The sequence below is a fragment of the Rhipicephalus sanguineus genome, chromosome 2 (assembly GCF_013339695.2).
Source record: "Rhipicephalus sanguineus isolate Rsan-2018 chromosome 2, BIME_Rsan_1.4, whole genome shotgun sequence".
In the NCBI taxonomy this organism is placed as follows: Eukaryota; Metazoa; Arthropoda; class Arachnida; order Ixodida; family Ixodidae; genus Rhipicephalus; species Rhipicephalus sanguineus.
Genome location: NC_051177.1, coordinates 62,743,084 through 62,815,172, shown reverse-complemented (window position 1 = coordinate 62,815,172; position 72,089 = coordinate 62,743,084). Strand labels below are relative to the sequence as shown.

The window sequence follows — 72,089 nt, the reverse complement described above, 5'->3', positions numbered from 1 at the left end:
CACTGTGTAAAATCCTCTATAAAAAGGTTTAACAACAGACTAATATCAGTCATAATTGTGGCAGAACAATATAAAACACCTAGAAGCACAAACCCTTTATACTAGTCGCCGATTTCAACGTAGACATTATGGACCTTAGGACCTAGCTTTGTCGTTGACGCTCACTGTCTGCTGTCATAGTGGTTAGAAAACCGTTGCTATAGTCGAAACATGTGTGTACGTGAATCAAAAAGAAAGGTTTACAACAGACGAAGAACAATCATAAGTGTGACAAAACAATGTAAAACACCTACCAGCACAAACCCTTTATACTAGTGAGCGACTTCAACGTACACATTATGGGCCTTAAGACCGAGCTTTGTAGTGGTCTCTCTCTGTCACTTTATGTCACTCAATTCACATTATATGGGGCAACGCTCGGGTAACATATGTGAGACAAAAAAAGGTTGAACAGTACACTAATAACAATCGTAGTTGTGACAGAACAATATAAAACTCCTACAAGCACAAACCCTTAATACTAGTCGGCGACTACAATGTAGACATTATGGACCTTAGGACCTAGCTTTGCCCACTCGTCATCATTCACTTCATGGAGATGCGTTTTTTTTTTCCTGATTCAAAAAAAGAGATGGCTGTAACAAGGAGCTCACTTCAATTTCCCAGTTCTTGTGAGGCACTTAGCTTATTTAAAGGGCCCCTCACCAGGTGACATAAGGAATTTTACTTAGACATTGGAAGTTGTTGCAAGCCCAATAAAGAGCATTATGCCACAAGAAGTTTTCTAATTGGTCCGTTAGAAGCTGAGAAAAACAATAATTTGTAGCGGCGCGAAACCATGATGCGAGGAGGCGAGCTGCAAACTCTTGCCGCTCGCCCCGTGTAGCCTTCGCAAGCCAAATCCCTTCCCTGCCATCTTCGGCACGCGAGCAGGAGGATCACATAATGCATACGCATGAACACGTCATGCGCACACAATGCCACGAGCGCATGACGTGCCCGAACCAGGCCGAGCCCCCGAGACGCGTGCGGTGTTGTGGCGGCGTTCTTTGCGCTTCGTCTCTGCAAGTTATGCCGAATACGCTCTCGCCGATCACTTGGCTTTCAACCTATTACTACACTATTACTGAGCACGAAAACTGCGATATTTGTACGGACGCGAGACTAGCGGTGTGCCGCATGAACATCTAGTTAGACGCGGGAGGATAAATGAGCCTAATGAGCGCTGGAACGCGGTAGAAAATTAGTTTCGTTGCAAAGGGTGGCTTCTGCACGATGCGAAAGGCGCGAGAGCATGGACGCGTGCGAAACGGAGGTAGATTAGTCTTGAATCTTGCTGCGATTCGCAGTAAAAATTATAAAAGGAAACGCACACATTACATTTGTGTGTTTTATTATTGCTCTCAAGTTTTATTTATTCATTCAAGCAACAAATTACACAAACAACACGTCGTGTCAAATAATTATCGCAGTGTCACGTGCTACTGTTGGCGACGTCAGAGCACAGTCGTCTACGTAGAGGAGCGACGTCACAGCACTACCATCTACGTAGGGCCATTCCACCATGTACGTCATCCCCTCATTCTCTGGGCGCGCGGCCGCGAGAAGGAGGGCAAGCAGCGTTCAGCTTCAAATTTGACCCATTTACGCGGCGCGTAGCGTTGCAAATTTTGCCAGACGTAGTTGTGAACGCCCAGTGCATGCATTGCGCTCGTCAGCTCAAAATTGTCAAACCTGGTGAGGGGCCCTTTAAAAAAAATAGTTATTGCAAATGTTGACAACTGATTATGTATTGTGTCATCCATACTCTATTGCCACCAGTGCTAGTGACATCTGTCTGAAGCAATCTAGCACTTGCTTCAACACTGCTATATCATAAAAATACCACCAAACAAACACCGAGTATTCATGGAGCACTGCAAGTCAGAGTAGCAAAAAAAAAACTTGCAGAGAATAAGAATTTGTCTGAAGCAATCTAGCACTTGCTTCAACACTGCTATATCATAAAAATACCACCAAACAAACACCGAGTATTCATGGAGCACTGCAAGTCAGAGTAGCAAAAAAAAACTTGCAGAGAATAAGAATTTATGCACACTTTTGTAAGGAAGATGTATTAACTGACGTTATCAACTGTATTATAATTACTTCAAGCACGCAGTTATGTTATATGGGCTGTCAAATGTTGAAACAAAACTAATTTAGAACAGCCATATCTGTCACAAAAGAAAGTGGTAGTGCATTAAGCATTAAAGATTTTAATAGCAAATTCTGCGAGGCAAGAAACAATGTTAATATTTCTGCACATACACTTATACATAATATCTAACTTACGTCGGGTAATGCAACTGCACTATAGTATTTCGTATCTGTGAAAATAGTAAGGACACCAACATTTGCAGCAAACAACGGCAGCAGTTTAATGAGGCAGTCAATCTTACATTGTGAATGCAAACACACAGCCAAGAACAAGTGAGCATCAAGAAAGGGAGACACAAATGCGTATTTGTGCCTCTGAAAAATTCAACAAAAATGTGCACTCAAGTCCACTGGGGTGCCTGGTTTGTATAGGTAGACAGATTACTCTCTGCTGATAATGTGAAAACATCTGGTTCTGTGGCAGAACTGCAACCTGCAGGCTTCTCTCTATATACCTGACAGCACAGCACATTAACGTTGGTTCTGTATGCAAGTGAAGCTATATAGGGCATGTTCAGAACATGTGCCTTGGAATGTGATAGCCTTGGCACAGCCTCATTTACACACTGCAGAACTGCTAGCCCGTCGATTCAGATCCGGATCATGCAAGATCATGCATGATCACGATCATGCACGATTCAGATCCGGAGGCCGGATCATGCAGGAGCATGCAGACCATCAGTGCCTCTCTATATGTGCTCTTAGAGAGGGTCAACTTAAATTTGAAATTTGATTCCGTTGAATGGAATCTGTCATTTGACTGCACACTGAATGTATGTACTCCGTAGATATTGAGTATAGACTGAGTTCCAGTTGAATCCATAAGAACATTCGCAATTACAGTTAGATTCAATTTTGTAAGCACATGCGAATGCACTGGCTCCTATGACACACGGTTTGCAACTTACCACAAAGCTAACATGTTCATTTCTTCAATTCAGCTCAGGAACAGGTCTGCTTCAAATGCATGGTGGGTCTTAAACAAACCAGAGCACTAGATTTAAACAACAGTTAACGCATGAAAGAAGCTAAGGAAAAAGCAATGCACTATGTCACAAATGGCGTGAGAACACACAGACATAACCGAACGTGTAGCAACTAAAAATGAAAATGAAGTGCTATAACAAGCTGCCTTAACAGGTGAAGTCTCAGTGGGTTTGGAATGAAACACCTGCAGATTTCATGTTTAGCACTCTCAAACCTGGCAAAAACCACACAGACAATATTTTGCAACAACAGCTCTAGATAACTTCATTAGAACATTTCCACAGGATACAACTTGCAAGACACTTGTATACTTTACGCATATACTGTATGTACACATCAACATTGTGCATATGTAAGGGAGTTCCATATAGTATATATGTATATAGTAGAGTATATATATCTATGCATATATATGAACACACAACATTACTGTTGTTCTTAAAGCCTTTCATATTTCCCTGTCCATTACCAGACCTTACGTCCCACAGTGAACTGAAGCTCCTTGTAGAGCTCTTGTTCTCCAAAACGCTGGTGATTAAAAAATAGCTTGTGTTCCTCATTCTCCTGAACATATTGGGAGCTATGGGTGTGCAAGATTCTAGTAACACAAGTCACTTTAAAATACCTGTTGAAGACTGTAGGTTTCCATGTTCTCATGGGTGTCAGCAGGGGGTGCAAAAGGGGCACTTGCCACCTCAAGCCACACCCTTCCCCCACTGTAATGCAACACAGGTTTGCACCCCCCCCCCCACCAAGACAAAAATCCTACCAACGCCCATGCATGTTCTTATTAACTATCAACTTTTGATCCCTGGCTCTCCTTTCCAGTTTGTGACCTTATGTAAACTGGACAATTTCTGTTCAAACTGACAGCATCCTTGCAGCCCTAGAGCTTATACAACCAGCCTATCATTAACTTCCTTCAAGTTCAAAGATCCACTAAAACATGCATCCTTTGCATAGCCCGGGGGGAAGGGGGGCTTTTGGGAGGGTTTAAGAATCCTCCAAAATTTTTCAATTTTGCATGTATATATACACACACATACAAACACACGCACAAACATGCATAAAGGTTGGTTGAACCCCCCCCCCCCCCCCCCAAAAAAAAAAATTGCTGGCTATGTCACTGACATGAATCCATGCACTGCATTCAAGTTAACTTTAAATTTAAAAAAAAGTCATTGCACCGGTGATTGTTGATCACATTAGTCAAAAGACATGAAAAATACTTTATAAATGTTTTTTAGGCCTTCAGCCACAAGACAAAGAAAAAAAATAAGCGATAATATGCCAGCCAAGTATTCAATGCATGCACAAATATCCTCCATGTACCACGAAAGAGGTCAACACTCTATTCACATAAAGTTATATGTTAAGAAGGTAACTCAAACCTATGTTGTAATATTGTCTTGAGCTAATTTGTCATTACTGTCAAATAAAAATTAGTGGCGTAAAGCAAAGGGTACAGGAACACAGGATGACAGGACCGATGCCGTTTTAATATATGCGAAATCTCAAAATATCAGTATTTGTTCAGATATTGTGTGACAAGCAAGAAAACTGACTTCTCCGACTTGACCCGCATCACTCGCATGTATCTGTCCTGCAGACCACGATTTAAGCTGAACTAATTACATGCTATTCACTTTATTGAAGATAAAACCATAATATAATAATTATTGGTGTTTAAGGTCCCAAAACCACAATATGATTGTAAGGGACGCCATAGTGGTGGGCTCCGGAAATTTCGACCACCTGGGGTTCCTTAACATGCACCTAAATCTAAGTACGTGGGTCTCAAGCATTTTTGCCTCCATCGAGAAGATAAAAACCAGACATTTATATGATGTGCGTTGACACAATGAGCTCCCATGTTTTTAGTGGCGTAAATCCAGTTAGGTCACAACGGGGGACACACATCTTGTCATGGTGGCCATTTGGTTTTTATTTTTATTTATATAAAAATTAAAATCGTGCATTGAAATAATATTAAAAAAAAAACGAGCATGGGTTCCCAGCTCGTGTAACTACACTGTTTTATTGAGTCTTCTCCGAAAGCGGTCAAGTGGCAGTTGCGATATCAGTAGTCTCACACAGCTGAAGGGCATGGAACACAGGCCTACAGCTGCAATATAAGCGGAGATTAACAAAGAAGTTATTGCACTATACTTAACTCTCGAGGAATTCAAATATATGGTGTTTGTAAGATAAATCTCAAGGGCAACAATAATGCAAGGGGTGTCCCCCCAGCCTGAACACAAGGGGGGTCCGGCCCCCTCTGATTCCGGTGATTTACGCCAGTGCATGTTTTGTTTCAATTGTTTACCCGCCAGTTTTCAAATTGGGCAAAAGCAAAAGAGAATTTCATATAAATGTCTTATACATGCTTTGTGCGTATATGTGCAGCGTAGAGAACACAACAGTGTCGTGAAACTCACAAGTACGTATGTGCCATTACACTATGTGCAGCATTATTATAGATATTTGGGCCTTAAAGGGACACTAAAGAGAAACAATGAATTGGTTTAGATTGATAAAGTGTGCTCGGAGAACTCTTGTGTAGTTTATTTCACCACCATAGGTTATTATTAGAGGAGAAAACCAAGTTCAAAGTTTGATTTTTAAATTTCGCGTCGAACTTTGTAATTCGTGACGTAGAAGGCTTGAAAGAGCATTTAACGTATTTTGGTGCCACTGGCTCGACGAAATTTCCACAAACTCGTTATGTCAAGTCTCTGGCCCCCTCAGAGGACAATGTACTTCGATTTAACCAATTAGAAACTACATAGGCCCAAGCAGGCGCCGTCAAAAATATGTGAAGTCACGGCAAATGGTGCGGGAATTCCAAGGTGGCGTCGCCACCTGTATTTTCTTTTTGTGCATTTTCTCGCTTATTAAGCGTCTTCGCGCAGAAAGCGTGGTGTTTTTGTTATCGTGGAAGACTACTTTACTAATGCGAGAAAAATCGTTTTGCTCTTTTAGTGTCCCTTTAACACCTTAATGTACATGCCTTAACGTATGCCTTAACGTACATGCTTTCTTAGGTCGTACTCACACAGCTGTCGAACACTCTGTCACATCATAGATATGACATGAGCATTCGTTATGCTACAATGTTTTATCGCTGCCTTTTTTTTTCCAAAAATGGGGCGCCAACAAGGTATACAGCATCAACTAAAGCCACCAGCGTGCCATTATTTAGGAGAGAATAGCCAGAAAGTCCTGTTTCATGACAGCATTTTCATGACGGCCATCATGAGACAACTGGTAAATTTCTCGTGACGACTGCTGGCATGACTACACTGATGGCTGTGTAAATCAAGCCTCATGCTGTTGCTAATGCTGGCAAGACCTCATCCAATGTCTCTAGGAGCACTAGTAACTATTAAGCAAATATTTCGTGCAGTACTACATGTGCTGTTGTCAAAGCAGTGTTGTCCAAGTCTTCTGTTATAATGCAACCGTACCTTTCATTATGAAAGCTCAGTTAAGCAGCTGGTCACAGTTGGTCATGCATTGATTACATCAACAATCACATTACAGTGGTAGAGTGGAATCCATGTAATTTGTAACTCTCAAGCACTCCTCATCTTTTAACCATGTCTCGTAAAACTATGTTACGGAGTATTACATGACTTCATTCAATGCTCTTATCTCGATTGAAGGTTTGAGGGATGGAGAAAAAGTGGCACCTAATTACAAGTTAATGCTGTATTCACTGCACCATAGAAAAGTGCAGTGTCAACTGAATGGCCCAACTAAAATTTAATGTGATGGGATGAAAAATACCTGGCAGAATGGGTGACAAAAGTTATGAACTTCACAAAGAACAACATATGGGTAGCGCGCACAAGAGCTTCTATGATTAGCGTGTGTACTGACCGGGACCACAAGTGCCACGGCTGACCAGTTTCAATAAACTGTGGTGGCAGCCCCTCCAGTCCTCCTCCACATGATGACAGGACCCATCCCCTCCAGTCCTCCTCCACATCACAGTGTTAGACTGGCAGCAATACCGATATAGAGATATAGAGAGGTTACTGCAAAATCGTTATACCACTCCCTGCATGTACTTGTGCGTCATCGTCATCATTTTCAGAACAATTATGTTCACTGAAGCCACAAAGCCGCTTCCTTGATTTCCCAAATGATCTTTGATGCTGATCAACTGAACAAACTCTAAACCAGCAGACATTCTAATTTCATCATTTGATCACCTACATCTTGGACTACATTTTCCTTACCTTGGTACGCATTAGTTTAATAAAAAAGGTGTGTCTAGTTATCTAAATATAGTAATCGCTACAGAACAACTGTTTAATTCACACTGGGTACAGCTCAACATGCACAAGATGAAATACCAAAACATTTAACACGCAAGGTGCTGTAACCATATCACATAGAGTCTTGACAAGGGCCAGATAAATGCGTTGTTAAGCAGTCCTTTTCACAAATCGGACTTTGCTGTTTCCTCACACTTGTCGATGCAATATATACTACTGCATCTAGCACAAGATGTAGTAGTATATCCATCTAGTGCTAGAAGTGTATACCACAACATCTACAGCTAGAATATATACTAACACATTTAGCATGTAGATGCAGATGTAGCAAGTGCTGCATGTAGCACTAACTCGAACTGCAGCCACTGAAAGGAACAGATGGTGAGCCTTTGGCAGTTGATAATGGGAAAAGTAAATTGGATACTTGTTCCCTCAAAAGAAGTATGTTCCCATGTCACCAGTACACACAAGAGATGCCTTTGTTCAGGGTGCATAAGTTGACTGCCAACGTAACTTAACAGCAGGGCTTGCTTGTACAGTATCTCAAATAATAATACACCACAAATAACAGTAAAGTGCTGCGGATCATCTTGTTATCTTCTGTCACATAGTGGCTAATTGCAGTGAGGGCTCTCTAAACTGAGAAAACGAGCCCCTGCTAAAGAGTTGGAATACTCAACATCGCTATTTTCCATAATTGGCAAAGTGTCGACCTGTGTGTGTATGTATGTATGTATGTATGTATGTATGTATGTATGTATACGTATGTATGTATGTATGTATGTACGTATACATGTGTGTGTGTGTGTGTGTGTGTGTGTGTGTGTGCGCGTGTGTGTGTGGGTATTGTATTCTGAAGACTAGAATGTTGTTAATTCCACCATCATAGGTTTATTAATAGAGAAGAAAATCAAGGTTAAAGCTTCATTTTTAAATTTCACGCCGAAATCGTCACATGTGACACCACGGATTTCAACACATTTTTAAAAATATTGGCTTAACGAGCTCAACGACATTGGCTCAACGAAATTTCTTGAAAATTGGTGTGTTAAGTCAAAGGCTTCATCAGAGGGCAATGTACTTCATTTTTACCGATTAGGAACTACGTAGGGCCTAGTAAATTCTCGCACCAAACGTCATGACGTCATACGTATTGTATGACGTCACGACGTTTGGTGCGGAAATTTCAAAATGGTGTCGCTACCCACATTTCCTTTTAGCGCATTTTCTCGCTTACCAAGCGTCTCCTTGCAGCAAGCGGGGTCATTCTGGAATTGTTAAAGAGCAATTTACTAATATGAAAAAATTCTTTTTCTGTTTAGTGTCCCTATGAGCCCCTTTATAAGTTTCAGCTCCATAGCTGCTACAGAGTGAAGCTGCAGAGACGTGGTGTTTTTCAGTGTGCCGAGACTGACTTTGCACTTGCAATAGGTGAACAAGTGTCATATTCTGACTACTGTGCAGACTACATTAGGAAGCACAAACCTTAATTTTGCGCAGTTGTAAATGTGTTTAAGTGATGCTGCAGCTTGCACCGCGGGTACTCTTCAGCTTTTGTCGTGGCAATGTGCCACTACATGCAAACAGTAAATCAATACAAATTTGGTTGTCCTTATTTACAGAAACCTCACAGTGTTTGTTTTATGAAGAGATGAAAAGCCGGGGTTCCGACTACTTCGTTGTACAAGCTACTGAGCAATAAGAATATGAGAAACTTAATTTCTTGCAGTTTTAGTGCTCTTCTTAGGCTAATTTGCTGATGTCAGTAGTTTTATATTTCACTGATTATAGAAGTATAAGTGGCTGTCAGTTCAGGCTCATCCTTGCATCACCTGCATTATTTTATTTGCATTCTTGTGGCTCAACAGCACGCTACAGTAAACAAAAGATGACTTCATTGTCCAACAGATGACCAGCACTGACCAGCCAGAAATAATCTGGACACTAAGATGGGGTGCGCATGGGAAAACACGCTCAAAATGTCTGTGTCGCAGCTTTACCCACCCATCCCCAACCATAACAATTAGTAGCAAAGTACTACTAGTTTTTGTGCAGACATTACTGATAAATGAATCTAACCTTCACCCAATCAAACCAAACCATATCGTCAGCGTCCTCTAACATTATGCCAGCATGCAACTAAATCAAAATACCAATGAAAGAAATACGAAGTAATGTGTCAGACTATGAAATTTAAAAACAATGTGCCAGAGCTCTCTACAGTTTAATGAAAAGAAAAACAAAAGCAGTTTTTTTTCCAGTCTTTATGACAGAAAAAACAAACAAAACATGACATATGAACAAAATGAAAATGAAGTTGTAACAAGGTATGTTACCATTTAAAAGGTAAAGTAAGTGGGCCTGCGTGCAACAGTCATTTCTAAAGTAGACCGCATGATAAAATACACGATAATTACAGCAAATATCACTAAATACATGCTAATACAGCATTAAAAAACATAATTATATTAATATATGATTGCCATAGCAACATTGGTCATGACATCGTTGTACTTTGAGTACGGGGTTTTGGCCTGTCGAAAAAGCGTGTAAATATGCTCCAACTTCTTCAGTTAGGCTACAGATTCAACATTGTACAGTCACTCGATGTTAGTGTAAAGCAAATTTCTATGCGTTACTGTACTGTATGTGACAGTTTCAATTGCATGACATCTGTTAGCACTGCAAAATTATGTCATAGTGTTGTGCTTATATATTTATCAGTAGTTGCGGACAAACACGCGTGACATAAACATAAGACCACTAAGCAAAAAACGCACGACGCCTTGTCAAGTGGTCCACAGTGAAATATGCTAAAAGCAAGCGAGGTTTACTTACGCGTAGCTTGCGAGAATGCAATAAAATCTGCAGAAGAAATATTTGGGCCTCATACACATCAAACACATAGCTAGGCTGTGGGAGTGTATACGACACAAAACTTTCAGAATCACATCGTGAAACTCGAACACCGATCACAATACATAACACATTTTGCCAACAATCTGACGTGAGACAATTTTACAGTTGTTACAAAAGAAAAAGGACTTTGAAGCAATATTGGCCACATAGGAACTTGAAGTATGGCTAGACAAAGCCGGCCAGAGTTCTCATTCAGCCAAGTAAAAGCGAGCTGGTTCGAATGCTTTAGTGAAAAAGCAACTTGTTCTGGGGTTTCCTTCCTGCTTCTCTGGATGAAAGCCTGAGTGTGGCAGCACACTACGTGCAAGTGGAAGGGTTTGCTATTTTGTTACGGAGACATATCAAGCCTGCGCTATTACTGCACACATGTACCATCACATTAGAAAATACAAAATGAGTAAAGAAAAAGAAGGCAACATGACTTTTCCTATTCAAATACTCTGAACAACAAAGTAGCGGCCACACAAAAATACACAAGAAAATCCACATAGTAACAAAATTAGTAAGCAACAAAACTTTTAAAAACCATTAACAATTTTGTCAGGCTTTCCTATATCATAATTGTCAGGATATGACTTTTTAAGACTGGAATACAAGCCTGCTGTGGTGCAACCGTGTAATACTACAGAAACATGCACAACCTTTGGTGCCACCAGTAAACTACTACGACAGGCACCAGAAACTAGAGCTGGGTGATACAAGAGCTCCTCTAAATTGTACATTTTGACAAATTAGGTTGCGCAGCTTCCGCTAATTTTGTCTCAGCTGTAACAGCAATGCAGCCAGACCTGAAAGATAGATATGTGTTTAGTAGAACCAACAAGCTACAACAACACGAATTACATTACAAACAACACAACAGTATTAATCTGATACTGCTATCATTACCATTACAGCTGTACTCGCAGACAACATTTTCCAAGCTGTGATGGCTGTACTGATGAAGCTCTGAGGGCACAAATTTTGAGCAATATTTACGGCACCAACCTGTCTAGACAACTTGGTCTTTGGTTTCTTCATCTTTGTGTGGGTAATTTGCTTCAATAAAGACACTCACCAACCAACATAAACATCACACAACGTTCGGTTCATCCATCATGTCCACAAGTTATAGCGGAAACTCGTTGCAAGCCTTTTAAAAAATTGTATTAAATTCTCTGTTGAATCACATTGAAATCACCGTTGCACCCCGGCAGGTACAAAGGTGATCTTGAGTTGCCTAGCAGGGCAACACACAAAGGACGATTACCAGAACGAGTGGATGCCAGTGGTACTGCAGTTTTAAGAGATACAGAAAAAGTTTCGAAGGCCTCACTTGCGACGAAACTCGCAAGGGTTTTACATAGCGCAAGCTGTGAAATGTAAAACAATTATAACCTATAATCCTCATTGGATCACGCGCTAAATCAAATCACACCGCCTTTAATTTCACCACCAGCAGGACATATGAACTTTGGTTTTGAAGCTTCACCTTTGTGGCCAGAGAAGGTTGTCTGCAAGTACATCTAAGTGAACTTCAGGTGAAACAGTTCAGAAAGCTTGAAGTAGAAAGCTTGAAAATCTACTTTGCAAAGAAGGGCTATGATCCACAGTTCATCCACATGTACACTGGCAAATTCAGAAGACTGCCAAACCTTTAGCCATGCAAGTGCATATGCATCTGCAGATACTGTGTATGGAAAAATGGAGAACTAGTATTTGCATACAACACAATGGTGCAGGAGCTATTCGCAACACCACTAGCACTACGTCAAGGTGGACATACACATAGGCAGCGTGCGGAAACAACAAGAACGCCACGAAAACAAGATTTAAGAGCGACTAGATATTGCACACTAAAGCTTTCATGCTGGTAGTTAGGTAGCGCCACGGTTTTAGAGTTTACTCTGGAAAAAATTACAATATCATAGGGGGCTCTGATTAATGCTATTACCTACAAATGGACCATAAAGTGCTCAGGGTACTAAGCAATGTGACTTCTGCATACTCAATGCATGTAATGCCGATATTTGTGTCCCTAATTTTAACAAAATTAGTTGCAGCAAGACATTTGCATGATGAACCCATTTATAAAATCAGTGGTAAATGTTCTAGATGAAACTAGACAATACTTAAGTTGGCCACTATGTTACAAAGTTTGACAAGCTCAAATTGAATGATACACGACTCTACTAACATGTAGCAATGTGAGTAGGAAAAAAAACCAAGAAAACTACCGAATCGGAGATGACTGGGTGAATGAAGAAGCTAGATGATGCCCAATAGAAGATTTCAAGGATGCCGCGAGGTGATGAAAGCGTGGTGCAATAAAAAAGCACTGACCATCAAAATATTCTCATGTCGAATTGTCCACGTCTTGGAAAGTTTGGACAGAAAAGTGGCAAGACAGCGGTGGAATGGCTTTGGCATGAAATTAATTAGACATAAAGGAACCACAAAAATAAACTAATTAGTCGACTGGCATAGAAGGCATATGGTTGAATAGAAAGGTACACAGTAGGGATGAAATCCTTGTTACTAATTTAACACCATGCTAGCAGTACCATGTTTTTTTGAGAAGGTAGTGAAAAATCTCACCCATACAACAATCCTCCACTATCATGCAAAATCTCATATGAGAGTGGTCACATCCCCAAAAGTGATCGACTCTAGCTTAAGAATTCCTGCCTAGGATTCCTCAAACGCATATTTCTGCCCTACATTCTAATCTGTATGTGGTCTCATCATGACGAGATAGAAAATTCGCAAAGTCATGCTCAGCAGCATAACATCAGTCACCTAGCGAGCATAGCAGCCACTGCGAAAAAAAAAAAAGAACAACGGTGCAGTGTCAAGCAAATTATATGAGACGTTAATCTCACTAACAGCTACACACACACAACATTCAATATCTTCAAATATTACGTGCCAACATGCACCTTGCAGATGAGTAGATTTCTATTTCATCTAACATTGCATTGCTGGAAGGTGCCTTTAATTATGGCACCTATCCATGTTCACACTGCAAGTGCATTAAAGCCGCTGCTATCACAGTTGCATCCCTCAATTTAAGCCCAACACTTGAGGAACGAAAATCTTGTGCCGCACCATACAGAAAACACGCTACACCAAGCAATAAGGTTACCACACATCAAGCCGTTTCTCGTGCCATAAGCAAGCCCTTTCCCTTAAACAGAAAGTGCCTACTAAGCTACGCTGTACCTAATTCATAATCACCTTTAGGCGGTGTAGGAGCAGCAGACCTTCATCACAGGCTTTTATCATCACGTGCCACAAAGCAAGGGTCTAGCCTTACATTTGCTTTGAGAACTGATGTTCAGCTGTACTGGAAGAATGTCATATTGGATATCTTTAGTGCATGAAAGTGAACAGCGCAAATGACATGGGACAATGGAAGAAGATGAGACAAGCATTATCCACTGTCTCTTGTCATTAGCACTGGTCATCTTGTCATAAAGATAAACCGATTTGCCCAGCTAGCAATTGATATCAGGCATACTCCATCGTAAGCATACAATTAAGCGCCTCAGTGCTTCATCGATCCATAATACCGTATTTACTTGAATCTAAGTCTGTTTTTTTCGAAAAAACGATGTGCGAAAGTGGGGGTGTCGGCTTAGATTCGAGTACAATGATTAAGATTTTTTTTTTCTGGCCTTGCAAATTTCGGGGGTCGGCCTACAATCAAGGGCGACCTAGATTTGAGTAAATATGGTACGTGCTCCTGTGACATCTGTCTTTGCAGATTGTAAAGTTTGAGTCTGAAGCCGTTGCGACTCTGACACAGCACATTGAAAGGGGTAACACGGCTGCAGCACGCTTAGACTGTTAAACTGCAACAGCGTCGTACACCACACGTTCTTCTTGCAAACATTAAAGCGAAATAGTAATCTCCATTCAATATTAACTCCCTTTGTGCTGTGGATGTATCGTCCAGATTTCGAGCATATTTTGCATATTTAAATACGTGAATGTCGCATATTTAGACATCACTCTGTTGTTAACCTCCAGTGGTCGGTGTTACGCAATCAAATAAAAACATCACACCTCACATGGGTTCCATAGAACGAAGTGTCCGTGCTTGGAAGAGTATTGTGCGAGAAAAAGCTGCTAAAGCAAATTTCGTCCTCAAAAGTGAGATTGTAAAGGTCAGTCCTGCCTGCAAACTCGTTACTGAGTGAACGTGCGGTGAGATGATAAATCAAAGGTGCTTGCTACGCACGACAATCGCTGGCACAGGGGAGTGTTCCCTAGGTAATAAAAAAGGGCTAAAGGGCATCAAGAATTTGCTAAGATTACTCACAGTTTGCTCAACAAAGCTTGGAAATGAAGCATCTGAGGGCATGGATAAAATGCTACACAGCCTGAGGTAGGTATTGCACGCACACATTCAAGGCGCAGCGTCCCAGTAGCAAGTACCAGTGGCCTTCTACATCAGATCCAAAAGGTCTACATGTGATTTGCATAATGAGGATGGTAGTACACTGAGGAAACACTGGGTATCAACAGAAAGCCGAGTACAGTTGAACGTGAATATGAGGAGCTTGGACGAAGCTAAGTGTTCTATACATTGCACACGCTGAACTAAGGGGCCTGTAATCATGCGAAATAACTGGCAAACAAGCTAGTAATTGGACGCACACAAATCTGAGCGTCCACTTCCGGCACAGTCAAGCTGCTTTTATGCCGAAAACGCAGCATTTGGCAGCTGTAATTTTTTTCTTTTCTTTTCGTTTTTCAGTATGCAAGTGAGGATGCTCAGAAGCGTGTCAGAAGAGTAAGAAGCTCTCACACAAATTTTTTTTTCACTGATAGTTTGATCAATCACTTGTAGCAGGCTAAGCGTGGTTTTGCTTCAAATAAATAGCATTCCTTCCTAGCCTTTTTTTTTCCACTAGCAAACACAAATTCAAATGCAACAAACACATCACAGAAGTTTGTTAAGTGCCTCATAGCCAGACTGTGTAATATATTAAGATATTTTTCGTCTGCAAGCCTGTTGGTTTCAATCAAGTATGACCACATGGGGGTGCACTTGCATTTTGGAACCTGTTCATGCTCTTGACTCAACATGACTTGGCAAAATAGTCAAGCATCAGCGAATGACTGATCGATCAAATCGGGTGGTCCAAATCAATCCTCTGGCTATGGGAGATGCTGCAGCACAAGGCAGCACATTAAATGCTTGAGCATTTTTAACATTCACTGTTGAAAAAGTGCTTCTGAAGTAGCTACATTTAACACTGCACAACCAAAGTGGACATCAGCAAGGTGTAAATATCTATGGCTATAAGCATCCACACAGTGTTTAGCAGCTGTCCCTTCAGTCGGGTAAATGTATGCTAAATTTCAGTATCTTTGTATATCATGTTAGTTCCCTATAGCAATCTCACCCAGGTTATATTATGTGAAGCACCTCTAAGAGGCACATCCATTTGAGGGCGGCTAAATGCAAGATCCTGTCCATGAATGCACGCTTGCTCTTTAAAAATACTTGTTTTTGTGAGCTGCATTCTAACCTGAATACCCGCGTCCTGCCTACATAACAAGGTTCCAGGATTAAATCTTAACCACATTCTGGGGTTTTACATGCTGAAACCCCAACATGATTTGAGGCGCACTGTGGGGGGACTCTGGATTAATTTTGACTGCCTGAAGCCTTTTAACATTCACCTAAATCTAAGTACACGGGGATTTTTGCATTTCACCTCTGTCAAAATGCGGCCACCATGGCCGTGAATCGAACCCGCGTCCTCGAGCATAGCAGTGCAATGCCGTAGCTGTGAGCCGGTAGGTTCAGGGCTGTAGCCTTTCCTGTTTGCCAAGTTATGGTGAGCCGGAGGCGGACACAATCATTGCGGATGCAGTGATCGAGCGCATCAATATGCTTCCGTAGGAAAAGCATCGTCAGACTTTGGACTCTCGGGCGTGCCGTCATCATGCGTTGCCTGATATGGGGTGTCAGCCGACAGGTTTCCTGTTCCCAGAGTTCCCAGGGGCCCCGCAAAGTTGCCGCCGCAGGTTTGGGCGTACAGCCCCCAGGGCTGAAGCTCAGCCGAGCCGCAGAGCACGAAGATGACACCCGTGACAACGTACACACCGGCAGCGATGTAGAACACGATGCTCCACTGTGCGATCGTCTCCTGCAGAGGTTGCATGCGAGATGACAGCATTGCAAATTAAGACTATTTGGGCAGTATATTTTCAATCAATGTTTCAACCGTTCAAGTAGTTCTTCGTGTGAAACGTTTAGCACCTAAATTATTTCCAGTGAAACATATCGAATTTCTCAATTTTTTAATATAAAGTAGAGCTGTGCGAATAGCAAAATTTTGGGTGCGAAGCGAATTCGAATAATAAAGGTTCAGTGCGAATCGAATTGCATAATTTTCAAATATTTTCGAATATTTTTCAAATATTTTTCGAATACTTCGAAGTGAAATTACAGAAAAAAGTTGCAGAGAATCCCTAAGTATGGTCTAATGAGATAGCAACATGAAAGTTTTTCTTTTTGCTAGATTGATGAAGCGCTGGCACGGGGTGGTGTTTCATAGTTGTCTTATCAAGAATGAGGCAATGTAGAGGCCGAATTGTATTTATGTACATGATTTGGTGCAACCAAGGTGTTGCTGACAACAATTTACACGTGATAGGCAAAGATGCCATTTCCTCAGCCTCTCCTCCTCTTCCAACTTCTGTGGAAGTTCAACTGATGTGGCGAACAACGGTGTGCTTCCTTCAAGTCAGGAGTTCCAAAGCTGGCTCGTAGACGTCGATATATAAGAACATCTGAAATTTCAGATGTTAAAAAGCTTCGGCGTCCGATTTTTCGAACTTCCTGCCCAAATTTCAGGTCCAAAACAGCACTAATTGAGCCCCACCTCTGCCACATCTTTCATCTCCATGCTGGAACCAGCGTTTTCTTGAGTTAATCCATTTGCGACCATAGCGGAGCTTGAAAGGCAGCTTTGTCGCATTGCGGGGGTGTGATGAGATGAAGCATATTAAAAATCTAGGGACCACTTCGAATCGGACGTTGACTGCGTCTTGGCTAAGTTCGCCCGTAACGGAGCTTGAAAGGCAGCTTTGCCGCAGTATGTGAGTGTAATGAGGTGAAGCATATTGAAAATCTGTAGGGGTCACTTCGAATCTGACGTTGACTGCGTCTTGGCTAAGTTAGACCGTAACGGAGCTTGAAAGGCAGCTTTGCCGCAATACAGAGGTGGGATGAGGTAAAGCATATTAAAAATCTGTAGGGGTCACTTTTAATCGGATGTTGACTGTATTTGTTTTTGGAAAGTTTGAATAGTTCGAATAGTAAAATTTCAGTGCGAATCGAATCGAATGGCAAACACTATTCGAAAAATATTCGAAATTTCAAATATTCGCACACCCCTAATATAAAGTCATATTTTTTTGGTCATTCTGGTTCCAAAATACATTACTAGATTGGCCACATGTTGACACTTGCAAGTGTCGGGTACTGTCGAAAGGTACACCATTCACGACACTGAAGGTCAAACTTACATTGTTGTTTGTCAAACTCCCAACTGCAAGAGGTGCCAGAAATCCAGCCAAGTTGGCAAAGGCATTTGTCATCCCCATCAAGGTACCTGCAAGTGGGCATTATATAAATGCACTACTGCAGCAAAGCAGTCACTGCAAGCTGGAAGCACCAGAAAACACAAACATAAATTAGAGGCACGGTAACACGGAACCATGCTTTCTGACAAGAGGGAACAATTTGAATGTGCAAGCGCCAGGAATTTCACCGCAATGACAGAGATTATTCGACTGGAGGGACCAACCACTGATCAACGCTTGTCTATGCTAGATATGTGTGTATGTCCATCGGGCATTTTCGGTCGCCAATGCGTCTTGCGCATGGAAGACTACAACTCTATTATGAGGCTGCATGAGTCACAGCCTGGACCAAGCATTTCATCTGTAACGCTTCACGATGCCTCCCATCAGCATCCGGACCTCTCATGGTGGAAGAGTTATTACAGGCTGAGTGTTATTGGCTACAGACTATTCAAGATTACTCCTTTCCAAACGAAGTTCTTGCGCTACGTAAAGGTCAGTTGTTACCCACAACATCTTGTGTTCCTCACTTTGGCCGTTTATGGATGAAAATGGCCTACTTTGTGTCAGTGGACGGCTGCACCAGCTTGATGCTGATCATCACATATGCCATCCGATTCTCCTGACAGATGATCAGAAGCTCACCAGCTTTCTCGTATCAGCAGCACACATGCGCACTATCCATGGAGGCGTTGAAGCAACATTAACGGAGCTTCGAGAGCGTTTTTGGTTGCTGAGGGGACGTCAGACAGTAAAGAAGATAGTTTCGAAGTGCAGAATATGTAAACGATGGAAAGCAGCAGCAGCAGCATCTGCACCAATGGCCCCTCTCCCACGCGAGAGAATCAGTGAAGCAAGTGAAACATGTACGTATAATTCATAAAGGAAAGTCTTGTATATAATACAGCAGCACGTCATTGGCTAGAACATGAGAATGTTAGCTCTATGCCAGTGAAAACCTACCCGCCACGACGGTCTAGTGGTTATGGCGCTAGACTACTGACCCAAAGGTAGCGGGATCGAATCCCAACTCGTGTACTTAGGTACAGGTTCACGCTAAATAGCCCCAGGTGGTCGAAATTCCCAGAGCCCTCCACCGTGGCATGCCCCATAATCATATAGTGGTTTTGGGATGTAAAACCCCAACAATTATTATTATTAAACAATACATCATGGGCAGCAAGTAAAAAATCATCATGGGCAGTAAAAAATCATGGGCAGCAAGATTCTTTTTTGGTGGAGACTTCCCATGCTTTCAAGAAAACATGAAGACGAACACACCGATGATATTGGTGACAGACATCATCAAACCTGAAGAGACTAGCTCTTAGGAGCAGCCAGTATGAATCAAATGCTACCCATGGGCATCGGCAGGATTTCGTCTTGGGGGGTGCAAACCAGTGTTGCATCGCGATTGGGGGAGGGGTGTCATTGGCTGGGGTCAAGTGCTGGTGTAGCTTGAGGGGGGCAAGTGCCCCTTTGGCACCCCCCTGCCGACGCTCATGATGCCCAGCCACATTATCCCATGACTGAGCCGAGTGGGCAGCTCTATGTTGTCTGGTCAAAAGCTTCTCACAATGTAGTTTGTTCGTATTAATATGTTGCTCCTTGCTGATGAGATAGTGAAGATAAGCTTCACTTCTGCAACACAATGGAGCATTCAACGAGGCAATTGTGTGTACAAGAAAACAGCCAGAACAACGTGTGCAACCAGCAATTTGCTAATGTCCAGGATCTTGGCGTAAAGTTTCAGTGTTATCATATAACATTGCTGCAACATCCAATCAGTCTTCACAGCTGCAGCTGTTACAGATGTTAGCAGGAGAAAGCGATGAAACATGTGACAGGTGCCATCCATGTCAGAAGGAAGCACAGTACAAAGGCACACTTTGAAAATTGGAGTTCCCTTTTGAATATTCACTGTCTCAGTAGAGAATGACCAAATGAGGCTGATATTGAAAGGCTCCTCACAGGCCTCATTGCAAATGTTCGTTACACAGTGGGATTTGTGAGGCACTGCCTAGTGCATAGAGAGGCCTGCACACGCAAATACTGACCTCACTTTCAATTTCCATGATTCATGGCTTGCCAGCACAAAAAAAAAAGGAACCTGATATAGCTGGTATACGGCCTTGAACAATATGTAGTTATATCGTCACATTCAGCCTGACTGCCCACTGTGGGGCAAAGGCCTCTCCCATGTTTCGCAGCTCAAGCCAGTCCTGTGCTTGCTGCGGCCATGTTATCCCTGAAAACTTCTTGATCTCATCTGCCCACCTAACTTTCTGCCTCCTCCTAGCACACTTGCCTCCTCTTGGAATACAGTTTGTCACTCTTAATAACCAGCAGTGATCTTGCCTTTGTGCTACATGCCCTGCCCATGCCCATTTCTTCTTGATTTCGACTAAGATGTCCTTAAAGGACCCCTAAACCACCTAAAATAATTTTTTAGCATTTCAAGTAAATGCATGCATCGAGTTCAAAGTGTCGTCACAATCAACAATGCCAAACGTGGCAGCGCTACGAACCTCAGGCGCACTACAATTTTCAAGAAACAATCGCTTCTCCTCTCTGAGCCTTTCGGCAATCTCCAGCCTTGGCCGAGACGTCAAAATACGTGTCCGGTCATGTCATCCACAAAAAGAGCCTGTTCGTCTGCTCGCAAGTACACGCTCTCACCACTCTTCCTCCAAGCATTCGGCCAGGTGGAGAGACGAGTCGACCAATGGAGCATAGTGAAGGAAAGAACGAAACGGGCGAGGGCCTCTTTTGGATCATCAAACGTGTGCAACTCTGCTATTACGGCACCGTTACGAAAAATTCTCACGTCTATGTGTTTGTTGAAGACTCGTGCACAACTGCAACACCACAACTAAATTTCGACTTCCGGGTGGTTTAGGGGCCCTTTAACACCAGTTTGTTCCCTGGCCCACTCTGCTCTCTTCTTGCCCCTTAAAGTTACGCCTATCATTGTTCTTTCTATGGCTCGCTGCGTCGTCTTCAATTTAAGTTGAACCCTCTTTGTAAGCCTCCAGGTTTCCCCTCTACAGATAAGTACCGGTAAGATGTAGCTATATATACTATGTGTAACAATGAGAAACAGTAAAACTACTGTTACATTCACATCAGCTGTATGCCAAAATAAAATACTTGTCAAAATAAACTGCCAAGTTATCCTTTCTGTCGTGACAATGAAATCCAGCAGGACATGGGCCAGTGTTAACAAGTGATAAATATTTGCCATGGGGTTATTCCAAATGAGTTAGTGGCAATTGTAATTTCACACAGTGGAATTTCATTAGCATTTCAATACTGTTATAAGAGAATACAACCAGCACAGTGAAATCTCGTTATGACAAACCGCTTGTTTAAAAAATTTTCCAGTTAATGAAAACATGAAGAATCCCCAGCCGAAAGTTTCTCATTCTACTTATTAAAAAAAAGGATGAGTTCACATAAATGTGCCTTCTGATTCATATTTTGAGGAGCCATTGTGACGGGCGTAAACGCATTTGTGGATGTGCTGTTTTAAAATGTAGGCGGTTCCTTGCATTTAAATCTAAATTAGTATTAAAACCGATCCGTGCACTTTCAATACACTGCAAAATAACAAATGAAATTGTGGCATCACTGCGCTAATCGTTACGTTGAGATTTGCATACTGCAAAAGCGAAGGCACCATTTCTTGTACCTGCAAAGTCTGGTGACATGTCGACGTGGGTCACCATGTAGCCCGAGAAACAGAATGCGTTGAGGCCCATGCCAATGGTCAGAAGAATGACGTTGAGGAATCCGTTGCAGCCCGCAAAAGTCACAACAAACAGGCAGATGGCTGTTCCGAAGAATGCTGCACACGAAGACATTACAAAAAGAGGCATGAAAGCTAGCAGCAATGAACTTCTCAGCATTTTGAACGGTGAAACTAAGATGCTAAAAGACATGAACAAGTTATCTGTTCCTGGAACCTTCTCAGGTTGCTCATGAACGGCACATTGCGGCAAAGTTGCACACATGAATGCACAATCCCAAATGGCCTACACTTGTTCATCGTAGCCACTGTAGCATACAAACGCAGACACAAGAAACTCAGAATACGAAAAATACTACAGTTGAAGCTGAAAGAATATTAAGATTTGATGGAATGTACTAGACATTCCTTGAGTGCTCGACATGTTTATTGCTTCATACAGATTTTGTTAACTTTTTCTCTAGGAATTGTTGTGAGCAGGCAGACTCCTCTGCACAGTACTGGCGACAATGATCTGTACCGCAAAAAGGCAATGCTTGTGGAGTTTAGCCATTGAATATTTGCATAACAGAAGCAAACACTTCAGCTGCCATTATACATAGGTTCTATACATTGACGTCGCTGTTGAGAGAAGACCTGAATAATCGATGAGTAAAAGATCATTCTCAAGAAAGGCTGCATGGTCAGTCTAGTCCTCGTCGTTTCTTCGTCCTTGTGTATTACACGCGCTGTTCACGTCAATATGGAATACCAACTAGCCCGGTCACACACCTAGCGACTGCAGTTGTACACTTTCTAAATCAGTAGCAACTTAATTAGGTGACAGGCACGACTGACCACTATTCCTGCCATATCAGTGTTAGCTAGAGTCTGCAGCAAATATGAGTGTATACTAGTGCCTTGAGTCTCACGTTATACTTGCAGTTCTATTAATCTTTTTTTCCGGGAATACACCGACAGATCATCCCTCAAATCAGTAGTGGAGTAGTTCCACAAACCTCTGATGTGACAGTAATGGTGCAACAGTTACGTCATGATGTAACTGTAGTAACAGGATGTCAGGTACATTTCAGGTCATGACAGCAGGCTAGAGGAAAGTGTACTTTGAAGTGTCCCATGATGCACTTACAAATAGAATTGAAGAACTTTCTAATGATGCTGGTTGTGAAGAGGTCTTTTCGCCGCACATGGTCGGCCAGATATCCAGCTCCCCAGCTGGAGAACGTCCCGAGGAGGTAGGGCAGTGCCGAGAGGTACCCATTCTGAAACGAGACACCCCATCCCATAGAGCTGTAGCTTTTAGGAACTCGCTTCAAGCCTTAAAGGGACACTAAAAAGAAAAACGATTTTTTTGCGTATTAGTCAATTACAATTTCACAATACCGAAAACACCCCTCTTACCACGAGAAGACACTTGGTAAGTGAGAAAACACGCGAAAAGAAAATGTGGGTGGCGACACCACCTTGAGATTTCCACACCAAACGCCATGACATCATAGATTTTGACGGTGTCTACTAGGTCATACGTAGTTCCTCATAGGTAAAAATGAAGTACATTGTCCTCATAGGGGGCCATAGACTTAACATACTAAGTTTCAGGAAATTTCATTCAGCCAATGTCACCAAAATAAGAAAAAGACACTTTGAAATCCGTGATGTCACGTGCGGAGATTTCAGCACAAAATTTAAAAATGAAAATCTGACCTTGATTTTCTTCTCTATTAATAAACTTATGATGGTGAAATTAATTAAATGAATTTCTCAGACTACAATTTATCAATCTAAACCGATTCATTGTTTCACTTTATAGTCCCTTTAAGAAAGAAAATTATTCATGGATGTTAACACCACAGTTCCATCACGCCAGCAAAGCACACGAGTATAGTCATTGTATGCAAGTGTAGTGGCTGTAGCTGGTGGTGGTGGAAGCATTTTACAACGAAGATCTCCTACCATATCGTTGTCCAAATCCTCCCATATGGGACAACGATGTCGTGTTTAGCAGTGATGAAGGCCAGATGGCAAGGGTGCAAAACCACAGACAGCGAGAACAAGCCATTGCAGCTGATGTTTTGGTGCGAAGAGTCATTGATGAAAATATGCAAGAAAAAGGATAAGCAAAGAACGCTATATGGATGCTTTGCATAGGTACGCTAGTTGAGTAGGTACCCCATTAAGTGCTCGATTATTATTAGTTATCCTATTAGCAGTACCCTATTATTGTTAGGTATCCTATTAGTACTATCCTGTTATGTGCCCTACTAGATACCCTATTGGCGGCGAGATCGACCTATAGGTGGCAGCATCGCCCCTGCATTTGGGTGGATCATCAGCCGTGCGCTGTGTGTAAGTGTACAAAGCTGCTGTTTCTGTGTCGTCATTCTGCGCTCTGTAAGTGTCGAAAACGTTTCAGTTTCCAAGCGGAAGTATTGGTAGGTTCTGCAATGCCACACATAATGCACAGAGCCAGAGATAAGCTTTCATTCCTACCCCGGCAACGCGCAACAACACCAAGAGTGGCTTGTCAGGCGTCGGAACAACAAGGCGCTTTGCGATGGTGCGTAGACAACACTTCGATCACGGTGGGTTGAAGCGTTCGCTGATGAAAAGTGTTGATGCTCAGTCAAATACGTTAACGCATTTCTCACTATCAGTCCGTAATATATGCATTCATGCTTGTTGCATGCATAATTTCTGCGCGCTACGTGTGTGGACACTGTTGCAGTACGAAAAAGATCGTGGCGGCTTGGCCAGGACTGACAGTCATGATTTACTTGTGCTTTTGCCTACTTCCCCAAGTAAATGAATTGATTCTCCAAGTATGCAATGCAGCCTACATCCTCCATGCGCCACCTTCACAGTGAATGCAAGGTTTGTCCACACTAGCTGTGTGTCCTTATAAGCGAGCGTCACTAAGCCTTACCTACTGTTTGCACGTTTTACGTCGCACTTACTCAACTATGAGAAGCGTTCTCAGTGTTCCGGAGAAGAAATATATAAGCACCGAAGCTCGTCAAAGTTTGTGCATGAACTCGTGCAGAGTAAAAAATATCGTTTCGCGAGCCAGAAGTGGACGGACCATATAAGCGACGAACGAGTATCCGAAAGCGAGCTGATAACCACAGCTCATGCTGATATTTGTTTATTTAATCTTTTAAATGAATCTTCCAGTAATGATTGAGGCCTGATGTAGTACCAAAGTTGAAATTACCGTAGTGCGTATTTGATTAGCATAAGCTGCCTCACAAGGGGCGATTCAACAAATTGCAGTACGCGCCGCGACCAACCATATCCGAACATTGTTTTCTCGTTAGTCAACGTGACGTGAACTTTTTATCTTTTTTTTTGTTTTGGTCCTTGCTAAGCCTGAAATGCTGGAGGACAAGCGTATGTGGTTAAAAGTGACAAGCTTATGTGGTGCGGTTGCATTAAATGAATGCTTTTCACATCGCTACTGAGAAAAAAAGAAAAGCGACTGGCTCTGCAAACTTCCGTTACAAAAAGGAAAGAACGAGTTTACTGAACGTTGACAAAATCGTCCCCGTTGCAACTTCCATCGCGAATTCTCCAGCAACAAACACAAGACTCACTGCTGCTGGAGCGACGGCAGGCCACCCGCATCCACAGTTCGGGGCTTCGTCTGTTTGCCGCTAGGTGCCGACTTTGCTCGATCTGGCGGCCAATTATTAAGACTAGGTATCCCATTAACATTACCCTGCTGTGTACCCTATTAGTGGAATAGGTATTCTACTAAGTAACCACATTTAGCAGGTACCATACTGTGGGTACCTACCATCCAACCTGCCACACATAAGCATGTGCTATTCAATGCACAAAAGAGGCAATGTCGGCAGGAGCTGCTTTTTTTTGTGACAGCTAGCATGCTCCACATATCGAAGAACACAGACAGGTAGGACAACGAGTCAATGTAATGAATAGTAGTTCTTACAACTATGTCCAGTTCAGGTTTTATAGCAAAACTGTCAAGTGCTGGGATCAAGCAGTACATGTAGGCAAGATTTAGGGTGGCAACAGCTCCGACAAAACCGCCATGTTGTGCCGGAGCATGCAGATGCATGCTATGGCAGACGCCTTGAATATAATGTCCTATTTCTGCAGTTTCACACGCGTGTCTATCATCATGTTTGCACGTCACCTTAAGAAGAGCCACGGTTTTCGCACAGATGATTCCTTGTTACCACACTGACAAAGGGTGTCATCACCTAACTCCTGGGTGAGGTAGCACTGACTTCGAGGCAGCCTCATTCAAACACACATTGCGCCATCTCGTTGCGTCATATAAAATGCCAGGTCGGCAGCGTTTTCAAACTTGCGATTGTAAAAAGCTTGCATTACACCACCCTTTTCGCAGGATCTTAGGCTTTGCTTCATTACATGACCAAGCTCATACTGGTGGACATGTGAGTGCATCTGCACACGTATGCGCGCTGCAATTGGCATAGACATCTTTAATAAGATGTCATAGTCAGCAAAATGTTTTTGTCTGTTGTATTGTGACGTAAGATATCATGCTAACGTGTTCAGTTGCTCTCTGGACTCGCCATGGGTTGGACACCTGTCGCATGTTCCAAAGAGGAGCAGTGGCAGTAAGAGGAACATCGGCGTGCCCAGAAGCGTGAGAGTACGCATCACCATCGAGCCAATGCCACCACAACGATCGGGCAAGTGAAGCCAAATGCACGCACGACACCTCGCTGTTGGAAACCTTCCCAACTTTGCTGGTCTTCCCTCTTCACAAACAGCAGGAAGGGCTCTAAATTATTTGGTGAAAGCTTTCACAGCTGCTTTAATTGTTTTACTAGATATTTTAGCATGCCTAGATTAGTTTTTACATATGGAGGAAAAAAAAAAAGAGACCTTGGGGGTGCTTATTAAAAGACTACAGAAGGGCACGATGAATGTCAAAAGCCACTACAGGGTGAACCCCTCAATAACAAAAGCCTTCAAGAACGCAATTCTCGTGACTACTAAGAAATCTGGCATCCCCGGTGAAAGTCTATAGAGTTCAGTGCATTTGCCCCCCTCTCGACAGCGAAGAGATTTTAAAAAGCACTCTCACAATGACCAAAGTTTCAGGTAGTGATCCGCAACACTTTTTCCAACCCTTGAGCTAGTTGGGAACCCATAAGTTCAAAAATTGCAGCACCGCTCATTCGACAAGTCGGGCACATACGTTTCCACCAACACGCATCGGTGCGACCATTGCTGTTCACATTCGGTCACCACCTGCAGCCACTAGCTGAAGCATGGGACGGGCTTCACCGTGTTGATGGAGCGATACCAGATGCTGTTGAACTGCACGACTTTTTGTGTGCTGACACCGACCTGATTGTGCACGAAGAGTCTAGCAACAACGCTGTCATCGAAAGTGCGTGCAAAGAAGGCAAGTAAATTCGTGCGACGTTCTCAATGCTTTTGACATCATTCGCACTTTCCTCAGTGCCCACGACGACAACGAAGCTATGCAAAGCTTATTAAGCTGCGACACTCGAGACGTCAAGCTCCTTCAGAGCAATGTAAAGCAGAGCAAGATTAGCGACCTTTTAAATTGAATTTTGGTTGTGCAATGTAACTGGTGTGCATATTTTTCTATCTTCGCGATAACGAAATTCTCACGAAAGCAAACAAAAATCGCTTCCCCGGCGATATCGTTATTGAGGGGTCGGACTGTACTGAAAACACAGTAACAAATCAAACACATACAATCACGGAGAAATGATAAAATCATCACAATAGAATAAGTCATTATTTAGGGGTGTGCGAATATTCGAAATTTCGAATATTTTTCGAATAGCGTTTGCTATTCGATTCGATTCGCACTGAAATTTTACTATTTGAACTATTCGATCTTCCCAAAGACAAATGCAGTCAACGTCAGATTGAAAGTGACCCCTTCAGATTTTCAATATGCTTCACCTCATTACACTCTCGTATTGCGGCAGAGCTGCCTTTCAAGCTCTGTTACGGTCGCAAATGTATTAACTCAAGAAAACGCTGGTTCCAATATGGAGATGAAAGATGTGGCAGAGTTGGGGGCTCAATTAATGCTGTTTTGGACCTGAAATTTGGGCAGGAAGTCCGAAAAATCGGACGCCGAAGCTTTTTAGCATCCAAAATTTCAGATGCTCTTATGTATTGACGTCTACAAGGCAGATTTGGAACTCCGGACTTGAAGGGAGCACACCCTTGTCTGCCACATCAGTTGGGCTTCCACAGAAGTTGAAAGAGGAGGAGAGGCTGAGGAAATGGCATCTCTGCCTATCACGTGTAAAGTGTTGTCGGCAACACTTTGGTTGCACCAAATCATGTACATAAATAAAATTCGGTCTCTACATTGCCTCATTGTTGATAAGAAAGACAACTATGAAATATGACCCCACCAGCGCTTCATCAACCTAGCGAAAAGAAACACTTTCATGTTGCTCTCTCACAAGAACATACTTAGGGATTCTCTGCAACTTTTTCTGTAATTTCACTTCGAATTATCCGAAAAATGTTTGAGAAATATTCGAAAATTATTCGATTCGATTCGCTATCAATCTTTATTATTCGAATTTGCTTCGCACCCAAAATTTTGCTATTCGCACAGCTCTAGTCATTAATGCTTCACTATACACCTCGTGAGGACCTATAAAATTTAAAAAGTTGGAAAGTTAGAGCACGATATCTGAGAAGCCCATTCAGTCTAGGGATTCACAATACACAGTGGAACATGCTTACAAAAATATCTAAGATATATCCACAAAAATTCAATTACTTTAACTGATAATTGTTATAACCAGCTTGCACAGAAAAAGATAACCGGTAGACGAGACTGCAGAGCTTCAGTTATATGGTGAGGCTGCTGGTGCCCCTCCCCATTTCATTCTGGCTGTGGATTTTGTTGGCTTGTTTCATTCACGAATTTACTGCTGAATTGAACGTAAACAGTAGTGTTAGTGACAGCAAACAAGCAGTCAATGGCCCAGAGTGCATGAATGCAGAAATAAATTAATCATAAAAGAGGAGAATGTTCACTTTCGTGGTTGTGCGAAATCATGAATATGGTGCATTGCAGCATATTTCATGTTCCCAATAGGAAAAAATAGACCAAATGTTCTGGTCCCGAGTAAGCAAGGGCCACACCCTGTCAAGGTTGCTAAAAAATGTCAAACTCTTACACGAGTATATACGGTAAATAACTTGCTCGCTCACTCACTCACTCACAGTGTACTTAAATCCTGTGTGTTCTGAAAATTTCTGTGAATAGCTGTGTGTGTTACAGCGTACAGCACTCACACAAATATCAGTGGAAAACAGAGCGCATCATTATGATGACATGACACATAGCTATAATTCATCAAGCAAGTACAAGGACTAAGGTTGCATACACACCTTCTTGATGTCAAAGTGCAAGATGTTCTTGAGATAACTGGGCATCTCGGTGAGAAGTGTGTAGAAGCCCCAGTTCTGGCCAAAGTGAGTCACCATCAGAGCCCAGAAAGGAACTGAGGTCAGCACCGCCCGCCACGGGATGGGCAACTTCTGAAAGTTGCCAGAACAGGTCCTCATATGAGTGAAAAGCATGAATTGTGTTTTAAAGCAAAAAAACAATCACACTTCATCCCGGTTCTTAAGCACATTAGAAGGAGTTACAAAAAGTCAAAATGTCTTCAATATACCAAACATATAATAATACATATTAGCTGTGGTCAGTGACATCATTATGTGTTCCACTTAAGGGGAGATGCTACTCGAAGACACTTTTTCTTTAATATTCACCCTAGAGCAATGATACTTGAGCTGCTTATAGAACTTTTTATGCTGATTTCAAATATATAATTAGTTTTCTTGCAAGTTGCATACTTTTAGTTCTGCAACATGACAAAGTGAAAAACTGAAGCATTTTGCCCCCCCTCTTTTCAGACCTAAACTTCAATAATTTTTTACAATTGATAGTTCATAATGTTTCAAATAAAGTGCGGAATGCAAATAACTAATTAGGAAGTCCATACAAAATATGTACTAGACGTGAAAAATTAACGTTGGAAGTTCATATTTCTCCTACCCTGGTAAAAGTTTACATAACTTTTTTTTTATTTTATAATAAGAATATCAAAACTTAAGCAAGATAATTGCATTTCTCGTACTTTGGAAAAACTTTGGGAAAAATTTCATGCAGATCTGAGCAGATCCGAAAAAGGAGGGGCACATTGACAAAAATGGCAAAATTTGTGTTTTGAGAAAAACGAGTTTTAAAGTCAAAATTGCATGTTTATTTATCAAAGATGTCATTGAATGCAACGAAATTTGTACACAAGAAAGAACAATCCTCCTTGTAGTGGCCACTGCCATTAAAATGCGCCAGCACCATAGGTTTGGCCCTCACGGCTCTTTCGAGCTGACTCCTCGACAAGAGATTTTTTCTTCAGCGCACGCTGACGGGCCCTTGCTTCTCCTGTTAGTTTTTGAGACATTTTTTTCTGGCGTGTGTTGTCCCGTGATGTGCCAAGAGCAACCAGATCATGAGACGGGAGCACGCCAAGCTCTTCCAGAACACGTTCAAAACTGGAGTGCCCTCGATTAAACCAACATGTTCAGTGCTGTCATATCAGCAATCAACGAAGACTCGTCGTCCTGCGATTTTTCTTCGTCTTCGAAGAGTCCGATCTTTTTCTGGGAGGCACTCACATATTCGAATGCCGCGGCAAACTCGTCGGACGCATCGGCGTCACTGCCACTACGCCTTGCGGCAGCAGACGATCTTTTCGTGGTTTGAGTGTTCGGCTTTGATTTGCGCCGGCGTCCTCGAAATTTGTGCGTCGCGTGAAACTTCACAGGCCGGTGATCGCGCTTCCTACGGCTTTCTTCATCAATAACGGATAAGCACTCGAGAAAAGCGGTGTTCAGCTGCGCTGCTCGACGAGACACGGATCCTGCAAGTAGGCTTCACAGCACACACAGGCGCGCAGCGGCCAATGGCGGCTCCCGATCCGTACCACGTGATTTAAAGCCAGTCGCGGCGCTCGAAGAAGGCGCCAAAAGCGTGCTTCTCTTTATTATTTCTTGCGCTGCAGCAGCGCGGGAAACCGTTGTTATTTGAAGAGTGAGGCTCGGCTCTTCGCCTCATGCGGTCGACAATGGTGAGCGGCGGCGCATTATCAGCGGCAAGGTGCTCGAAGATGACACACTTTCGGCCTTTTGACAGCCACCTTGTGCTCTTTAGACGCAATTTTAAAGCATTTCCACTTGAGTCTCGACATTGATATTTTTTTTTTTCAGAACAGTAGAGGTACTAATCTTAACAAAACAGGCGAAAACAAAAAATCGATAATTTTTTAGAAAACTCGTGTTTTTCGACCCGCATCTCCCCTTAAGTACAGCTCAGACCACTTATAACGTAACCGCTTACAGTGCAGTACCAGCTATAATGCGGTTTTTTCTGACTCCCGTTAACCCTCCCATAGAACTCCATGTATACGCATACCGCTTATTGTGCAGTCCCCCGAGATGAAAGACCGGTTATAATGCGACTGCCAGAACGTTCTCAGAGATTGCGAGGGAGCGAGCGTGCTTCTCAGCGGAGATGAGCCGGCGGGGGAGAGAGCGGAGACGACGTTACGAAGGAGGAGGGGACGCAGAACGAACGAACAAGGAGCGGGGAGAGAAAAGAAAAGCTATGGCAGTGGGAGGCAGCAGCCAGGCGTGGGTGCGTGGTGTGAGTACGGGGAGCGGTTGCGTGGCCGACGGAGAAGCCTTTGCCCCTTTACTTCGGCCGACACGCGAGCTCCGCTACGTACGGGCGCCCGCGTCCGCATCAAGAGCGCGTTACCGCTGTTTTTTTCCATTGGGAAAATAGTTGCTTCGTCGTAGAGCGCAGATATCGCGCGTGCAACCTCGATTCCCCCGCAAGTAAAAATGCTTTGAGACGCGATTGAGCTTTTGCCTTTGCCACCAACAGGCGCACCTACATGCTTGAAAGACTTCAGGATAGTTGCCGCGGCTGTTCTCCTGACTGCGAACCGAAACTTCGTTTCACGCATGATGCCCTCGGTTTAGCTCGCCAGTGCGATCTCTCTTACGCCCGATCTCCGTGTCGTCTAGGGCAAGCTTCTAGCGACGGCATGCCAAGTTGCAACGCGCACGCTAGGCCTAACAAGCGCAAGCTGCCGTGTTGGCGGCCGCGGACTACAGAAGTTGTGGTTTGGTGCTGAGTCAATGAAACATTTTGCAGTTGTTGCATTTAGAAGGGGTGACTTACATCTTTAACGAAAATGCGGGCGTGCGTATGAAACACTCAAGTGGTGGTTTGTGGTCGCCACCGTCATCGACCTCGCGCACGCGTAGTGTGAATTACCGCGGCGACTTCCCGCGACGGCGCATTTTTTCCACGTTCGTTATGTCGGCACCGCAGGTCCGCGGACGCTAACCATTCAACATTTTCAAATGTATGCGGATGCAAACTAATGTTCCAGTCACATGCCTCGATAATCGGAACCTTGCGCCTGCCTGTCGGTCATGTTTTGCACATGTGCAACCTTTCAAAAATGTTGTTTTAGTTATAGTGCGGTACCGCTTATAGTGCGGATATTCACGACTCCGGCGACTTACGTTATAAGCGGTCTATGCTGTATCTGGATCAAATTAGATATTTATGAAGAACTGAGCTTTTTACTGAATCGAGTTCCAAATATTTCTTTATGTGAATAAAAAGAAAGAAAAAAAAAACATTGCATTAGTGAAGTCAACAGGGCATGTCTACAAAACATCAAACCATATTTTGCATTATTAAGATAACAAATCTGGAGGCAGCCTAAAAGGGAAACATTCTTGACCAGATGAAAGCGAGACATTATGCAGAAATAATTTACTGATTCACGCATCATCTCAAGAAACAATGCCTGCTCTTGGCAACATAGTGTTCTGAAGCAGAACTTTTTTCTCAGCAATTGTGGGTATGAACAAGAATTTTTGGTTGGGATGGATTAACAGATATTTTCAGTTGCCATGCCTAGATCCACCTCCCAATATGTTGGCTAGAAGCAAGTACATTCAGAAACATCAAAAGTAGGGATAAATAGTCAATTTGAGGTTCGAAGCGAATCCGAAGCGAATAGTGATTTGGTCGAATAATTTCGAATCGAATAGTTCGAATAGTACTCGCCACATATTATTAAGAAAAATTGAGCATTTTCTTCATGACCCTTGCACAATATTTTCAAGAATTGGAACTAGGTATGAGTGAATGTCACTTTTTTGGTTTGAAATGAAGTGGAAGAAACCTTGAATGGGTATCGAAATTTGAATAGCAGTAGCGTGCGAGTCATAAGTGGTACAATACGTTACAATTTAAAAATTACTATACTTAGCGCATGTAAGCCCATATAGCACGCTGTTAAATTTTAAAAAATATGTACACTTAACCTTGAAGCGTGGCTTCGCGGCAGTGCAGATTTCCTTTGGCAGGGTGGTTTCACGGTACAGCAACCCGACGCCGCAGTGAAACCACCTTTACAGGGGGTTATGTGGGGTCAAACAACATATATTCGTGCATTTCGAATACTTCGAAATTTCGAATAATACAAACTCGTATCGAAGCGAATTCAAATACTTTATTATTCGTTCGAATATTCGAAACGTCCGAATATTCGCCCATCCCTAATCAAAAGTAAAATTCTTGAACGAAATCTGAGCCTAGTAACAAACGGGTACAATTTGTGAGAAAAATTTTAAGGATTTACAAATGTTCGAACAGTGGTATTTTACACTTGGCAATAAAACAATCGCAGATGCAGCTTACTCAACTCCAATCTAAAAACAGGAAATGTTTATGCAATACTGAGTTTTTATTTACAAAGACTGTGCACATCACCAGGTTCACACTGTTTACAAAGTGCTCATGGCTTTAACAAAGACTTCGGTATGCAGCTATAGCATTTCTTAGATTCTCCTGCTTTAGAATTGTTTCGAAAAGGCATTGGATTACTTTCATAATTTTAACCCCACAATGAGAAAATTGTAGCATGTGGACACAAAGGAACTTTCATGAGAAAAGATATTATCGAGCATATTGCCACGAGCATGGGATGGCATTTGCGCTATTCTACTGTGTGTATGTGCCACTGTAAAACTGACGAGAGGAGAAGGAAGTGGAAAAAGACGAAGAAGTCTTGTTTTCCTGTGTCGGTTCAGCTCGACGTCCTGGTGCCCCGACAGACAGAGGTTCTGTACCGTTCGTAATAATGTGACATTTCTGGTGGAGGTGCGGGGTAGTGTTGTATGCACTACGACCAGCAGGAAGATCCCGGCAATAGTCACGCCTTGGAAGAACCAGCCGACTTACGGCGTAGTCGGCAGCAACTAGGCCTACCACCTGAATTCGGCCCCCTTCCACAACTCTACAGAAGTATGGCAAGTGCGGGGACACAGACTCAACAGACATCAACTCCGCCTTTGCCATGGTTTTTCAATGCCCCGCGAACTCCGAAGCCGTTTCACGGTGACACTTACGAGGACGTCGACGACTGGCTTGACGACTACAACCGTTGCGCCAGCGTCAACGAATGGGACGAACACTGGAAGCTTTGGTCTACTTTTACCTCGAGGACTCGGCGCGCACTTGGTTTGAAAACCATGAAGCTACCATGGCAACCTGGCCAGAGTTTTGCACTCAGCTTCAGAATACCTTCCGAAGTTCTGACCGAAAGGAGCAAGCAGAACGTCTCCTCAATTCCCGGAACCAGCGCCCGAACGAAAGCGTTGCCATGTTCGTTGAGGACATGTCCCGGCTGTGCCGGCGAGCTGATCCGTCAATGACAGAAGAGAAGAAGGTGCGCCTACTGATGCGGGGCGTAAAAGAGCAGCTGTTCGCGGGACTCGTGCGCAACCCTCCAAGCACCGTAGCGGAATTCCTCCACGAAGCCACGACGATGGAGCGAATGCTACGGCAGCGATCGTCGCAGTACGAGTGCCCAAGCAATCTATCATCTGTGTCATCGTCCCTGGCAACACCCGACGTCACGACCGCGAGGGAACTTACGGTGTTCGTGTGCAGTATTGTACGCGAGGAGCTGCAAAAACTGCACGCAGCGTCTCCTCCGCCTTATGTGGCTGCTCTAAAGGATGTTGTCCGCGAAGAGGTCCGGCACCTGGTCCAACCGTTGGTGGCTCCGCCGCCAGCAGAGGCTCCTCTTTTAACGTACGCAGAGGCGTTACGTACTCCTGCACCGGCAGTCGGCTATCCGTCTCGTCTGCCCACCCAACAGGCGACGCCGTTCTACTCAAGCCGACCGCATTACGAGAACCCACGACTCAATGTTTGGAAATCCAGTGTGTGGCGCGCTCCCGACAATCGGCCCCTTTGTTACCATTGTGGTGAACCAGGTCACGTCTACCGCGAGTGTACGTACCGACACATGGGCCTTCCTGGCTTTCGTCCAGATGCTCGTCGACCGCGGGATGGTGAGCGGCCCCGTGCTATCGCCGAGTACTTGGCAAGCCAGCAGTCCTCCACTTTTCAGAGACGCCAATCCCGCTCACCGTCTCCCCGGCGCTCCATGTCACCTGGCCAACACTCGACTTTTGCCGACGTCGTTGCAGGATGATCGCCTAGGTCCCCAAGCCCACGCCGGGGAAACTAGGAACAGCGACCTCCGGGGGTGAGGCCGCTGTCGATCGACCGTTAAAAGACCCTCCTCCGAACTGCCTGCCGACATCCGACGACTCCCTTTCGCAGACGTATACCCTCGACGACAGACGCGTATCTGCTGACATCTCCATTCTTGTCGACAACTACCCAGTAACTGCTCTGGTAGACACGGGCGCCGATTACTCCGTTATCAGCGCTGACCTCGTTGCTCAGCTGAGAAAGGTAACGACACTGTGGGGACATGGACCCAACCTACGGACAGCAGGCGGTCACCTATTGACACCGATTGGGAGATGCACCGCCCGGCTCCAAGTCCGTGAGTCGACGTACATTGCTTCTATCGTCGTGTTGCGTGAATGCTCCCGAAGAGTTATTCTCGGAATGGATTTCCTCCGCGAGCACGGAGCCGTTATTAACCTTCGAGACCTGCTTATAACGTTTTCGGACGACCATGCTCCCAGACAAAAAGATACCAATACGCAGAAAACTGCTCTTCGAATTGTTGACGATACCATCACACTTCCGCCGTGAACCAGTATGTTGGTAACTGTGGAGAGTGACTGCGATAATAGCAGTAATGGTATCGCCGAAGCGAACCTGTCGGTGCTCTTGGCTCGGCAAATCTGCGTCGCCCGCGGTATCGTCCAACTGAAACGTAGGATCACTCAGCTCTTGATCACGAATTTCAGCGGCGAATACCAACACTTGACAAAGCGAACAGCAATCGCTCACTTCGAAGCCATTGGCGACGAAGCATTATCTACGATTGCTCCGATTGCCGCAGCCGCCGAATGTGACACTGCAGTGGCCAGCACAGTCGATGTGAATCCGAAGCTCACATGCGTGCAGAAGGAGCAGCTACGCACTATGTTACGCACGTTTAGTGACTGTTTTGCGTCCACTTCAAAAATCAAGCAGACCCCAACCGTAAAGCACCGCATTATAACGGACCCTACCGAACGACCAGTACGACAGCACGCCTACCGAGTATCGCAAAAAGAACAAGAGGTGATACGTTCTCAGGTGAAGCAGATGCTCGACGATGACATAATCCAACCCTCGACCAGTCCATGGGCGTCCCCCGTCGTACTTGTAAAAAAGAAGGACGGCACTCTTCGATTTTGCGTGGATTACAGAAAACTCAACACAGTGACGAAGAAAGACGTCTACCCTCTTCCATGCATAGACGACTCACTGGATCGACTTCGACATGCCCGATATTTCTCATCCATGGATTTGCGAAGCGGCTACTGGCAGATTGAGGTCGATGAACACGACCGTGAAAAAACAGCGTTCATAACTCCCGACGGCCTCTACAAATTTAAAGTGCTACCGTTCGGCCTGTGCTCTGCTCCAGCGACGTTCCAAAGGATGATGGATACCGTGCTGTCAGGCCTGAAGTGGGAATCGTGCCTTGTCTATTTAGACGACGTCATCGTTTTTTCGCAAACATTCGATCAACATTTACAGCGACTTCAGTCCGTCTTCATCGCAATTCGCAAAGCAGGCCTATCACTAAAACCGGAGAAATGTCATTTCGGCTACGACGAACTAAAGTTCCTCGGCCACCTTGTCAGTCACGATGGCATTCGGCCAGACCCAGACAAGACAATGGCTGTTGCTGCATTTCCCCAACCTTCCAACAAACGTGGTGTGCGCCGATTTTTAGGCCTCTGCGCATACTACAGGCGCTTTGTGCAGAATTTCGCGAACATCGCCGAACCCCTCACCGGCTTAACGAAAGAGGATATTCCTTTTGTCTGGGGTCCCGAGCAAAGAGACGCTTTTTCCGAGCTTCAGCGGCGCCTCCAGACCGAGCCCGTACTAGGACACTTTGACGAAGATGCCGCCACTGAACTGCACACTGACGCAAGCAACATCGGTCTTGGTGCAGTGCTCGTCCAGTGGCAAGATGGCGTCGAGCGTCCCATCCCCTATGCTAGTCGCATTCTGTCATCTGCAGAAGCTAACTACTCGACCACGGAGAAGGAATGCCTTGCTGTTATCTGGGCGATATCAAAGTTCCGACCGTATCTATATGGCCGTCTGTTCAGAGTCGTCACAGACCATCATGCCCTCTGTTGGCTGGCCAATCTCAAGGACCCTTCAGGGCGTCTCGCGAGATGGAGCTTGCACCTTCAAGAATTTGACGTTACAATCGTCTACAAGTCTGGCCGGAGACACGCTGATGCCGATTGCCTTTCGCGCGCTCCACTTGCAATGACATCAAGCAATGATGATACCGAAGGCCGTTTTCTGGGTGCTATCAGTGAATCTGACTTGGCCCAACAACAACGGAACGATTCAGAGTTTGAACAACTTATTAAATACCTTGAAAGCCGTAGCTCGAGACCTCCGCGGGCATTCGCGCGTTCAGAATCATTCTGTCTCCGTAATAACATCCTCTACAAAAAGAACTTCAAACCTTATGCGACTGAACACCTGCTCGTCGTTCCATCGATGCTGCGTGCCGACATTTTATCTGCCTGCCAGGATGTCAAGCATTACGTAAAAACGTGTAATGATTGCCAGCATCGTAAAGCCCCACCTATGCGCCCAGCTGGTTTCCTGAAGCCTGTTGCACCGCCAGCAGAGCCGTTTCAACAAACGGCGTGGACTTGCTCGGGCCCTTCCCGAAGCCTCATGACGGCAACCGCTGGATCGTAGTCGCTACTGACTATTTGACGAAGTACTGCGAAATAAAAGCCCTACAACGAGGCACTGCCAATGAGATTGCGTACTTCTTCGTGAACAACATCGTCCTCCGCCATGGAGCGCCAGCAGTTGTCATCACTGACCGTGGAACAGCTTTTACAGCGCAAATGATGCAAGACGTCATGAGGATTAGCGGAACCGCTCATCGCAAAACTACCGCATACCATCCACAAACCAATGGTCTTACAGAGAGATTAAACAGGACCCTCGCTGACATGCTCTCTATGTACGTTCACCAAGACCACAAAAACTGGGACGACGTTCTACCATACATTACGTTCGCTTATAACACTGCGGTTCAAGAGACTACGGGGTTCACCCCTTTCCGGTTGCTTCACGGCCGAGAAGCAATTACGATGCTGGATGCCATGCTGTTAGCCGACAGCTGTTACATTACCACCGATGCGAACGACTTTATCCGGCTCGCAGGCGCTGCTCACAAGCTTGCGCTCGAGCGAATCCAAAACCAGCAACACATCGACTCCCACAGGTACAATTCTCGTCATCGCGAGGTTATTTACCAGCCCGGTGATCAAGTGTGGCTGTGAATTCCTATTCACCAAAGGGGCCGCTCGGAAAAATTACTCCACCGCTACTTCGGTCCTTATCGAGTTCTACGTCGCCTCAGCGACGTCAACTACGAAGTCCTGCTTGAAAGCACGGCTCGCCGATCTCGTCGTTTAAAGCAAGCAGACATTGTGCATTATCGAGGATGAAGCCGTACTACCCCCGTTGACTATTCAAGTCTACTTGGATGATCGTTCGAACACCTTGACACTGCTGCATCATTTGTGCGTGTGTGCGTGTGCGATTATTTTCTGTTTTATTCACCATTAAGCATCAGGACGATGTTTTTTTTTTTGGAAGGGGAGTAATGCCACGAGCATGGGATGGCATTTGCACTATTCTACTGTGTGTATGTGCCACTGTAAAACTGACGAGAGGAGAAGGAAGTGGAAAAAGACGAAGAAGTCGTGTTTTCCTGGATCGGTTCAGCTCGAGGTCCTGGTGCCCCGACAGACAGAGGTTCTGTACCGTTCGTAATAACGTGACAATATAATGAGCAAAAGTTTGTTTACTTTGGCTACCACACCATGTGGCTAAGGCGGATTTTATTCTTCAAGGTGTGCAGCTTGTAGTATATCGAAGCCAATGATGTGCTTTCAGCAAGCAGAAAATGGTTAAAATAAACAATTACTTTTGTTCTTAAAGTTAGCGGTACAGCTATTTCACATGCTTACGTTGTAATATGCTACTGTAATATGCTAACCATGTAACTAAACTGAACTACAGTAGAACCCCGCTGTTACGTTCCTCACTGCTGCGTTTTCCCGGCTGTTACGTCGTTTTCCGCCGGTCCCGGCATAGCTCCCATAGGATACAATGTATTGGGAACCCCGCTGTTACGTCGTAACTGTCGGACCGTTCCCGTATGATACGTCGCGAAGTGCGCCCGGAGCCGACCGAGTGACTACCAAAGAGAGCGGCCATGGCGCATTTTCACGCAGCTTGGCCTCGTTTGACCGTAATATTAGCCGCATGAGAGGCGCAAGCAACAATCTTTCAATTGATGCAAACAAAAGCATGGCCTTCGAGATTCAAATTGCAAAGATGGCGTCTATGACGTAACTGCTCGCGAAAGCAAGGCCTTCGAGATTGGCATTTACTATTGACAAAAGCATAGCCTCTGAGATTTGCATTGCACAAACATGGCATGTATGACGTAATTGCTTGCGAAAGCAAGGTCTTCGAGATTGGCATTCACTTCTGCCATCGGGTTGGCGTAGACTCATCATCATCGTTATTTGTCGGAGAACGGGAGGAGTTCGAGCTGGTTGGAGCTCGCATGGTCGTGCGTGCGGTTCGCGGTCGGACTCGCCGCGCCGGTCGTGATTGCGTGTGCTTAGTTTTTTCATGCCTACAGCTGTTGGTGTTAAAAAAATCACATACGTTGATTACATTTCTGTGAATAAGGCCGTCCTAAGCTCCGCGTTTCTATCCATCGACTAGATCGCGGCTGAGCGCGCCAATTTTCGTGCTGCTCGTAAGAATTGAAATAAAATTCTGTACCACTAAATATTTTGCCGTTTTTCCTGTTTTTCGGCTCTTACGTTTCCCGTCTCTTACGTTTATTTCCTACGGTCCCTTCAAAAACGTATCAGCGGGGTTCTACTGTATTTAATAAACTTGACTTGACTTGACTTACGAGTATCCCACACTGCACTGACTGGGAGTGTCAATCAGCGAGCTGTAGATTCATCCCTCTCCCGTCTAAACTGCTGACTCATTTGAGCTCGCATCTCACACTCTGAATGTAAGTGGCCTTTTTTTTTTTTGCAGTGTGTTTCGTTTGATAACACATTTGTATACAATGCATGCCTGTTTACTTCCAACAAAGCCAGAAGCATAGATTTCTTCCCATAACAATGTTAAACCAAATGAAGGAATTTTCTCAGCGAGAGTACCAGTGCCAAAGGCAAAACATGCACTGCAATGGGGTGTAGGGTGGCTTCTGCTTAATGACGGCATATGGCACCATTGCTCCGTTCACCAAGACAAAAAATCTACATTTTCCATCTGGCACTGCCACAGGTGGTGCAAACCTTTTCCTTTGTTCCAAACATAGGTCGGCAAAAAATGTGGAGCTCACTCAGACTCACTCATGAAATATATTTTGCCCTTAGAGCTCACTCGGACTCAGACTCGCGAAATTTTTCCTCAACCGGACTCACTCGGACTCAGACTCACTGAAAATTTTTTCACCCGGACTCACTCGGACTCAAACTCACGAAATTATTACTCACTCGGACTCGCTCAGACTCAGACTCACGACTTTGTCTGAGTCTGAGTGAGTCTGAGTGAGTCGACTCATGAGTCTGTTAGCGTATAATTGGTTTTATCGACTATGATGTCAATGCTTTTTCACTCCAATATCGCATAATTGGTGCTCTACTTGGCTCCTTTTGATGTCGTACCTTCAAATATGAGTTATCCGTGGTTGCAATACAGTAAGGAAATTTTTATTTAAAGTGATTACTCAGACGAAATATTCTTATCAAGAACTTCCTGTGAAAGAGTTTTCGGGGGCAGGTCATGGCACCCCCCACCTCTGTAACTCACGCCTCTGATCAATAAATATTGAGCTGGCGTATGAACTCTAGGGCTTTGAAGTATGCGTGAGTCAACGGGACTATAAACGTGAGCTGACGTAAGGCTGATAATATTGCTGAAGAGGTGCAGATAGAACGAGTGGTCGGCAGAAAGGTGTGGAGCTCACTCACACTCACTCATGAAATATATTTTGCCCTTGGAGCTCACTCGGACTCAGACTCACGAAAATTTTCCTCAACCGGACTCACTCGGACTCAGACTCACTGAAAATTTTCTCAGCCGGACTCACTCGGACTCAAACTCACGAAATTATTACTCACCCGGACTCACTCAGACTCACAGCTCGATCTGAGTCTGAGTGAGTCTGAGTGAGTCGACTCATGAGTGAGTTTCCCGACCTATGGTTCCAAATAAAACAAGCAAGCACCGTTTCTAAATGTTTGAACAAAACACAGTGTGAAATGTGATCTCTGAGCAAATTAAGTGCTCAAGGAAGCTAGCTGCCATCCAGATTCCCTTAGGGCGCAATCACACCAGCGACTAAGAGAGGTCGCATGACCAAGCTGGTCGCAAATGATTGCTCTGGTCAAAAAGTGACCGTTTTGGTAGAGTCGTTCACTGATTCATTCTCCAGCTCTGCAACAGAAATTGCAAAGCTGTTGAACCAATCAGTGGCACAGAAGCAAGATGTTGAAATATATGTGGCAATACGCTGAAGGTTATTTTGCGTGCGCTCTAAGCAAAAAAAGTAGAGCTGTGTGAATAACAAAATTTTGGGTGCGAAGCGAATTTGAATATTGAAGTGTGAGTGCGAATCGAATCGAATATTTTTCAAATATTTCCCGAATATTTCTCGAATATTTTTCGAATAATTCGAAGCGAAATTGCAGAAAGAAATGTTGGAGAGGATTCCTAAGCATATTCTTATTAAATAGCAACATGAAAGTGTTTATTTTCACTAGGTTGAAGGACAATGTAGAGGCCGAATTGTATTTATGTACATGATTTGGTGCAACCAAAGTGTTGCCGACAACACTTTGCATGTGGTAGGCAAGGATGCCATTTCCTAAGCCTCTCCTCCTCTTTCAACTTCTGTGGAAGCCCAACTGATGTGGCGGACAAGGGTGTGTTCCCTTCAAGTCTGGAGTTCCAAATCTGCCTTGTAGACATCAATATAACATCTGAAATTTTGGGTGCTAAAAAGCTCCGGCATCCAATTTTTTGGACTTCCTGCCCAAATTTCAGGTCCCAAAGAGCATTAATTGAGCCCCCAACTCTGCCACATCTTTCATCTCCATGTTGGAACCAGCGTTTTCCTGAGTTAATACACTTGCGACCGTAGCGGAGCTTGAAAGGCAGCTTTGCTGCAATGCAGGGGTGTGATGAGGTGAAGCATACTGAAAATCTAGGGACCACTTTTAATCGGACGTTGACTGTATTTGTCTTTGGGAAGTTCTAATAGTAAAATTCCAGTGCGAATCGAATCGAATAACAAACACTATTCGAAAAATATTCGAAATATCGAATATTCGCACACCCCTACAAAAAAGGGTTTTTACCCTTTTTGGCGAGTCCTGACTTGTCACACCTATAATCCTCTTTAAAGATGCACATTAACTCTCATTGGAGACCATTACTCTCTTTGGAGTGTTGTGGGAGGCACAGCCCTCTAAAAGAGAATTAGCGCGTATCTTTAACGCAGTGGCGGATCCAGGGGGGGGGCGATTGGGCGATCGCCCCCCCCAAAGCTATAAGCCAACCCAACCCCCCCACCCCCCGCTTTTCACCTCACCAAAGGCCATTTTTCAGAACGTAGAATTTTTTCAGGTGGTCGCTGTGTCCATCCCAATCCGAGACTAGGGAAGCACCCCTCACACAGCCCAGCGCTTTTGTTAAGAGCGAAACAGGCTTTCTAGAAAAGATTTCTTCTGCGTCCTGCATCTTTCAAATAGGCACCGACGAGCACAAGCCTCAACTATTTTGCTAAAGCAACTGCTGCCTTTATGGAAGCGAGCTAAAGTTTCCTCCCCACTCCCAGGGCCATCAGCTCTTCAGCAAAGCGAGGGGTCTTCAAATTCTCCCATCTTTTTCTCAGAGACAGGAGTCTGTTCTGTGTCATTCAAACTGGCATCTTTCGTCCCACCACGGCCGGGCTAGACTGCACGTGCGCGCTTGAGCGCGCACGTGCAGTCTAGCCCGGCCGTGGTCCCACAAAGCGTGCAGAACAAGTTACCTTTTAGTCAACCTTCAGCGGCTGGTCCAAAAAAAAAAAAAAAAGAAGGAAGGCAGGCAGTGGTGCTGTGAATTATATTCGCCGAAGTACCGAGCAAGCCTCCGAGAGCACGTGCGCGGGGTATAATCGAGCGCGACTCCGAAAGCTCCGTTTGACCGTCCTTAGGCTGCGGAGATAGAAAGGGCATTTTCTGGCAACACGACCGGCCAGAAAAAAAGGCAATGGGGAGGAGGGGGCGGGGTAACAAAGGGAGGCTTACTCTGAAACTACGTTCAAGGAATACTAGAGCTCGCCGTTGTGGGAATACTCATTTATCGAGCAGATGGCCTGCCCTTCCCTCTTTCACCCTCCTCTTACCAACAACACTGATACGTGTTCCCCAATGTTTAGCGGAAATATGCGAAACTTTAGATAATGAAATGGCACTGAGCAATGCAACTGAGAACAAAGATAATGAGCATTTGGTTACTAATGTGAAGTTTTAAAGTTGGGCAACGCCCCCCCCCCCCCCCCCCCCCCCCCCCCCCCCCAACAACCAACCGCCCCCCCCAAAGCAAGCGCCTGGATCCGCCCCTGCTTTAACGAGAGTTATATATGTGACAAGCCAGGACACACCAGAAAGAGCAACAAGTACTCTTTTTGTTTTCCTTAGTGTGACCATAGTCATGCTAGCAATGAAATGAACATAAACGGAAGCAACTGCAGGTGTTACAAAGGGCACATCATGGTTACCATCGTGAACATCGGTTGCCGTGAGCTACTCCTCAGTTGCCAATCATGAACCAGTCAGTTGCCAGTGTGAATACCGGTTTAGCAATACAGCAATCAGTTCCGTAATTGAATCGCAAATCAAACTTCTTATGAGCGTACCTCCCGAGTCTGCTCTTCACCTTGGTTGGTTTCAATGTAGATACGCTCTTCATCGCTGATGCGTGGGTGCTCCTGTGGGCTGTTGTACGCAAGAAGGGCCCAGAACACAAACCACACAACACCAACCAGGCCTGGAACATAAAAAATAACTGGATGTTCAGGACACAAGGCAAGATGACAACACTCGCTAAACGTGACAACACTGACACTTCCACAGTACTCCACGTGTTTTACGCGCACAGGTATGCCACTTGTCGTTGTAATACATGGATTGCATTTATGTTTTACACGTACATTTTTACAGTGAAATAATGATTTTAGGCCTTTCTACAGCAACGTTGAAACCACACTTTATATACCGTAGTCAACTTGTACCATGTGTACAGCACTCCCTGGCCACAATTGGCCCTTGCGCCAAAAAGCCCCATTAATCAATCAATTATTCCACATGTGGTTACCTGCAAATAATTTTCCCGGTTATATTCCATACTCTCTTTTAGAGCAAAACAGCTTTGCTTTTCTTTGATTTGAACACTGCAGACATGAAACAGGCAGAACAAAAATGAAATAAAGCCCCAATCTAATTTACAGTGGCCTCTCAAAGTAAGAGGTGAATCACTACTGCCTACTAGCCCAAACATTTCAAACAACTTTTGCTTCGTTCGGAATTTATCATTTTGTTTTAGATACTTATTATGTTTATGTTCCTGCTTTAAGACCCCTTGCCAAGAAACCTTTACCATATTTACTGAAGGCAAAGCACGGTAACCCTTGGTGCATAGCTGTACACAGTGGTCAAAAGCCAACAACAGCTCCTGTTTTAGGATTTTGCTTTTCTTTTTTTTTTTAAGTGCAGAGACTTTAGGGGCCCGGGCTGTCATATGCTGTTGCATGCTGTTATCGCTTGGCGTAACACAGGCGAAACCACGTATAGCATAGCCATATGTACCATACTGAGTGCACACGTGCGGCGAGGAGACGTCTTCTTCCTCTTATTCTTCGAGCACCTTGATGATATTAAGTGCGGAGCACTTTAGGGGCCCATGCTGTCGTATGCTGTCGTTGCTTGGCGTAACGCAGGCAAAAACCACGTATAAAAAAAGAGGAAGCAAGTCAGGAATAGAAAGAGAGAGAGAGAAAGGGAGAAAATAGGAAGAAAAATAGAAATAAAGAGAAATAAAAAAAAGAAAAGAAAAGACAGAAAAAAACTGTAAAGGAGAAAAAGAGAGAAAGAGAGGGGGAAAAGAAAGAGAAAACCGAAGAGAAACAAAAAAGGGTGCCCAGCTCTGCACTTCCTTCAGGCTTGGCACCACTAATGCAAAGTTGCCTTAATTTCTTGCTTATCAGGACTCCTGTTACTCAGTGATGCTACCGAGGACTTCTGATTTGAAGCAATTTTTGGAGCAGCAAAATTTCCGTTTTGGAGCACTTTGGAGCAGCAAAATTTTCATCTTGGAGCACTTTGGAGCAGATAACTTTGCATCTGGGAGCACTCTGGAGCAGCGAATTTTACATCCTGGAGTGCACTACAGAAGCATATTTCAATAACATTCAAGCACCGGAATATTACTATGGGGCTCTTATGAAGGCTAGAAATATTTCGATTCATTGCAAATCTCATGGAAAAAATCATCTCAGGAGAACTCCATACTTCACTCGCTAATGAAAAAATAAGGGCTCATGCAGTTGAGTGTTCTGAATTAACCTCTTCGGCGATTATTTTCGACACTAGCAAATAAACAGAATACCAGATTAATAAAATTGCACTTTATGAAATAACACTCTAAATACATCTATGTGGTTATCAGCAGCCATTGTAGACAAACGCCGTGATGAACAGCAGTGCCTCAATGCCAAAGAGCCACACTGTCCCTAATGCATTCCCCTAACAAAAATCCAAGGCGAAAGCCAGGTTCTTTTTCTTCTCGATCGACGGGTTGATCCTCCCCCTCCTTCTATGCAAGCTATCTGCACCTCACCTCGTTTTGCGCTAGCTCCATGATCGGCGCACCAATTACGGAAGCAGTGTAAAGCGACGATGTCGTGATGGCGTCATCACGTGACATCACGATATATGACGCCATGATGACGTCACAAGTTTTGACGATCTATGACGTGATGATGACGCCATCACACGGTTATTTTTTGCATCAATCGATTGACGCCGCCGACGGTCAATTTTCGTGTTTGATAAAGCATCTGATGCTTTCGCATTAATATTGCGTATTGAACGTTAGCAACCTGCCTTATATACCAAATTGTCCTCCACCATGTCACCTCCTTGCCATGCGCGAAACAGCTTCGCTTATCATACACTTCACAGAGTGAAATGGCTCCTCAACTGTTTTTAAATGTTTATTGTGATAACAATTATATGGACGCTCTCCGAGGATTTTTGCCGTCGCCATTGCCGTAATTTTCTGTATAAAGACTAAATTAATAACATCACCACGCGCATTCTAGCCGCGGGTAAAAGCTTGCGAGCGCTGGCGACGAACGCGGCTCAAGCGGAGATTAAGCTAGCCAGCCGTCTGTCTCTATCGCACGGACCAGCGCATGAGATAACATCTTCCCGCGTGCGGGCCTGCCGTCGATTGCTCATCAAACAGAGAGGAAACGCCCCGCCCGTCTTTCGTAAGGAGCATGAAAGGACGCCAGGGGAGCGGAGGGGGGGGGGGGGCAGGGGACCGCATCGTTCGAAGGGCGCAGTCGCTTGCGCGTGCGCCATATCGAGGCATCAGGAGAGGGCTCGTAAACTTGCTGTGCTCTCAACGCTTACTTCGTGTTTAGAGAACTCAGAGCAAGAGAACGCTTCGGTTCCTGGAGCGACCATATTCCCTTAAACCAGTGTTTTGTTGAGTAACGCGAGATCGAATCCAAAAGAGTTAGCTGCTAGCCTTACTTCGTTTAACAATACAATTTGTTGGTATCGCATTCATTGCTTCGCCCTTAAGCGAAACTGAGTTTTTTTACCCGTCAGCTATTGACCCCCGAAAGCGAGGGGCGGACGTGTAACATGGGGTAGCCGCTTCACTGTGGGCCGTCAGCGACGGGCCCGCTACTGACAGCTGCGTATTTGCGGTTGCTCCGACCAGGATATATGCTTTTATTAATGAGATGACATTTTTAAAAAGCAAGCAAAAAATTCGAATTGGAACCCTAGCACGTGAGCTCGAAAGGGCAGGGCCTTTTAGGGGGTATTTACCGCAGAGTGATTAAACTCGGACGTGCTGGTATAAGCAATTACGAAAAAGCTCTTCCGAATGAAGATCCATGGATAAAGTATATCTGAGGAAAAGTGTGAACGCGTTTCCACCGTTCGCGTGCTCTTCCATAAACGCGAAGCAAGGAAAATTCGATATTGTTCCATATATATACTGCTAGCGATCCCAGGTCCCAGATTTCATTCCGCGATCTCAGGAAACAGAAGTGACAGACATTTTAGCAGCACACATGTAGTTATTACTGAACATTGCTTTCCATACGTGCCGTGCGACGCTTGAAACGAGCTATCAGCAGCGTTTCTAGAACAGACGACGTCCGCCGATGAATCGCCGTCGCACTTTCTCGCTACCGAGAGGCCTAGACGTCACGAGCCTCTGCGGAGAGCGCGTTTTGCTGTCGAGCCGACCTGCAGAACAGACGCTGCGTCGGCACCATGCATGGCATCGTGGCTTATTCGGGACGCACGCGCGAGCGCTATTTATTCAGTGGAATAATTCTTGGTCCATGGTTGCGACTTTGGCGGCCCCAAGATCAAGCTGCACATGTTCTGATGCGGCGGCCGTGCGATTGCCGGTGATAGACGCCACGAAACCCGAGACTTTGGCGCAGTTTGGCGCAATTTTCGTCGATATTATCAAGATGGCGCAGTAAATACAATTTGGCGCACTTTGGCGCAGTTGGCGCAGGAGTGGAATCACTGGTTACTGTAAGAATGGCATTTTTTAGTACTATGGAACCAAATTTCGAGAACTTACCGTAGTTTACTTTTGAGTGTCCCTTTAAGGAGTGTTTATCTTGATGTGTGTGCCTAATGGTTACAAAAGTGAAGCGCTGAGCACTTAGGTGTAAGCTTTACAGATAAAGGCTGTCTATCAGCCTCTACCCCTTTTCCTAGGTTATTTGATTGTTTGGGACACTGAAAACATGCACAGTCACACCATTTGCGTTTTCTGGATTGTCAGATGATACTTTCGACAATCCAAAAAATAAAGATACAATGTGCCAGTTATAATGCAAACCATATCAGCTTAATGTAATACACTTCAGCACAGTGTGTCACACAAGCCACTAAAACAATGTATGCTTGCATGGAACAACGTGGACATGTGCCGACCGTAAAGTGCTGGGTGCGTAGTGTAGCGTGCATGCATATCGTGCGTATAAATGTGAGTAAATACACCAAACATTAATGCATGAGGCCTTCTAGACTGCTCTGTGCATCACACTGATTCTCATTCATTGCATTCTTGCTGCCATGCAAACGTAAGTGCCATACCACGTGCAACACTGAGGAGTTAGCTTTTCCGCACAACTAAGTTGTCTCAAAGTTGATCTTGCTATTTATTGAAACATGACAGCAAAGAAAAAATAGTGCATTCTGTTCAGAAAGTGGTTTAGAGGTGTTAGAAGTTTATGCAAAAAAAAATATTCTTGTGCTATATTTGTCGCAATATAGTACCTTACCATTATTTTCGTGCTACTAGTGTATAATGTATTGCGTGAACACTGCGAGCTAGCTGTTAGGGTCACGTGGGTTGGACATTAGCAACATCATAAATGGGGAAAAGTACGTATTAAGGGGTGGCAATAAGCTCTATTGTACTCTGAGATGCTCTTATCATTTTGTGTCGCTTTCACTGCACTATCAGTGTTATCATGTCTCTACTCCTACACAAAGTGCACTCACTTGGCTAGATTTTTCTTTCCTAACAATTGACACAACAGCTTCCAGAAACAAGAGTCCGCTGCATCAGATATTGGAGCTTGATCGTCGTGTTCAAAGCAACCTCCGGCATTGTGATGTAGTGATAACCCTGATAGTCGCCAGTTCGTGCAGAATGTCTGGTACTTATGATCACACACACGGCCAAATAAATTTATGCTTATAATTATCATTGCCACTAGGTTCTTAACTATCTGCATCGCAAATTCGTCTGATGCATTCCTCGGTCTTTCTTCCATTACATACATGATCATCTATAAAACTGTTGCCAGAACTTGACAATGACGATGCCCATACAAGCACAGGACATTCATACTGCCCAAATAGTGATAATTGCAGCACGATGCCCAGCCTAATACACATGCATGTCTGAGCATGATGATCACAGCAGGCATGATTTACTGCTGCTTAGTGTCAGCTGGCTATGGCAGATAAAAAAAAAGAAGCATTAGAAATTGGGCTTGCTAGGATGATTTGAAGTACAGCCCTAATTGTTTTCTCTGGCTATGTTTTATCACAGCTAGTCTTGAAGCCTGTGCTTTCTGTGCTGTGTACCTGCATTGAGTTTCTTCTCTTCAAGGATCTTCAAATGTTTCAATAAGTTTGTGCAAAAAACTCAATGCACAGTAAGTGTTTACTGTATTCTTTAAAATTGACCTTAAATTCTCTGAAGATGCCGCTCAGTAAGGACAGAAACTACTGAAGACACTGCACATGTAATGCTCTTTGCAGATCTATACTAAAAAGTTTCTAATAGCTGTGCTGAACTACGGGTGCCACTTCACAAAACGTTTCTTCGCTGAGACTTTTGTGTAGCACGAGCACTGTAGAGTAATACCATAGTTTACTATAAAAGGTGCTGCAGATGCAAGGGGCAGGAAAACTGTGCTGCACATATTGCAGTCAGCCTGAACTGCATCACTCAACTTGTGCCCATCCTGGCATCCAGGCTGATCCTACATGCTTTCAATACTCAAAGTTTCGAGAGTCCTGTTGCTACAGCTCATTCTTACTATTACTCTTGGACTGTAGTGTACCATGACAATGAAAACAAACCAAACCTATTAACACACTTAATTGACATTACTTTTTTAATTATGAGAAAAAGTAATCTAAACTTGCATCACTTTAGTTTTTAATTAGTCAGGTTGTCTATGCGTGCATGTTCTTGTGCATTGTGACCGAGGCATCTTTTCTTTTTTTTTAACTCAAGTAACTTCAACGCGGAACTGCCACCCATTTTCCTATTTTGCATTCTTTCTGGCTTCCAAAGTCTCCATTCAGGCTTATTGGTTTGCTGTTTGTAAATGTGTTAGCTTACACTCAATATTCCTCTTTAATTAGTATCCTTTTTGTACCCCTCGTTAATGTCTATATGACTTGCTCTGCATTTCTCAAGTGCAAGTACACACCAACCATCCCAACATGTTCTATGAAACTATTTCAATATGATCTTACAAACACCAAAGAGCCTGCAGACCTCTATACACGGGCCACTGCATTACCGATAACAGCAAATTTCTACAGCATGAAGAATTCAAAGAGCACCTCCACCAACCTCAAAGATTGTTGTGCTTTTCTTTTTTTTTGCTTTCAGTGCAGGCTATATCAGTGAAGAAATATTGAAACTTGAGAGCAATAAGATTGGAGCTTAAGCGAGGACAAGATGGAAGTAAAGCATAACATTCACCCACCAAAGACGTAGAAAGCAGCAGGCCAGCCTCCAAGGAATGCTGAGTCGCACAGCAACCCAGATATCGGCATGGCCACCACAGTGCCAATCTGACCACCCGAGTAGATGATCGTAGACAACAGGCTGCGTTCGTCCTTCGGCAACCACCGAGCTATCATGGCATGCATCGCGGGGAAGGTCACTCCCTGCAATGAGCAACATGCTGCTTCTGATCCTAGCTGGGGCATAAGGATTCGATTGATCAGTCAGTCAATCAACACTATATTGTAAAATGTTACATGAAGATCTGTACAAGACAATTTGGGCAAACAGAATCTTCAACAAACACATAGCCGCGAGAATTTTTTGAAACAGTGTCGTAATAGAGGAGTTACACACGTTTGATGATCCAAAAGAGGCCCTCGCTCGTTTCACTCTTTCCTTCGCTATGCTCTGTTCATCAGCTCATCTCCCCTCCTGGCCAAATATGTTCATTTAACGTTGAAGTGGGGCTTCGCGGTAGTGCGGATTTTCCCTGGATAGATGTATTCACGGTATAGCATCTCTGCACTGCAGTGAAACCACCTTTACAGAGGGTTACATGCGGACAAATATACACCTGTTCGTTCATTTCGAATACTTCGAAATTTCCAATAATTTAAGCTCAAATCAAAGCGAATTCGAATACTGTAGTATTTGTTGGAATATTCGAAGTGCTTGAATATTCGCACAAGCCTAAACACAATGCAGCAGTCTGATCCAGTGTACAGGCACCGCCAAATTAACGAATGTATGACCACACAGACTAACATGCACTTTTGACAGGACCAATATACCAGTATAGATTATCTATATTAATGGGGCCAAATTAGAGAGCTTTTGTTGTTAAGTGTCACTGAGTCGCTGATTGCTGCTGGTGACTCCGTGAATATATTTCACAGTGTCACACCGAGAGGTACGGGGATTAATACCCCGCACCTCCACCAAAATGTTACGTGAAGGCACACGGAGAGCAAGGCGTACTTACAATATATTTACACCACGCCTAAGTGTAACACAAAATGGCGGAGAGCATGCCTCGCACAACAACATCACGTTGTCTTCTTTGATGCCTTCCTTGCTTCAGCAGTGTGAAACATACTCTTGTAACAATATGAAGGCCAATGAGACCCATTTATTAGAAATTTTTTAAGCTCTCGAAGTTGCCCTGCAGCCTGGAAAATACCATCAAAACTATCTCATACCTTCCATTTTTGCTTGCATTAATGTTTGCTCTATTGAAGTGCTGACTGCTTGATGTGACCATAATAAAAACGTTTGTTTTGAGAGTTCTGCTTCAAAATAACATTAAGGATGAATCTCCCTTATGACTGAGGCATGGGTTAACTTGGCAGTCCATGGGATACTCAAAACTTTACGCAAGCACCACAACTCAAAAGAATAACTTTTTTTTCCTTTCATATTCTCTCGGTGTCCACATCCCTTTTACTCTTTTGAAAACTGCCCACCAAAGCTGGGAAAATCAGCAGAGCGTACCTCTCCAAGGCCCATCATGACTCGGATGGTGATGAAGGCATAGATGCTCCAAGAGGCTGCAGCTGGCGTAAGAAGCGTAAGCAGGGCAGTAACAAGTACACCAACACCGTAGAGCCATTTGGCGCCGACCCGCTCGGCCAGACGCCCTCCGGGAATCTGGGTGACGACGTAGCCGTAGAAGAAGGCGCCCAATATGATGCCTTGCTCATATTCATTCCATATAAACTTTCCATCCTGGAAAAGCGACAAAAAACAATTGGGTAATTGAGGAAAATTGAAAAGATGGTTCAATAATGATTGGTCTATGCTTGCTGCTCTACATGTGCAATTTTTTGTTAGGTAATTAACTAATTTGTTAATTATAATTATCTAATTAAATTGCTAAATATTGACTTTGGGCAAGAAATGCGGCTTGCAAAGTTTGAAAGCGTCTTCAGAAACCCCAATTGCATTATTTACGATAAAGAAAGTCTCTTCCAAGCTGCAAAGAAAGCCTGCAAAATACAAAAAGAACCACGTGACTAGCGCATTCGCGCGCCACGAGAATGCTGCCCTCAGTCGTGGTTCGAGCGAACGAAATCAGCTGCTGCGATTCGCCGGCTCAGTGTCAGCGGTAGGCCGATAAGTTAACGGTGGTTTCTTGGCCCGCGCGTCAGCCAGTTGGCACGCGTGACGGTGCAAGTTGTAGTGAGCGGCCTACCGCTCGGTGAGCAGCTATCGGCCAACCGCCGCATCAGACATGGCATGTCACGACTGAAGCTGATTTCGTTCGCTCAAACCACGGCTGAGGGCAGCATTCTCCCGGCGCGCGAGTGCGCTAGTCACGTGGTTCTTTTTGTATTTCGCGGGCTTTCTTTGCAGCTTGGAAAAAATGGCATATGTGAGACTTTCTTTATCGCAAATAATGCAACTGGGGTTCCTGAAGACACTCTCAAACTTTGTAAGCCGAATTTCTTGCCCAAAGTCAATATTTAGCAATTTAATTAGATAATCATAATTAACAAATTAGTTAATTGCCTAACAAAAAATTGTCTGTAGTGCACAAGGAGATTGTCAGTAATTTGCAACTGATTTCACTCGCCTGCCTCTAATATTGTATTTTTTAACCCTTGGCTAAAGGTAGCTGGGACACCTGGTGTATATATATATATATATATATATGTGTGTGTGTGTGTGTGTGTTTGTGTGTGTGTGTGTGTGTGGTGTGTGTGTGTGTGTGGGAAAAGGGTAACAAACCTTTTGGAAATTTGTAAACGTAATCCAAAAAGTTCCCTTTTGAACAAGGCAGGCCTGTAGCCAGGGGGGCCCCTAGACCCCCCCCCCCTCAAAAAAATTCCTGGCTACGGGCCTGCCTCAAGGTAATATTTGCAAGGATCAACAATTGTGTAAAATTATTACAGCAATTCATGCTGCAGTTCATGTGTAGAATGTGCCTTGGATCTTGTTGCAATATGTTATAACTTTGTATAATTGTAAAGGAGAGAGTATGTCGTTCACACAGACAATTGACATGTTCAATGAGAAGCGAACTGTGGAGAGCGAATGAGAAGGTGACGCGAACTAGACCTGATTACACTATCACATTCCACTCTTAAATGTGAAGTTTAAGCGCCTTAAGGTTTTCTTGCATGTTTTGTGTTTCTGAGAACCAGCGAATGTTTGCTGCCTTTTCTCTTTTTTCCTACATGATGGGCCTTGAATTGGCATTAGCACTGCAGCTTTGGTATAGTGCACCAAGTTTCTATATAGTGTACCAAATTAGTTGATGAGTATGAGCATCAAAGGAATCTAACCGGGATGTCACTATCCTGTCATTACAGCACCAGATAGCTATAAAACATGTTCAAGAAATGCGAATTCAAGTAAAGGTACAGCTTATTGTCACATGGACATATCCTATAAAAAGGGGGGGGGGTGAAGCAAGAAAAGTAGTAAGGCTAACCAGACAACATCCAGTCTGTTGCTCTATGCTGGGGGAAAGTGGTACATTCAGTGGCAACCTACCTGGACTTTCTCCGTGGTGCTATTTGCAAACTCTGCCTTGCATTCCTCTCCCGACGAAGGCGTACTGTTGGCAGCAATGGCTGTGTGGTTAACCATGGCAACCAGGGCAACACTCAAGTTCACCCTCAGTGCATACACATTGACAAAGCCCAAGAATCCCATAAGTGCCAGCACATGGCGGGTCTGCACGGCATCGTATATCCCTGAAATTGAGAAAACGGTGGATAATTGCCTTCATGCAGTACCAAGTCGGAGATTTTGAACAAAATAATGCATGGAACTTATTACCACCTCCAAATCAGCCGTACATATGTACGACTAAGTGCGTGTAGCTAATGCATTTATTCATACATGTACAGGATAGCACAAAGCATGCTTTCTGGCAATACATAAAATAAAATGGTATTTATTTTTATTCATTTTATTTATTACATACTACAGAACTTTAGGTTCAAGCAGGTGGGCAGCTTCAATATCACATGATTAATACAGAAAGTGGCATAAAAATTGTTTGAGACTGGCATGAGTAACAGACATAACAATACAAAAAGCGACATAGAAAACTGTTTTGCGATTGATGTGGATAACAGACATAATAAACAAAAGAAAACAAAGTATCAATAATAGAATATGCTTTGAGATTACTGTAGTAAGATGAATTACAACAAAATGAATACAAAACAACCCAATCATTTTCACTATTTAGGGAAAAATAGCACTACAATAACCGAGATGTGAAAAATGGAATGGTGCGACAATGCTACTTTGGTGTGGAATGAGAGGCTAAGAGGAAGGAGGATGCCTGAATGACTTCGTTCTAATCTGAGACCGTGCATGGAAGATATGAATACTTATAAACATCAGTTCTACAGAAATAAGGTGTCAAGCATGATGATGCCTCGTGGGTCTGGTTAACAAGGATTTTAGATACTGAGATGGGTCTAATACAAGTTTGTCATTAAGAAGTAGAGACAGTCAATTCTGATCTGTTTTCAACAAGTGCCAAGAAGGGGAATGTCATTGGCTTTCATTACATCGGATGGAGGGTCGGTTCGTGAGATTTTGTTGAAGATAAAGCGGACTGCTTTCCTCTGTTTTATTTCAAGACGCTTAATGTTAGGTTGAATATATACAGGTCCCATACTGCACTGCCTTTTCTGAGGAAGGATTTAATCAGGCGAACACATGCTGAAGACGACAAATGATAGTAAGAAAAGAGTACTAGCTAGACCTAGCTTACAAGTAGAAATGAGATTTGGACTTGTGTACAACATTTGGTGCATGCTGTATATAATGCTCCAAGCTAAAACAAACATATACATTGCGTAGTGAAAGTAGCCCTATGTTAAAGTTTAAAACTGTAATGAAAACCAGCAGATACTGAATAAGCCAAGTAAAGTATAGGGGACGTTAACTGTACTACTTTAAGTTTATTATAGTAATTGGTGTTATATAGATGTGAAGAAAGTAAAGTGTCGAATAGACAACTTGCCGCCGGCAGGGACTGAACCAGGGACCGAGCCGGCGGCAAGTTGTCTATTCGTCCAATTTACTTCCTTCACATCTATATCACAATTATCACAATTCAAACTTGAAGTAGTACAATTAACGTCCCCTATACTTTCCTTGGCTTATTCATTATCTACTGGTTTTCATAAGGTTGTGTCAGACAAAGAAACAAGCCCTCAAAAATTACCTCCTTTCATTTAGTTTAAGAACTGGCAACTTTAAATACATCCTGGTAGGGAATTAGAAAACACATGCTATACACATTTCAACATTGCTAGTTACAGTACAGATGTTCTTAATCTTCAAACAAGACACGTTAAGCCATGATAGTTTCAAGGCTATACTGTAGCATATGCTGCCTTGAGGTTCAATAGAGAAATCAAACAAAATTTGTAGACAATCGCACGTTCACTGTTTTTACTGATGATATATGTCGATATGTGGTTTTATTTGAGCTGTTCACGTACGTAGAGGGACAAAGACTCAAAGCGTTCATCTTTTTTCTTTTCCTTACTAGCTGATCTCTCTCGATCTTTCTGTTTACAACTTGTTCTCCTATGCGATCGAAGTAACGACAGATGTGAAGCGACTGGGGAATACATTGCAAGCTGGTAAGGTATTGTGTGATACACGTCAAAACCACATCAGAGTAGCTACACAGCTGGCAACAAAATTTAATGACTGAACAGGTGTTATACATCAGCCAGTGTATGTCGCTCCCAACTAAACTGTCAAATGTAAGGCATACGCGAAACCGAAAGTGCCAAACACGACATATTAGCCGTGTTACGTGCGGATCGTGACCTACAAGCAACCTTTTCGATCGCGAAAATCGAGCAAAGTTCTGCAATATGGACCGGCTTAATTAAGCGATCGGCGCCGGCAATCGAGCTAACGCGCGCGTGCGCGCGTGATACAGGACTCAGCTGATCGAGGTTTACATGCAGCGTTGAACCCAACACATCGTTCTTACCTCTAAAAGTGCGGCGTTTCTTCGACAGCAGCGTTTCGCTCGTAGTCTCTTCATCTTTGGTGAGCAGCGACATTGTCGAGTGTGAAACCTGTCCCAGCAGTAATACTCGATGTTAAAGTTGGCGGATCCTCGCTGTAGTTGTGTACGAACGAGTCACGAGACACGAGGAGGTCCGGATTGTTGGCTCACAGCAGAGCCATATGTTTCCACACTAGCCGCCCGCGCTCGAAACACCGCACTCGCGCCCTCCCACTGCGCGATCAACTAGTGAACGAGGCTCATCAAAGCATTCACAACGTCGACGGCAGAAGCATCATCATTGCATGGGCGCAGGCGCAGGAACACGCGAACTTGGGGGCAACGCAACACACAGCGCTTTTCCCGGTATCGACCAGTCGCGAAAGTGGTTTGCTGCCTCCGAGGGGCGTGATTCGGTGATAACGGTGCCACCATACATATCACTCGTATTGCATTACATGCGTGTCTCCACGTAAGCTCAGGCTCGTGTTATCTCGATCAAGATATCTCAAAAGAATGCAGACTACAGCTCCATATGGCCATAGCCTAGCGCAGCGCAAGTTAGTTTCGGTTTCGAGTCGACGCGTTTTTTGCCAGCCGCGCATGCTGCGGCCGTGGGAACGTTGAACGTTGAAACGGCACAAATTACTTGGTGACTTGCTTGATTAACGAGTGAACGTGTTTTTCTAAAGCATGATGGTTGGCGAAGCTGAAAACATCGCGGTGTGCTTACCTGTGTGCGTACTTAACATACCTGTGTGCGTACTAACAAAATTAAGGATATTAACTGAAAATCTATGCTTCACATTTGGAAAGACAATCTTACGTACAGCATGATACAAACTGGATACAGCAAGGCGATCATACAAACTGCTGTACGTAATAATAAAACTCGTTGTCGGACTAGTTGGTGCATAGTTAAATATAGGAAAGCAGCACAACACGTGACCTAGATGTAGACAAGGGACCATTACAATTTGCACACTGCCAGCTGGTTTATTGCTGTATGTACATTTGTCCATACACGTCGGTACACATACGCATTAGTGTGTGTTTTCTTGTCTATTGTCTACGTTAAAAGTTGCACTGTCTAATTATTTTCCTTCATATATCCAATCCAACTTATCGAAATGTACAGGTCCCCTTGTAGTGTTTCAAAGGTGTAGAAGTAGTCCCGCCAACAGTTGTATCAAGCAGCCTAAATTGCAAACCTTCAGCACATTTTTTGTGTAACTGGAACAGCGTGCAGTCAGGTGCATGGCCTACTTCTTCGCCATGTTCATGCTCTATGAAACACGGGTGCACTATGCACAAATAAGAATGAGAAGAAAATCAGCAACCCAATTATCGTGCATGAAATTGATTGTTTATTGCAATAAATACAAAAAAATATGTGATGTTACACTTTTCCGTTATGCCAACACACAACACTCACGGTGACATCCGTGCACTGAAAAAATGAATATCCTACGTACTTGATGCGAACTATACTCTACTTTTGTTCCGAGCACAGTAAAACCTATGCGTGATCACAAACACATTTACAGTGCTTTAGACCAATAATTTTATGCTAAGAAAAAAAAAAGGGGGGGGGGGAGGAAAATGTCACCATGGCTACACTGCCAGTGTACCAGATAAAGAAACATTACCCTGATAATCCTGAAGATATATGTTTGATAACTGCATTAACCTTAGGCATTTCACGGGAAAAAAAATGTTTACGATTACATAGGCTTATGGATCTGCCTAGTTTTCAATGCTGAAATGATACGGCAAGAAAACCTCACAGGCATGAATTCTTTGCGACAGATGTAGGTTTTAAAGAGTTCACAAGGTACGCAGGCGAACAATGATGTCTTTTGTCCACTATGCAACAAGAATAAAGTACATCACACGTTAAGTACTCGTTGAATGTGAATAATGTAGGCAGCTTCCTAAGGACAGCTACTATTTTCTGTATGTGCTCTCCGAAGCAGCATAAGAACTTGAATAGAGAGAACGCAGAGAAACAGAAAAAAAGAAGCAAAATATAGAAAGCAAGGATGTCACAAGTTCCACACCACATACAAGTCAAAGAAAACCCAGCAACAAATGTAAAGTGAGCCATAAAAGATAAAGTTCCAAGTATTCTTACCTTATCACTCTGCATATGTATGCGACATATAGTAGTAAGCACTATAGCAAAATGCTGACACACCAAACTAAGACACACTGTATTTTGCCGTTCGACACATTCTCCGAAGTGCACACGGCAGTGTACAGCCACAAATAAAAGCAGATTTGGCCAAGCATTAAAATTTAGCTATCTTCATTCTGTTCTTGGCTTGAACTTTTCCTAGCAAAGTCCACTTGTGCAAGATTTTTGCTGGGTAGTCAACAGGAGACTAATGAGAGCTACAAATGGCCTAATGACTTCCAGAAATTAAAATTACAGATTTAGTCAAGTTAAAGGGCTTTCGTAACCAATGTGTCAAATTCTGTTCGCAGATATTCGGTAGCCAATGCAGTGGACAAGGGCTACAGAACTGCCCGACAATTAATCCAGCATGTAAATTTGCTAGTGTGGACTTCCTGAACAACTAGAAAGCACACTTAAGATAGCCAGCCTTGTGTATCGTGCAAAATAAATCTCTGAATCTGTATTGGTGGCTTGGTTCTAGTGATCGACTAGTGGAATTGCACACCAGATCTATTCATGCAAAGCTATGAATTTGCAAAATAATCAGGTTTCACAAACACTGCAGCTTTCAAGCAAAGCTGCGGCAAACATTTATATTATCTCTGTTGGAAACAACGATGACTTAGTGCAACGAAAGAGAACAAAACAAAACTGCAGCTTGATTTCTGTAGAGGTATATGAAGAAAACGTTGGCAAACAAGTGTGGTTACGTGCGAGTGATATAGGTTGAACATGCAAACTCCCTGCACATTATTTTTACCATAAGGGCCGCACACCGACCAAAATAAAGCAGTAGCGTTAACCACAACCAAAGTCACCGGAAGGCAAAATCTCACCACCATACTGGTCACACATCCATAACAGCCCAGGAATCAATACAGTGAGCACTTTAAAAGACAAAACCCTCTATTAGAAACACAACACACAAAGCACGAAACCATAGCACAGTCAAAACCAAACCATAGCCTTATGTGAATTCCCTGCACCAAAACAAGAAAGGATGCATAATTCATCTGCGACAAAATACATGGACAGAAAAGACAAATGTACAATGTGAATGCACGTCTTGAACGAGAACAGCACGGAAATTGAATAGAAAAAAGCCGACAATGTGCAGTGCTGTGTCAACTGTCTTTCGGTTCCAGCCTGCTATCTATGCTGCTCTCATTAAATCCAATTCTCTCTACGTAAGCAGAAGCGCGAGCTCTTATATCTCAATTACAGTTCATTGAACAGATTCAACATTTAATAAATGTTGTTAACATCAAAACTAGAGTTATGCCTGAGCAAGTAGAAGCTAAACATAAGCTTCAAAATGTAAGAGAATCTTCTTCGGAGCGAGTTTGCTAAAATTCTAGCATTCCTTTCTCAATGTTTCCTGCGCTTTGCATTTTCCTTGCGCACCCTTTCATATCAATCAACATAAGCGTTGATCAAATAAAAGCATACGCGATATTCAACTGCTGTTGGTACGATCTTCCACTGTGGGCTCATTTTTCTTTGTCGGGTTACTTGCCAATGAAGTGGGTGCACGCATCTAAATGTACAAGTTTTCGGATAAGATGTGTGGAGAAAAATACGGAATTTTCATGTGGCTTCGGTAAACAGCCAAAAAATTCAGGGGCACCATAAGTGCTCGCGCATCTGACCATCATTCACCTTTCTGCTCACATTGCAAAGCCAAAGGACGTAATGTATGCACTGTTACAGGTGCGTGCAGATAAGGCATGATGCCATAATTGCAGTGCTCACATGCTGGCGCTTGTAATAGTTCAGCACATATAACAGCACTGCTACAAAAGAGGTCGATAAAAAGTTCACTTTTCAATTCAAGTTAGGCTGAATGTCTGAACTGCAAGAAGTCTTATCTGTGGCTTCCACCAACTAAAACCTTTGCTGGCAGTTACACAGTCACTGGAGAAATTATCCCTTTGAAAATCTTTTAAGTATGCCGCTGGCTCATCAGCAATTCAATTTTGAGTGCGAGGTTCCTATGGTCTAGCCTGTGCAACGGCACCTCAGGCAGGCATTGGCACTTCTCTGTTTGATTCGGTATAAATGAAAAATTGACTGCGAACCAGCCTTGGTAGTTATGAAAGTGAGCCAAGACAGTGGACAGCAGTAGCCTTGATATCTGCTTATGGAGCCCTGAATGTTATTCTTTTCTCACAAATAAAAAAAAAAACAAGCAAAAGAGACCTCGGAGGCAATTACGCAGACAGGCAGCAATGCCTGTCTACTTGGCAAGCTGCACTTGTTTTCTTGACTGCTGCACATGCACCACAGCATTCTTTCTCTTCCAAGAGATAACTGAAAAAGTACCGATGCCAAACACACCTATCGTACAAACTAAACCACTGAATTTATCCAAATGTGCATTTTTGCATCATGAAGCCAGTCGACAACTTAGAAAGTCCCTTTTGTTAAAGTTGCCAAGATCAATAGTTGAGGGAAAACAATGCACAACAGGACACGTGAAGGGACGTACAGTGGCATTGACTAACAACCAAATGTTCATTCTTTGAAGCAGCAAAAATGTCCTGTCGCTGCGTGCCATTTTCCCTCGTGTCATGAACCAAGCATCTCTATTGCGTATGCTTCTGAAGATTAGTACACTGGTTTGACTAGAGGAACTGAAGTAAATAAACCAAAGAAAAATAAATAAGCATGACCAAAAGGGAAAGGTGTTATGATATCTACTCCAAACTTTTGACAAGTAATGGACTGCTGTGGTCATTTTCACACACATACATCAACACTTACAAACAGATATAAAATACGTGGGAACACTGTAAGATACACTTCAATAGATTTCCACTGAGATATAGTGGCACACTGGTACATTAGCACATAAGGCAAGGAAACACTTATTGAGCAACTTTCACCCGAGAATCTACAAACTCGACGTGAATGGACAGAGCTCAAGTGGGCAGCACATGTCAGAAACGGGCGCGAACCGATCATCGAGAGAGATACGACGTACGCAGCACGCTGTTGGGGGTATGTACAAAGCCTTTGCAGCAGTACTACTCAACCAAATGTAGTGAACCATTGTAAAGAATGCTTTACAAACCCTCAACAGAGCACTTCAGTATGTATAAACATCTTTAAGTGTTTGTCATCCTATTGGAACACTACCTCACAAACACGAACATCAATACTAGCGGTGACATCTGGTGAAGTGGCACCACAGGGTCACATGTACTCTTTAGGCGAGTAGACATGCAAGGTGCGACTGACCAGAATAAGCAGCAATGGCACACGCTCTTCCGACCGGCTGTTTATTGGCAAGGCAGTGCGATTGCCAGACAAAAAAGGTTTCGTCTCCCATACCTATAGCAGCTGGCTCTTTGTGGAGAAACCAAAAATAGCTGAGCCGCACGGCAAAAGCAGGTTGCTGGCCAAGAGAGAAAGGGGCACCAAAGTTTTCATGCGTGCCCTACAACTGGTCAGGCGTGCTGAGTTAGACATGTGCCCTTCTATTAGTGAATTGATTTCCTGTGAAACACCGGCTCTTATAGCAATGGGAGGAGAAATTTTTTGTTTCGGAAGTTGCATCATCCTGCACATAGCAAGTCATTGTCAGTAGCGGTCCAACAAGTGCAGTCTGCTGCTACTTTATTTGGCCGAGTGTGCCTTTCATGCAACCTGCGATCGATTTGTTACTGCCTAAAAGTATATATCTCACACCATGAGTGGCGCTGAGCTAAGCAACATTTCTTTTTGGCATAAGATTGTCGTAGTGCTACAAACTTTCTGATGTTATACTTCTACCTGCCAATAAGTAGATTAAGAAAATGACATTTCAACACATTCTGGTTTGAACAATGCCACCAAATGTAACTGCCATTGCAGCTGTTCACATTTCTGTACTTTGTGTGAGTGCCTCTCTCCCAAAGTGCAGGCTCTGCCACTCTAGGTGAAAGCCGACTCAGAAGTTTCGCAAGAGTCTATCAAAGACGAGAGAGATATAACCGTCAATGTTTCCACCACCTGTAAAACATGCCTGCTTTAATGGTTATTTTTTACGACAAAGACGGACAATAGATGCCGAAAGAAGCTGCTTGTTCGACAGCTGCGCACATTATTTGAAAACTTGCGCAATTGATTATCTTAAATGATTATCTCGTTTCACTGTATTCCTTTTTTTTTTTTCGGCTCTGCAACTTCAGTAAAGAAAAGGAGGCTAAAGAAACCTGAGTTTAGTATCAGTTATCTTTACTGACGTAGCAGCACAGTAATAACAGACCAAGTGCATTGCTTGAAAAGCTATCGAGGTATATTACAGAAACGTCTGGGCAAATCGATCTGAGCAGCTAGCCCGCACACGTATTTTTTGATGAACAGATTCACACTCACAGTCTTCGGACATGCTACAGAAAAGTGGCTATTCATGCTGACGTCACGATACATATGATTACGAGGGGACGTATAATAAATGTTTCCTTCTCTCTTTCTCCCCTTCCACTAGCAAACCTAGCACACTAGTATATAGTTATGTTATACAACCATCTGTGCTATCTACACATTCTCGTGATAAAACGATGCAGCACAGCTTGGTATGACGAGACTGTACAGGGTTCCACTAAAAGAACACCGTTTAACTTGTATTATATTAATCTCTCTTGAATAAATAGCTTTTACACTGTGCAAGTGTCTATCTGGGCTTTGGCATGTGTTGACAAGAGTGTTTTACGTTAAAAAGAAAGTTGCAACCATCACATAACACGGCTACAAGTTTACACATATTTACACCAAAGCTTTACAATGTCGCATTATATGATTGGGATACCGCATCCCATTTTCAACGTTTTTCAGTTTGCATTTTGGCTTGTCTATAACGGTACAAGTTTCAACAGGACACCGAGTAGTGCAATTTTAATAATGAGCTTGGCTATCAAATATAATAATAATGACATTGAGTGGGAAAATCGATTCTTAAGTCTCAATGATAATTTCACAAATCAGGTAGACCGCACGTCATTTTATTTTTTTCAAAGAGCGCTTGATTCTTCAAAAATCATAGTGTTGCCTGTCAAATAAGTAAGTAAACGAAGCGACCACCCATAGTTGGGAGTTGCGACGAAAAAATCTAAAACCAAATAAGTGAAAAAAAGAAATTCTGAACACGTGGAGCTGTTGCATCGTTGCAGCAGATAATTTTCACATTCACAGTAAAGCTAGACTCAACTGACATTCACTGCATGTTAGCTCCTTATGAAAAGCTTGACTTCAAACGAGCTATAAGTATGTGGCTGCATTGCGATAGCTTACACAAAAGAAATGAAAAGCAAGCATTAGCACCAGTTTGTATTGTAAGTAGAGCAGTTATACTACTCTGCTAGCAGACAGGCTCGAGATCCAAGGTGAGCAGAGGCTGGAGGTATGTTTGTGAGAACACTCGCGAGCCGTACTGTACTATAACTTTCTAAAAGGATTGTCAGGTTTCAGGCTATCGAACGATAGAAAAGGGTCTCTTGATGCAAACTAGCAAATCAACACGACACAGCCTCAAGTTCTTTCAGAACTACAATGAAACAATAAATAGAAGGAAACACCTAATTCTTTCTTTCCTTTTTTTTTCAGAAAGCTGAAACTATGTAAAATTAACATGCATGTAAAAAAGAGGAAAACGAGTGTGGGAACCTGGCAAGGCTCTGAAACAACGGCTTGATGACACGAGATTGCATGAAGTTTGCGATGATGGTACGACGTGAGAGACGCTGGCTCGCACGCCTTCTCGACCACGAAAGACCGCTCGGCCGAAACTAACAAGGACTTTGGCTTTTAGAACATTTTGGAAAACACAGCGACGAAATAAAAAGACATGAAGTAACAACTCGTCGTGGGATTAGCTGGCCTGCATCATTAACATATTTTTTGTGCTGCCTGCACATGCTGACTATTAGATAACAACAAGTTAAATAAATATGGCACCACGTGAGCGCAGCTAAGTGACAAGTATCGCAGCTTCGCGATAACAACAAAAAAAGGAAAAGAGATAGATTTCAAATGTAACAACAAAAACAAAATACACGATTGCACTCTTTGCAAGCAGTATTAAAAAGGAAAATCACTGCACTTTACAGTAAATAACAAATAATGAAACTGAAACTTCAGAAGTCATTGAGAGCTCTCGTCCTTCTGACTTCACCCTGAGATTAAAGAATCAAATAAAGAGAATCGGAAATCTTAAGTCTATACAGAACTTACTCAAATTTCAATTCTGAAAAGGTGAAATGACCGCAAAAGAAATGACAGCTTGTATGTTTCAATGTGATTGAACAAAAAGAAAACAAGTGGCTTCGTGTTAAACCGTAACACACAGATAGATGACCATGATTGCAATTTTGTGAAAGTCATGCGTATAGTTACTAGTCATGAGGATGTTCTCTGCGATTAAGTGTTTTCGCTAACAAGTTTATCCGTAGTATCGTCAGTGACATCTTTTTTAAACAGATTGCCTTCACACCTCGACATTACATACTGCTGATCAGATGACCATGGCCTGTACTAAAACGAGATTGTCACGCGAGTGAAGTATCGTACCTCACGAATCGAGATCAGAAATGCCTACGAAGCGCCCATAGAATGAAACCCCAAATGATGTGGCACTGAGCACCTCGAGTGGCTTGTGAATGCTTCCGATTCACTGTGAACAGTTCAGGTGCAATCTCCTTCAGCACATGAAGCTACGTTCTGGTTCACTGTCTTTACAATAAACTGACGCGAAACGCGATAAAACGTTTGGCTGCAGTGACGCATTTGTACCCAACGAAATTTTTGCACTACAAAATATCAATACTCTATCAATATCATCGGATTGTCAGAAACTCTTTCTCGCTATTATCAACAGATTACTGGTACTGAGATTGCCATCAAAGCAAAGATTGTATACGCGTGTAAGATGTATAGAACCTTTGAAAATTCAGTTAAACATAACGTGTTCTATTTAACACTCATGCAACAGGATTTGCAGGCTGTGAGGCAACGGAAAAAACGGTGCCACTGTGAAAGAAAGAGTGCCGTGAAATAACTACATTTGCAGAGTGAAGATCTTCAACATTGCACTGGGTTCAACATCACGCTGGCTTGAAACAACAAAAATCCGAATTGTAGTTCTTAATGTAGCTTAGTCTGAGGCAGCCAACTGAAAGTACACGTTACAAGTGGTTGCACTGCGTAGTTTAATATGTTTCCTATCAAGACACTTTCAGACTTTTGAACAGAAGTAAATAAATGTACATGGAACACTTTTTGCACTGCTTAAACCCATTCCAGAATCCATTATGAAGGCCTTCTTAATAGCACCAACAAAACTGTTTTGCACTTGTGTTCCTTCACAGATTTCTTCTCTCTCACTTCTAGAGACACCGTGAGGCAATTTAGTGATGGTGAATTAAGAATTCATTTGCAGAAAAACAATCTCCGCATTTATATGAAGAGAAATCCTTTGCAAGCTGCCCATAAACATGACTGGTGCTCAACAGCATTCAACTATAATTCCAGAACTGGTTGAGCAATGTGCTTGGAACACGTTTAAAAACTCATTAGGAGTTAGCGAAAGTGTTAGTGCATGGCACGATACGAGATAAAATTGCACCGCGATTTTAAAACTGCATTTTTTTTTGTGTTTGACTAGTGGCATTGCATTGCACAGACAAGTGCGACAAAAGAGCGCCCGCCCCCATTGCTTGATGAATCCATAATTAATAGGGGCGATATTTGCGCCTCTTTGTACTCCAGAAAAGCCAAGCTTCAGAGAACTGCATAAAGATCTAGCGGTGGGCCATTGAAATTGAGTCACACACACACAACATCAAGTCAAGTCACAATAAACACAATTCAACTGGGCCTGACAAGCTCGCCACACAATCACTGGGCACGCAAACATTAAGAACAGCACCAGTCTGCTAGCAAGATTCCCATTTCTTAAAGGATGCGCTGTACAAAGCTGGATTGGAGGCAGCAGTATTCACAAGATTGCACTTCGTCCTGGCTCTTTCATAGAGACAAGGTAAGCAGCAGCGGCCAGCCGCAAAGCAAACAGCCTCTTCAAGACGAGCCAACTGTAGCCAGCTGCTAAGCCAGTCATCAATGGAGTTAAGAACATGCTTCTGGGATGCAATTACACTCCCCTGGCAGCCTTCGCCTCTCTCTAATCTAGGCCTATAAGACAAATGCTTTAACTGCCATCCATCATCAAAGCCACAAAACCTGATACAACCCAGCTTGTGAGTGTCTGCAAATGATTGCACTAAGCTATGTTGTCCACATTGGGCAGTTTCAGCACAAACTATGAATTTATACTAATCCATAGTCAAGTAAACAAGGGCAACTCATCTCTAGAAATGCGGAATATCGCTGAGTTCTTCATCGCACTACATTTTGCACTGTCTGCATTTCGCACTGGCACGAAACCGGCTTTAGTGTCAGCTCAGCGTATTCCCAATTGAGGTCATTGGCTTCACTGAAAAACTCGAAGTCAACCAGAGTGCCCGTTAGTGGCACAGCATTAGTACTGGTTGCTCCACTGTGGGTGCCAGCTTGCACAGTAACGAACGGACCTGACGCATCTCTATGAGCACTCTATGGAGGCTATGAGCACAGCCTCGGCAAAGCCGTTGTTACTGAACGAAAAGGCTGGGGAGGTGCAGCTAATAGTCGACAAAGTGGTCGTCGTGGGTCTTAGCATGACGCTCGTAATGGTGCTTCTGGATAAAGCCACGGCCGCACAGCTTGCACCGGTAGGGGTGCTGGGAGGTGGCACTGAGCAGGCTGCCCAGGAAGCTAGCGGCGCTGGCTAAGGTGCCGTTGCCGTTATTGTTATGGTGGTGGTGGTCACTCGAGAGGCTGTCTTTGAGCACGCGGCCGTCGTGGGTAGGCAGGTGCTTCTGCAGGTGGTCCTTGCGTGTGAACGCTCGGCCGCAGACCTCGCACTGGTACGGCCGCTCGCCAGTGTGCAGCCGCATGTGGCGATTCAGCTTGGCCCTGTGTGATTCACAGAGGAAAAGCAAAATGACGCACTCAGAGGCAGCCGATTTGAAGACTGTGCCACTTCTCGTTCATTACACAGCGAGAGAACACAACTTTATTGTCGTCAGACTTGGATTATGACTTTTAACAGATCTTATGCCTTTAGGTTGTATGCGCGGGTTTGCTGGTCAGCTGCCTGCATCGATAGGTTCACATTTAAATTCTCAAGTTTCACGTGCCAAAACCTCAGTATGATTGTCAGGTGAACCGTAGTGGGGGACTTCCGATTAATTTTGAACGCTTCAGTTTCTTTAATGTGCACTTAAACCTATGTAGACAAGCATTTTTTTAGTTTCAGGCATGCCATGGTACTAGTCTACCTGCTACTAAATGAATAACAATCAACTTAACTGAATCGAAGAAACGCTCCTTTTTTTTACACTCACCTATAGTCGCTTGTGTATGGGCAGTATTCGCAGATAAACTTGCGTTGCTTGCCGCCGCTTCCACCTCTGTGATGGCCGCCGCTCGAGGACTGCAGCTGCCTTAAGGTCAGGTCCCTTGGCAGCTGGACGGGTGCTGTGTGTTTATTTTTTTAAAAAACAAACAAAACATACAGGAGTTTGTTACAAACAGATCATACTTTACACAACACTGACCCCATCTCAACCCCCCTCTAAAAAACCAAAGAAATCAGGAAAACACAGTGTCCAAAAGCAAGGTCCACGAGCACCCTTCTATGAACAATGAACAATGGAACATTTTTCATACAATAGAATGATGGGCCTGATTTTCTGGTCAAGTGCACTTCGATGGCATATTAGTATTAGTCAAAAGCACTGACTCGTGAAAGAGGAAGCACAACTGCAAGTTTCTTGTATGTTTTGCCCCAGTCCCCATTAATATGATTCATAAACTAGGTCACACGTTGGTAAAGTGAAACTTGATGCTTGGCAATTGCAATGTCTTCACTACATCGAGCGCTTCAGATTATGTGCACCAAATTTTTTAAAAGATCATCAGCAGCAGAATGCAGTGTTCTAGAAGCCTCTGCTGATTGGTTATTTGAAGATGCCAGCATTGCTTTTGTGAAGAAAAGTTCAACTTTCTCAATTAGCGGGTAAACCAAATACCTGAACAGTCGAAATGGTCACATTATGGTTCACGCTGCATTAGCCAGTAGAAGACGATGGTCTCCAGGGCACGTCAATACAGTGGTGTTTTGCATAATCATGTTCCTAAACATTCTTCGAAGACTCTTTAGGATGACACCGGGAGCATCAACATATCATGTAGCAGGCGTGGGGATAGATGTTTTGAAAGCACGTGCTAGTCTTGTGGCTTTTGCTATCCAAGACGCGACCTTAACGCTGACCAGTTCATTTGCCAAGTGATGTTTGCTCTAATTAATTGGAATGCAAATTAGTAAATGTACGCTACCATATTAAATTAATAATTCCCTACGAAAGTAATGCTGACCTTTTCAAATAGCATAACTGCATCATCTGTCATGATTCATGGTTTAAAATTTGGTTGATGCCAGAAATGCATCTTCATAATTTGGAAACATGGTAATCCCCGGCACAACCTCGGCATTAATGTGATGCAAACAATGAAAATTCCCCAGGCCTTGTGGTCTGCCTGTTGAACGCACATTTTCTTATTTAGCCAGTGCAAACCAAAACATCAACAATGAAATTCATGCCTACTATACACAGACATGCAAATGTAACATTTCAAATGTCTTTATAAGACTGTCAAAAGCAATGTTTATTCCTCTCAACACAGTGAACATACAAAGCTGAAAACAGATGCATCCAAAGCACAACTTATGCTTTGTTAACACATTACAGAATTTCCGTGTGGTTGTTGAGCCTTATATATCACAATTAAAAGCTGCAAATCTGTGGCCAGAAAAGCCATTGTCATTCAGAAAAACACAACGCACCCACTAAACATCCCAACAAGAATGCATGAAAACAAAATGGCTCATTCTGCAAGTCCACTGCGGCCAGTTACAACAGTGTATGACCAAAAACTGATACGGACTACATGTAATGCTCGTAAGATGATGCATACGTCACTTACAAATAGCTCAACTACAGCAAAAAAGAAGTTCGACAAATAGTGTCAACTTTCACATATACATCTTAGTGTCACTGCCGTCAAAACAAATATCACAATGAAGCTGAGCCCAAGCACTACGTCAGTGACATTTTGTGACACTGCACTCAACTAAACCGGGTGAACTTCTCATTGTGTTCTGTGGTTTGTACATTTCTTTGCTGGCACAGAAGCTTTTGCAGTGACGCAAGCTTCCTAATGCTAAACGTTTGTGGAGCCAAGAAAGTACTGTGCAATGGAGCAACACTGCAGTCCTGGCTTGAGCACAGGGTCACTGCAGGTTACAAAAAACTCTGCCACGTATGTTTGCGTTTTAGTACTTTGTGAAGTGTACGTAACTGGTTAAAACTGTTTAACGTCACAGCACGAAATCTTCTGGTTAAAACTGTTCAACATCGCAGCAAGAAATCTTCAAGAGACATCTACTTGGTTAATTGATTGATTGACTGACTGGTGTAGTCTAATGTCTCAGAACTATGCTAGCAGCCTATCAGACATGCCTCGGTTGAGGGCTCCTGATTACTAAAGCCTTAAAATCTTGAGTTTCTCACATTTAGGCCTTCACATTTTTGGGCTTGTTTGTGAGATATAAGGTTTGAAATTGAAATACCTCCGTACTTATTAAATTAGCTTTGTATAAAATGCATTTGACTTGAGAGAAATGGCATGTATTAACAGGAAGCCAAACATATCACGTAGGCACTTGAAGTTAACGTGAATAAGACTAACTAGCTCACAGAAGTACAGTCAATCGCTTTTGACTGTAAAAAACATTTTCCAAAAGAATTTTTGTTTATTTGCTTAATGTCTTTTGCAAGTTCATAAATGGCATGCATCCATGACGCACCTATGATGCATTCACACATACTGTCACTAAATCACAGACACATCCTGGAAAACACTTTAAACTGCAGATATCAGACTAGCACATTATTTACAATAATGCGTCATTTTTTTAAAAGTGTAAGTTTCCAGATGAGCACCTACAATCATTACGCAGAAACATTAAGAAACAGATAAAAGTATGTTACTTCTGCATGTTAAAAAGTCTATGCATATTGACCAACAGTCCCTTGCTTACAAACGGGAATTTGCAACAGTTTCCACAACAGATATAGCAAAAAAAACAGTCAATGCTTTTTCGGCTTATACAAATTAGAGGAAATTTTAAGTGAATGAAGTGTGAGACAGCATACATTAAAGTGAATCAAGACTGAATGAATGTACATTAGAATGAGTCAAGTGAATCAAATGTGAATCAAGAATAAGTCAAATGACTTAAGTGTGAATGAAGAATGACAAGTGACTTAAATGTTAACCCGAGAATGAACAAAGTGGCCTAGGTACGAATCAAGAATGAATCAAGCGACTTAAGCGTGAATCAACATATATTCAAGTGAATAAAGAGCGGTTCAAGTGAATTAAGAGTGCCTTCCAGAGCATAGGCTTTTGCCTGACATCTCGTTTAGCATTAGCTAAGGGGAATCGGTGACTTTTTAAAATTGATTTATTGGTACTGCAACCACCATTACATGAGTGTTAGCAAGGTGGGATACAACGCAGAGAAAATACAACGTAATGGTGCAAAATAAACGTGCGGAGGTTACAAAATCTGCATGAAACAAGTGCATTGCTGTGAAAATATGATTATACAGACAAAAAGAGTGCAAAAAATTTAACGAGCTATGCATCACTCATCAAGAAAAAGACTAAAACAGTGACAATGAATCTGCCTGGAGAGTATCTGCAACGACTTTATCAGCACACCATTTCTGTGGTGTTCAGAAGGGACTTGTGCAGCCATCTGTGCGGTCTTGTATAATTAAAACTAAACAACCATTCACAGGGGGACA

At 43.4% G+C, this 72,089-nt stretch overlaps 1 protein-coding gene and 1 long non-coding RNA gene across 2 annotated transcripts; both read right to left on the bottom strand.

The window, feature by feature from the left end:
- Nucleotides 1-15,201: 15,201 nt before the first annotated feature.
- On the bottom strand, nt 15,202-57,390 carry LOC119383102 (putative inorganic phosphate cotransporter). The gene is made up of 10 exons (XM_037651097.2): nt 56,940-57,390; nt 54,458-54,660; nt 52,454-52,687; nt 50,940-51,123; nt 44,298-44,428; nt 29,116-29,265; nt 22,850-22,982; nt 21,664-21,819; nt 17,916-18,001; nt 15,202-16,531 (listed from the first exon to the last, which is right to left on the bottom strand). Exons 1-10 carry the CDS (start codon nt 57,010-57,012, stop codon nt 16,268-16,270), a joined length of 1,614 nt encoding a protein of 537 aa, XP_037507025.1. The 5' UTR covers nt 57,013-57,390; the 3' UTR covers nt 15,202-16,267.
- A 911-nt stretch (nt 57,391-58,301) lies between these two features.
- On the bottom strand, nt 58,302-69,850 carry LOC119383103 (uncharacterized). The gene is made up of 2 exons (XR_005181613.2): nt 68,559-69,850; nt 58,302-68,127 (listed from the first exon to the last, which is right to left on the bottom strand). It is a non-coding gene; the product is annotated as an uncharacterized LOC119383103 (long non-coding RNA).
- Between the last annotated feature and the right edge of the window lie 2,239 nt (nt 69,851-72,089).

Excerpts from the sequence above, each read along its gene's own strand:
- LOC119383102 (XM_037651097.2), bottom strand. The coding sequence starts at position 57,012 with ATGTCGCTGCTCACCAAAGATGAAGAGACTACGAGCGAAACGCTGCTG. Across the intron at positions 44,429-50,939 it reads TGCTGCTTTCTACGTCTTTG|GCCTGGTTGGTGTTGTGTGG; the intron begins GTGGGTGAATGT and ends TTTATGTTCCAG. Across the intron at positions 22,983-29,115 it reads TGCACTTTGACATCAAGAAG|AATGGGTACCTCTCGGCACT; the intron begins GTGTGTATGCAA and ends GTCTCGTTTCAG.